Genomic DNA, 72,089 nt, shown 5'->3' with positions numbered 1-72,089 from the left:
CAAATCAAAGCTCAATTGGGGCTTTCCTCTAAAATTGGCCTCCAAACCAATCGAATCTAACCAAAATTGACTTAATACATCAAATAATGCTAGGAAAATTAATTGTAATAGATAAAGCTAAGATCTTAACACTTTTCCAAAAAGTCAACAAAAGTCAACCCAGGGCTCGTCCGGTCAAAACCCGAGTCAAATAATAGATTCCGAATACCCATGACCCCACGAGTTTATATATGTGATTAGTTTAAAAATCCGAATCCAAATCGACTCTTAAAACTCAATTTCTTATTTTTTAAAAACGAGACAAGGTTTCACAAATTTTCACTTTGATTCACATTATTTGATGTTAAAATCTAAGATAAATTGATGGAATATGATTAGAAATGAATTAAAATTACTTACCCAAAGTTTGTAAATGAAATTCCCTCTTCAAAATCGCCTCTTACCGAGTCTCGTGGTCCAAAATATGAAAATGAGGCTAAAACTCTCGTCCCTCATCTTTTTGTCCAGTCGCAGGTGTCGCAAATGCGACTAGGGATTCGCAAATGCGAGCCCCATAAATGCGAAGAAACCATCGCAAAGCGAGAACCTCACACCTCTGCTACAGTCGCAAATGCGACATATTGTTCGCAATTGCGAACCAGTGACGCATCGTAATAATGATCAGGATGATAGCAAATGCGAACAAAGCTTACCCAGCACCCATCGTAAATGCGAATACTAAGTTCGCAATTTCAATCCCAACAGACTCAAGCTAAACATCGCAATTGCGACTCATTTCTCGCAATTGCGAGACCTGGAACTTCTGCACAAAAACCAACAGAATTCTAACTCTATCAAACCCTCCGCTATGCGTCCGAAACTCACCCGAGCCCTCGAGGCTCCAAACCAAATATCAACACAAGTCTAGAAATATCATACGAACTCGTTCGCATGATCAAAATACCAAAATAGCATCTAGAACTACGAATTAGACATCAAAATGTATGAAATTTTAAATGAAACTTGAGAACTTTTCAAATTTACAATCGGACGTCTGAATCACGCCAAATCAACACAGTTTTGCACTAAAATTTGTAGACAAGTCATAAATAGTGAAATGAACCTATCTCGAGTTTCAGAGCTGAAATTCGAACCCGGTAGCAACAAAGTCAATATACGGTCAAACTTTAGAATTCTTTAAGCCTTCAAATTACTTGTTTTCAATAAATCACGTTAAATCAAGTTAGGGACTTTCAAATTCGATTCCGGGAATACGCCCTAGTTCCAAATCACGATACGGACCCACCGGAATCGTCAAAATACTGATCCGGATTCGTTTACATAAAATGTTGACCGTAGTCAACTCAAATTAATTTTAAGGCAAAATCTCACATTTTCTTCAATATTTCGCATAAAAACTTTCTGGAACAAGTCACGAACTACGCATGCAAATCAAGGAATACTAAACGGAGCTATTCAAAGTCTCAAAATATGAAATAAAGGATAAAACTCAAAATGACCTATCGGGTCATCACAGAAAAATAAAATTCACATTTGACAAAATTGTAAATTAAATTATTTTTCTAATATTTAAAAATTCACAATCAACTAATATCATTTTTATTAAATAATTCCTTATTTGAATTAAGCAAGAAGTCCTAATATTCATGACACCCAAATTAAACTATTATAAGAAATGGAACGAAAGTCTCTTTTTCAAGGAAACTCCCATGATAATTTTTGCGTCACTTGTCATAGAATTTAATCTCCAAGGTAAATGTTTCCTCTATATTTCCTTTCACACCAAACTATTTGCTATTCTTAAGTTTTTAATCGATAAGTATTTATTTAAAGCTTGGTTATTAAATTATAGGAATAATTTTAGAGATACCTTATTATTCGCTCTCCGCACTCGCATTTCCATTGGTATATAATATTATGCTTATTTCTCTTATTTATTTTTATAATAATTCTTTTCCCCTATTTTCATTAATGTAAATAGAATATAATTTGAAAAATATTCCTTTTTCAATACTAGCTCTTATAATTAATTGATTTTATAGATATTTTCTTTAACAAATAGGCAAATATTTCTATGAATAGTATTTACCATTAGCATTAGAAATAGTATTCATTGTTGGATAAAGATAGTAATCATTTATTTGTTATAATATTTTAATAACCATTTGTTGGAAAGGAAACATAAAGCTAAAAAACAATGGACATATTTTTTTATTTGACTATTGGTTTCAGAGAAGTCAAAGAATACAGAAAGAAAAACTTAAAAAAAGCAGAAATAGCTTATGGTATTTATTTATGTTGCCAAGCAAAATGGTCAATATGTCACATTATACCTTTTAGTTAGTGGTTTTATTTTAATGACGCAACAAGGATATACAACTTTACAACCTCAAAGAGCAGTACGAAAATAAATTCATACTCAAATGCCCGCCAGAACTAGAAACATGCATCCTAAATTTTCGAGTGGCGACCAACCGCGAAGCAGAAAATATTCCATGATCATAATTCCGACGTTTCACCCAACTCCAAATGTCATGGATCAGGAGCAGACATCAACACTAGCTGCCCATCTCCCAATCCCCAACTGCGCCTACCATCCTTCCACGTTCAACTATGAATATCTTAATTTGGAATTGTAGGGGCTCTCATAATGCAGAGTTTAGGCGCTACTTTAGGTCTCTCTTAGATAATCATAGGCCAGTTCTAGCTGTCCTATTAGAAACTCACATGCAGGTCACACAATCCTATACGAATACACTAATATGTCCCAGGTATCAGCAAATGGCCTCATAGGAGGCTTGACAGTCTTATGGAACTATGCTTTATTCAATGTGGAGGAATTGTGAATATCCGAACAAGAAATCTACTGCCTAGTTGTATGGCCAAACCCATCTAAATGGTTGTTTTCTGCCATAAATGCTAGTAATTGCTTTCAATTTCGTAATACTTTATGGGAAAACTTAATGCACCCTCATGATACTTTGAAAGGACCATGGATAGTAGGGGCGACTTTAATGAACTACTCCGATCAAGTAAAAATTGGAGGTAGACCTCTTAAAAGTAATAGAGCAGACACCTTTGCACGTTGCATAAACTACTGTAATTTAATTGATCTAGGATTTTTGGGATAGCCGCTTTACATGGACAAACAAGCGTCGTCATGGTCACACCATTTTAGAGAGACTAGATCATATGTTAGCAAACTATGAATGGCTAAACACTTATCCAGAAGCAACAATGCAACATTTACCATGAAACTACTCTGATTATTGTCCTCTTTTACTATCTCTAGAAACTAGGCGTCCATTTACTCAAAAAAAAATTCACTTTGAAACCATTTGGACATCACACCCAAAGTTCCAACAATTAGTTCGTGGGCATCAAATACAAATCTCCTTCACGCCGCCAAAAGTTTTCAAATGTAGTCCTACACTGGAATAAGCATTTATTTGATAATATTTTTTAGAGTAAGCGTAAAATATTAGCTAGACTTGCGGTATTCAATCCTCTGTCCATCCCACTGATTTATTCCTTCAAATTCTAGAGCAATAACTAACTACTGATTATAGTAATATATTACGATTAGAAAAAGATTTTTAGAAATTAAAATTGTGTATAGCTTGGCTAAATGAAAGTGATACAAACACCAAATTCTTTCCTACGGATAAAATATTTTTTCATCAAGTTTTTTTAGACAAGGTCATCCCTCCAGAAATTAATCTTATATATTTGTGCCTAATTTCAAAGGTAAAAAATGCTCATGCTATCCAATAGTACAGGTCAATTAGCCTATGTAATACTATTTATAAACTTATTACGAAGATTATTGCTAATAGGCTTAAACCTATAATCACAAAAATAATAGGCCAAACTCAGACTAGCTTCCAATAAGGTAAGTGAGCTTCAGACAATGCCATTATCATTCAAAAAACTCTTGCTTTCTTCCAAAAAATGAAAGGGAAAAATAGTACATGCTACTAAAATTGGATCTTGAAAAGGTTTTTGATAGCCTAGAATGGTCCTTTGTCAGGAAAACTTTACTCTTTTTTAATTTCTCTACTTCTTTAATTAACTTAATAATGTCCTGTTTTACAACAACTTCAACGATCTATGTTAATCAATGGTACCCATACATATGTCACGACCCAAAACTCAACCTATCGTAGTGGTGCGTATCATGGTAATAGGCAAGCCGACTACTCAGACATTCCCAACACTGTTAATCTCTGTAATATACTAAAGCAGTTTAAATAAATAAAAATCACATAAAACAGGATATATATCATAACTCAATACATAAGTTTTTTTTCTTCCCAAAATCGGGGTGTCACTAAGTACATAAGCATCTACATAATGGCATGTCTGGTACACTATCTAGAAAGTATAACTAAATGAATAACTGAAAGATAAGGGAGGAGAGTCAAGGTCTACGGACACCAAGCATCTACCTTGATGAGCTCTGTCAAGACCCAATTCTCGTATAGGCTGTGATGGCGCTCATCGTCTCGACTAGGCAAGCTAATAGTGAACTAACTACGTGATTTCTCCTTTTACTAAATTTCCAAGTAATTGAATTTTTCCTCATTTAAAAGATTAGGAAACAGCATATTTAAATAAATAAAATGAAAGTAGCTGAGTGCAATCATATCCATAGTAATAATCAAAACCACGAAGTCTACTAGTTTGTGCCAAGTCCTGGTGTCACAAGTGTATGAGCACTAATAGATTATAAAAAACTCTACCTACTGTCTGAAGTAAAAATAGACAGATATGAATACAAAGAGGAGACTCTAGGTGCTGCGGAACGGCTCAGGAAGCAGTTCATCACTAGGCCTCCGGATAACGGGGATGCGCGCCGGTGTGATCGCCAGATGCACCTGCCTCAAATCCTGCACGGTCAGTGCAAAAGTATAGTGTTAGTACATAAACAACATATACCTAGTAAGTATCAAGTCTAACCTCAAAGACGTAGTGACGAGTGGTCGACATCGACACTTACTATGGGCCATCAATAAAGTAAAGAAGCTCCAAATAAGCATGTGTTATGTATACCCTGATTGTACGGTGGACTAATGACCTAAAGTTTGACCCTGATGGCCTGAATACCCACTGGAGGAACCCTAAATAGCTATTAGGCGGTAGGAACTCTTCGGCATGGCACTGAAATAAGGTCGCGCTAGAGCACCCCGAGGAGGCGGCGGTGCAGGATACGTGGGCCTGCTAGACTAACTCCTCATAAACTGGCCTCTGCCCCCAGCTGGGGCACCTCTGAACTCTCCAGAATACCGAAATCGCTTATCCCTCATAGCTTGCTCCTGGCTACGGTGACATACACCATCGATCCTCCGAGCTATCTCTATAACTAGCTCGTAAAAAGTCCATATCACAACCTCCCGGGCCATGGTAGCCTGAATACTAGTGTGCAAACCTACAACAAATCTCTGCACTCTCTCTACAACGGTGGGAAGTCTCATAAGTTCATGGCGAGACAACTCAGAGAACCTCGGCTCATAGTCGGTCACTAACATCTGACCCTGCTGGAGCTACTCAAACTGAAACCATAACTCTGCCCTCTGAGAGGGCGGAATATACCTATCCAGAAAAATATCGGTGAACCGGTCCCAAGTCATGGGAGGAGAATCTACTGGTCTGCCGAGAAGATATGACTGCCACCACCTACGGGCCCTGCCCTCCATTTGGAAAGTAGTAAAATCCACCCCATGGGACTCCAATATCCTCATGTTGTGCAGTCTGTCCCTGCACCTATCAATAAAGTCTCAGGGTCCTCATGTCTCTCACCTCCAAAAATAGGAGGATGAAGCATGGTCCATCTTTCTAATAGCTTTTGCGGCTCACCGGCCACAGTTGGTCTGGGCTCATGTATAGCTACTGCAATTTGGCTAGGCTCCGCCCACGGGTAGTGCGCCCTGGGTCTGATATATGGCAGTTGCATGCCCTGGAGCTTGCGCGGTAGGGGTCTGTGCTCCCCCTACCGCATGAGATGTGGCCGGGTCTGCTGGAAATAAACCAGCCAGAGTCATAGAATCCATGAACCGTAGCATACGGCCCATGACCTCCTGGAATCCCAGTGCGGACTGAAACTTATCGGGGCTGGCTCCACTGCAGACACCTCGCCCTACTCTTCAATAATAGGGTCCTCTACTGGATCCACTGGTAGCACAATTCAAGAAACTCTAGGACGCCCCTCGGCCTCTGCCTAGGCCTCTTGCAATAGGGGAGCAGCTCCTCCATGGTCAGGAATATCCGATGCATGCGTTCTCACCATCTGTGAGAGAATAAGAGAAAGATACTTAGTACCACATCATCTGCACGATGGGAAATAAAGAAAGAGTAGTTTCCTAACACTCTATAGTCTCTAGAAGATAAGTACGGACATCACCGCACCGATCTGCAAGAATCTATTAGGCTTGCTCATAACTTGTGAGACCAGCGTGAACCTAGTACTCTGATGCAATGTTGTCACGGCCAAATTCTCTTATAGGTCGTGATGGTTCCCAGTGTCGCCGCTAGGCAAGCCAATAGTGAACTAACTACGTGATTTCTCCTTTTAATAAATTTCTAAGTAATTGAATTTTTCCTCATCTAAAAGATTAGAAAACAATAGATTTATATAAATAAAATGAAAGCAGCTGAGTGTAATCATAACCATAGTAATAATCAAAACTACGAAGTCTACTAGTGTGTGCCAAGACCTAGTATCACAAGTGTATGAGCACGTCGATTATACAAAACTCTAGCTATTGTATGAAATAAAAATAGAGAAAGATGAATATAAAGAGAAGACTCTAGGTGTTGCGAAACGACTCAGGATTTAGCTCACCACTAGGCCTCGGGGTAACAGGGAAGTGCGCCGGTGTGATCGCCAGATGCACCTGCCTTAGATCCTGCACGGTCAGTGCATAAGTGTAGCGTGAGTACATAAACAACATGTACCTAGTAAATATAAAGCCTAACCTCAAAGACGTAGTGACGAGTGGTCGACATCAACACTTACTATTGGCCAACAATAAAATAAAAAAGCTCCAAATGAGCATGTGGTATGTATGTAACTGCAATAATTCTATAACAACCAGGAAATAAATAATTCCTTTACACATGCTAAATCTCAAATAGCTTTCTGTCTGATATTATTTTTAACCTCTTAAGCCATGAAATGATATCAAATAAATAATTAAAATCCAAGTATTATCATGCACGATTATGCCGAGGATGTACGATCCAATCCAGAATAACGTGTACACTGTTGAGGATCGTGCGGCACGAACCATAGATGCATCTATCTACTGCCGAGGCATTCGGCACGCTCCACAAGAAGAGAGAATACTTTATAAACACTTGGCTTAAAATATATTACAAAGCTAATACCCAAATTCCCATTAACTGCCAAGTAGTTCGCTAAACTTTCAAGCAAGCGAAACTCGGTCTTTTACAATTTCTCTAACAAGTTCTAATATAATTTAGGCACTTTAATTAACAAGTAGGGTGCAAACATTACTAGTAATTCGAATAAAATCGTTTTCCATAACCTTACGAACTCAAATATATAATTTTCATCCCATTCGATAATCATTTTCGTGGTTAATTCCATTTTTATCAAAAACATAGGTTTCTCTTCTAAACCCATTATTTTCACAAATTGGCAAGTTAAAATCTACCCATAATCTATGTATTTAACTTACATTAGATAGAAATTACTTACCTCAAATAGCTGGTGAAAAGCCCTCTCTAAGAGCTCTAAATATTGCCCAAGGAATGCAATAATTGACCCCAAAAATAGCTGAGTCCCGACTTAAATGAAGGATCCGCCCAGCCGAACTTTCGCAACTGCGGTCCTTGGGCAGCACCTGCGGTACCACTTCTACGGAACTAGGTCCGCTTTTGTGGAATTCATCAAGCCCAGCACTGGCCACTTCTGCATACGGGATCCCTATTCTGCGGGCGGTGAAGCGCATCTGCTGCCGACGCGCACCTGCGGCTCTTCATTGCAGAAGTGAGGCCACTTCTGCGCATGCCTCTTCGCTTCTACAGACCACTGGCCAAATGTTCCAAGGCCACTTATGCGGCCAACTGCACGCATATGTGGGCTCGCATCTGCAGCCAAATGCACGCATTTGCGGGCTCGCACCTGCACCCAAAAGCTCGGAGGTGCGGGCATACCAGAACTGATGCACCAGCAGCCCTTTTAAGTCCAAATGCAACACGTGCATCGCCTGGATTGCACCCGAGGCTCCCGAGGCCTCATCAAAATATACCAACAAGTCCTTAAACAAGAGACGGACTTGATCGAACCCTCGAAATATGGAAAACAATGACAAAACTAAGAATCACACCCCAAAGCAAATCGATTCAACTTATGAACTTAAAGTTCTTCCAACTTCCTCCAAATGCGCCGAATCATACCTAAACGACTCAGAATGACACCAAATTTTGCGTGCAACTCTTAAATCACCATAAAGAATAATTCCCAAACTCAAAATCCCAAACAGACCTTGATAACACCAAAACTTACTCCAAACCAAATTTAAAGAACTTTTAAACCTTTAATAAGCCAACTTTCAACATTAGGCGCTGAAAATGCTCTCGGGTCATCCAAAACCCGATTCGAACATACGCCTAAGTCCAAAATCATCATACGAACCTATTGGAACCATCAAATCTCAGTTCCAAGGTCGTTTACTTAAAATGTTGACCAAAGTCAAATTTAGCCTTTTAAAAGCCAAATTAAGGAACCAAGTATTTCGATTTCAACGCGAACCCTTCTAAACCCAAACCAAGCATCCCCGTAGGTCATAAAACAGTAAAAGTACATACGAGGAGTCTTATTTAAGGGAAAATGGATCTGGAAAGAAAAATAATTAGTTGGGTCATTACAATCTCCGAGTGTTTGAACTCGGTGAGTTAGCACCCACCGTGACCGGAATACCTTGTTCTACACACGAGGTGCAGAGTGTAGCATGAGTATAACTAACTCAATAAGTAATAAATCTACCCTTTGGGCTGAAAGAAGTGACGAGTTAAACTATTACTGTCCACACGCAGTATTAACAATACGAAAATTACAAAAACTATGACAATGTTATTTCAGTAATTCATAATCTGCAAGTAAAGGTACATAAATTTAGACATGCTTTAAGGTTTCTGCAATAACAATTTACACAGAACAGGGCATATACAGCCCAAGGTTGATCCAGCCCAAATAAACCAGGGCATATCCAGCCCAAATGTAAATAACTGCTAGCATTGCACCCACTGTGGATGTGCAGACTCCGGAGGGGCCGATCCAGCCCAAGCACTATAATAAGACAAATTCTGGCATGAATCAATAGACTCTTAAGAAATTGTCCCAGACTTGGTAGAGACATATTCATTGGAACACTCAGGCTACGGGCCCTATTTCAGTTGCTACTCCACCTACAAATCCAGTTAGGGGTGGATGACAAGTAGGTAGAGGGCATCCTAGAGGTGGAGGCCCGACCCACTGATATATTTGCCATGGTATGGCTGAGGCCGCTACACCAGATGGTGTTGTTACATATACGCTCTCAATTTATTATAAGGGAATAATTTCATTAACTTGATTCGGTTCTGAGTATCGAGGCGAGTCCTCCTATTATGCTCCACTTATGAGTGAGCTTCATAATCATGTAATCTATTTATGTGTTTACTCTTGTTGGGAGATTCTATGGAGATAGTCGTGTCTATCATTCTGTTTTAGTCACTAAAAAGAGTTGTGAGGCTAAAAGTGACTTTCTGTTACTCATTACGGTGAGTTTAGATGTAACTTCCAGATAATTGATTACAACTTGTAAATTATATGCTCTACCAGTATGGGGATTCATTATGCATTGTGATTTTGCTTAACAGAAATTATTTAAAAGAAGAAAATGGAAAGTTTCGATTTGCACGATATGCATATTACTTGTGATTCAGAGCTGAGGATGGGATCCTCACGTTTTAATATGAATTGATATATTTAAACCGGGCTACGTGCCGCGGTAGAAGTTATATAAGGAGGAGATCCTTGTGATAAAAATTTATGTGTTTAAATTCTCCCTTGTAAAATTATATTTGTACTATAGTAGTAATAGGGAGTCATGCATGTTAGGCTTATTTGATATTTCTTGTATGAATTTATTTGTGCATAATTAGCCATATTCGTGTTGTAATTATTGAGTTTTAGCCTACGAGGTGAGTGCCCATGTGGCGTTAAATGTGTGACTCGTTAATTCAGGTAAATAATTATGAGGACTTCATGCCTCATTGTTAGTATTGTGAAAGTTTGGAACGAGATTTTTGTTAACATGAAGTTAATTGACGATGATGTAATGGAATATGAACAACTATTATGACCAGAGATGTGGTTATGGGCGTATGCATATTGCGATACGTTATGTTGTTGTGTCGTGCGAGCATAGACATGAGTTGCTATAACCGGATGAGACTAATACCGCGGGTTGATATGAAAATCGAACCCTTTTGAAAATTATTGGAGTGTAAGAAAATTGGTTCTAAGGTTTATAAGTGTGAATAGGAAAAATAATCTCAATTGAGATGGTATTTTCGGACCAATGTCGGTTGCGGTGACATGGTATCACCCACGAGTATATGTGTAAGATTAAAATCAACAATTTGATAACCTCGGAATGATTCATAGCACGTTCGAGGACGAACGTATGTTTAAGTGAGGGGAAAATATAACGACCAGATTGATCGTTTTGAGAATTAGCATCCCGCTCAGCGACTTAAGGCTTAGAGGAGCTTCGTATTATGTATTATGACTTTTGTGTGTGGTCAAGTTCGGTTTTCGGATGATTCAGAATCAATTTGGAAGAATGATTCTTATTTTAGAAGCTTAAGCGGTAAGAGTTGATCGGAGTTTGACTTTTATGTAGACGACTCCAGAATAGAGTTTTGAGGGTTCCAATAGCTCAGTATCGTGATTTTGGTCTTAGGAGAGTGCCCGGATGTTTATTTGGAGGTCCGTAGGTCGTTTCGGAATGAATTGGCGAAAGTTTGAAAAAATAGAAGATTTTGGAAAGTTTGACTGGAGTTGATTATATTGATGTCGGGGTCGGATCCTGATTCGAGTAGTTGGAATAGGTCTATACTGTCACTTATGACTTGTGTGCAAAATCTGATGTCAATCGGAGTTGGTTTGCTATGAATCGACGTTAGTTTTGGAACTTGGAAGTTCATAAGTTTCTTAGGCTTGAATCGATGCGCGATTCGTGATTCTAGTATTGTTAGAGGAAATTTGAGGCTTCTAGCAAGTTCGTATCATATTTTTGGACTTGTTAGTATACTTGGTTGGGGTCTCATGGGGCTCGGAAGAGTTTTGGATGGGTTTTTTTTAACGTGTTTGGTGTTTTGACATTGTCTTAAGCATAAGCATGTAATGATCTAAAGGTTCATTTTTAGTTTTAGAGTCGAAATTCAATTTTGAGACTTCCGAGAGTTTGATAATGAATTATAGGAATGATCTGGAATGTTTGGTCTAATTTCATCAGGTCGCAACTGGGTTTTTACCGCGAAACATGAGCTAACTATTTAACGAGCGAAGTTAGTATCACATGGAGCAAATGAGCTCTGAATTGAGTTTCATTGAATGACTAGGTTCGTATTATTATTTGTGACTCATAGGAACAACAATCGTCGAAATCCGAGTTCGTATGATGGAGTTAGAGCCTTTTTAGCGAAAAATAAATTGTTGGTGCAAGCAGCTTCTGGTGCGCACCTTTAGTGACCAGATTTGGCACTTTTTGCGACGAGAATTAGGCTTTTATCGACCAGATTACGGTTTTTATTGGACAGTTTTTCTATAAGCTCATTTCAACAATTTTGGAGCTAGGGAACTCATATTTCGGCGACTTTTGAGAGGATTTTCACCAAATGGATTGGAGTAAGTGTTTCCTACTCGGCTTTCATTAAATTTCATGATTCCATGATTATTTTCATCCTTAATTAGTGAATCGAATAGAAGAGATTGGAAAACTTGTAAAATCTTTCAATAATGTAAAATAGAGATTTGAAGTGTGATCCGTTATCGGAATTTGATAATTTTGGTATGGTTGAACTCGTATTGGAATTTTCGTCGGGTTCCGGGATGCGGGCCCCGGGGTTGACTTTTTAAAGTAAAATTTAAAGTCAATGTTTTATTATCCGGAATTATTTTCGATAAATTTTAATGATATTATGTAATTAATTTGGCCAGTTTTGAGCCCTCCGACGGTCATTTCACGCGAGAAGGCTATTTTGGAATATCTGCCTAATTTCGTTAAGGTAAGTGTCTTGTCTAACTTTGTGTGGGGGAAACCACCCCTTAGGATTTGAGATGATTGTGTCATTCAGGTTATATGAAGGTCGTGTACACGAGGTGACGAGTGGGTACATGACCTATATGTGGTATTTGACCGATTTGGACTGTTAGGCTTCCTTCATGTAATTAATTGTAGTTATCGTTTCATGACTATATCTTTTGTTGTTAGAATTGTTTGTACGTGCTTTACTTGAAATTGTTAGCACATGTACCATCTTTGTTGTCGAGTTCACCCTTATATGAAAATTATTGATTGTAATCACTTGTTGTATTCATACTTTATCCGCTACATACCTTAATTGTTAATTGATGCTCATAAATTGTGCCTTGGTTTATGGATTTTCATTTCCTTGCTATTTAATTTCATGAGCTATCATGTAGCCTTTTTCATTAGTTGTGACTTCTTTGTGTAGCCTCATTATTCCTTTTGATTTTGTGGTACACTGTAGTTGGTTGTAAATTAGTTTCTTGTCACGACCCTAAATTCGAACCTGTCATAATGGCGCCTATCAATGGTACTAGGCAAGCCGACTTTCCCAAAAATACTTCAGAATCAATAAAATAGTAATCTAAAAACATTCCATATCAGGAAATCTTTCATAAAACTCAAAGTTAAAGTAAAAATAGAAAACAAAGTGCGGAATAATAGTGCCAAACATCGGGATGTCACCAAGTCATGAGCAACTAGACTCTAAATCTAAAAGACAATGTTTACAATAGTCTACGTCTAAATATCAATACAGAGAAAGAAGATAATAAGGAAGGAGCACAAGGTCTGCGAATGCCGGCAACTACCTCGTAAATCTCCGAAAAACTAACTGCGCACGAGCCCAATGACCTCCGCGTTCGGTCACACCTGGATCTGCACACAAGGTGCAGGGAGTAACGTGTGTACTTTCAACTCAGTAAGTATTAAAATTAAATAAGAAACTGAGAAGCAGTGACGAGCTACACAAAATACAGTTTATTTCAGTAATTTCAACAAAGAAAATAGGCATGCTTTCAATCTGGTGTTTTAAAATCAAAACATTTCGAGCTCCAGTAAAACAATATAAGTCCTCCAGAAATTTCACAACAACGATGACTAGCAACAAGGTGCAAAAATAAATAAGAGCAAGTACAGCCTCACCGGGCTACTGTCACTCATCTATCTCAACAGCTCAATCACTCGGTTCTCAGCCTTAATACTCACAATCAAGGTACCTGCGCTCACTGGGGGGTATACAGACTTCGGAGGGGCTCCTACAGCCCAAGAGTTATATTGTTGCGGCGTGCATCCCGACCCAATACTGTTGCGGCATGCATCCCGATCCATATATTTCTGTGCTGTGCAGCCCGATCCAAATACTGCTGCGGCGTGCAGCCCGACTCGATAAAATGGCCCGAAGGCTTGTTGCGGCGTGCAACCCGATCCAATATTACTACGGAGTGCAGCCCGATCTATATCTCACATAGCTCTCGACACGGCACTCAGGCCCTATATCAGTCACTAGCCTCTCCAGCCTCACGAATATCACAATAAACAGCCCAAACAAAGAATACAACAAGTATTAATCAAGACATGAGAGAGAGCTGAGATATAATGCATAAGTAAACGATGGTTGAGTACAAGATAGCAATTTAGCAGTGAATTCAACAAGTTCACAGCCATTGCGAGTCCCAACAGTGTTATCATATAGCCTAAGCATGGTTTCTAATATGTAAGACAATCAATAACTCAAAAACAAGATGAACAGGTAATAACAATGGGCTATCCGACTTTACAGCCTCTCGGGATGGACCAAGTCTAAATCCCACATGGTGCACGCTCACGCACCCATCACCTAGCATGTGTGTCACCTCCAAATATCCATATCATATGAATTTCTCAGGGTTTCATACCTTCAAGGCCAGATTTAAGACCGTTACTTACCTCAATCCGAGCAAATCCCTACTCTATAATGCTTTTGCCTCTCGATTCGGCCTTCAAATGCTCTGAATCTAGTCACATCAATACCTTCCATTAATATATGCTAAATGAATCAATTCCACAAGAAAAACTACTAAATTAGACTCAAAATCCGAAATTTACTCAAACCCGGCCCCCGGGCCCACGTCTCGAAACTCGACACAAATCACAAAAACCGAAAGCCCATTCACTCCCAAGTCTAACCATACTAAATTCATCAAAATCTGACTTCATTTGGTCTCTCAAATCCCTAAAATACACTCTCAAAAATCCCAAGCCCTAACTCCCTATTTTCACTCCTAAATCCCACTAATTAGATGAGAAATCAACGGGAAAACACCATAGCTAATGATAATTAGGTTCAATGGACTTACCTCAGTGAATATCCTTGAATCCCCTTCAAATATCACCTCAAAAGCTCCAAAGTCCGAGTTAAAAATGGTGGAAATGAGGAAAACTCTCGAAGTCCTCTATTTATACATTTTGCCTAGAGAAACCGCACATGCGGTCCCTTTTTCCGCTTCTGCGACGCCGCACCTGCTGAATTTCCATCACAGGTGTGTAACTCACTTAAAATCCCAGGTTCCGTATCTGCGGCCAAAATCTCGCACTTGCGATTGCGCACATGTGCATCTCCCTCCGCTTCTGTGATAATCGACCAAACTCCTCACTTTCGCATCTGCGACCCCTTTCTCGCACCTGCACTTCCAGTCCATCTCAGCCTTTCCTGCATCTGCAACTTCCCAAGCGCTTCTGTGGCCTCGCACCTACAGCTCCCTCTTCGCAGGTGCAGAAAACACCAGCTGCAGCAGTTCAGCTGCATTTTTCAAGTTCCAAACCTTCCGTTAACCACTCAGATTCACCCTGAGGCCCTCGGGACCTCAACTAAACATGCCAACAAGTCCCATAACCACATACGAACTTATTCGAACCTTCTAATCGCTCAAAACAACATCAAAATACCAAATTACCCTCAGATTCAAGCCTAAGAACTTCTAAACTTCCAATATCGGCAAACGACGTAGAAACCTATCAAACCACATCCGAATCACCTCAAATTTTTACACACACGTCACAAATGACACCACGAACCTACTCCAACTTCCGAAAATCCATTCCGACCCCGATATCAAATTTTCCATTGCCGACCAAAATCGCCAAATTTCCAATTTTCGCCAATTCAAGCCTAATTCCACTACGGATCTACAAATCATATTCCGAACTCGCTCCTAAGTCCAAAAGCACCTAACGGAGCTAACGGAACCATCAAAATTCAATTCCAAGATTGTTTACACATAAGTCAACATCCGGTTGACTTTCCCAACTTAAGCTTCTAATAAAGAGACTAAGTGTCTCAATTCACTCTGAAACCACTCCGGACCTGAACCAACTAACCCGGCATATCATAATATAGATGAAGAACACAAAAAGAAGTAGGAATGGGGGGAAATGGGGCTATAACTTTCGAAACGACCGGTCAGGTCGTTACATCCTCTCCCTCTTAAACAAACGTTCGTCTTCGAACGGGTCTAGAAACACACCTGGAGTCTCAAATAGGTGTGGATATCTGCTCCACATATCCCGCTCGGTCTCCCAGGAGGCCTCCTCCATAGACTGACCTCTCCACAGCACCTTCACTGAAGTTATATCCTTTGACCTCAACTTCCGAACCTGCCGATCCAAAATGGCCACCGGCTCCACATCATAAGTCATATCACCATCCAACTGAACCATGCTGAAGTCCAAAACATGGGACGGATTGCCAATATACTTCCGGAGCATAGTAACATGAAACACGAAGTGCACACTCGACAAGATGGGTGGCAAGGCAAGCTTATAAGCCACCTCCTCTATTCTCTGAAGCACCTCAAAAAGCACAATGAACCGGGGGCTCAGCTTGCCCATCTTCCCAAACCTCATAACACCCTTCAAGGGTGATACCTTCAACAAAACTTTCTCCCCGACCATGAAAGACACATAACGGACCTTCCTATCCATATAGCTCTTCTGCCTAGACTGCGATGTGCGAAGCCGCTCCTGAATCAATTTTACCTTCTCTAATGCATCCTGGACCAAGTTTGTACCCAAGAGCCTAGCCTTACCCGGCTCAAACCATCCCTCTGGAGATCTACACCTCTTCCCATATAAAGCCTCGTACGGAGCCATCTGAATGCCCGACTAATAATTGTTGTTGTATGCAAACTCCGCGAGCGGTGGAAACTGGTCCCATGAACCCCCAAAATCAATGACACAAGCGCGTAGCATGTCCTCCAATATCTGAATAGTGCGCTCGGATTGTCCGTCCGTTTGAGGGTGAAAGGCTGTGCTCAACTCAACCTGAGTACCCACCTCTCACTGCACGGCCCTCCAAAACTGAGATGTAAACTGAGTGCCTCTATAGACCATACAGTCAAAATATCTCTCGGATATAAATCTCAGCCAACCGCTCTGAAGTGTATATAGTACCAACTGGAATGAAGTGCGCGGACTTGGTCAGCTGATCCACAATAACCCAAATAGCATCGAACTTTCTCGAAGTCTGTGGGAGCCCAACTACTAAGTCCATGGTGATCCTCTCCCACTTCCACTCTGGGATCTCTAATCTCTGAAGCAAGCCACCCGATCTCTGATGTTCAGACTTAACCTGCTGACAGTTGAGACACCGAGCCACAAACCCAACTATATCCTTCTTCATCTGCATCCACCAATAGTGTTGTCTCAAATCCTGGTACATCTTCACGGCACCCGGATAGATGGAATACCGTGAGTTGTGGGCCTCCTCAAGAATCAACTCCCGGAGCCCATCTACATTAGGCACACATATCCGGCCATGCATCCTCAACACGCCATCATCACCGATAGTCACATATCTAGCATCACCTCATTGAACCCTGTCTTGAAGAACGAGCAGGTGGGAGTCATCATACTAACGCTCCCTGATACAGTCATAAAGAGAAGACCTGGAGACCACACAAGCCAATACCCGACTCGGCTCCAAAATATCCAATCTGATAAGCTGACTAGATAAGGCCTGAACATCCAATGCCAAGGGTCTTTATGCTGCCGGGAGATATGCTAAACTCCCCAAACTCTCCACCCGGCGACTCAAGGCATCGACCACCACATGGGCCTTCCCCGGATGGTATAAAATAGTGATATCATAGTCCTTAAGAAGCTCTAACCATCTCCACTGACATAAATTAAGATCCTTCTGCTTGAAAAGATGCTGCAAACTTTAGTGATCAGTATAGATCTCACAATGAACCCCATACAAATAGTGCCGCCAAATCTTTAAGGCATGAACAATAGTTGCTAACTCAAGATCATGGACATAATAGTTCTTCTCATGAGTCTTCAACTGGCGCGAGGCATAGGCAATCACCCTACCTTCCTGCATCAGAACACATCCAATACCTATCCTCGAGGCATCATAAAACACGGTGTAAGAACCTGAAGCTGATGGTAGAACTAACACTGGAGTTGTGGTTAAAGCAGTCTTGAGCTTCTGAAAGCTCTCCTCACACTCATCCGACCACCTGAATGAAGCACCCTTTTGGGTCAATTTGGTCAAGGGCGATGCAATAGATGAAAATCCCTCCACAAAACGACGGTAATAGCCCGCCAAACCAAGAAAGCTCCTAATCTCCGTGGTTAAGGATGGTCTACGCCAACTCTGCACCGCCTCTATCTTCTTTGGATCCACCTGAATACCCTCACTAGATACCATATATCCCAAGAATGCTACTGAACCGAGCCAAAACCCACACTTGGAGAACTTTGCATAAAGCTTCTTCTCCCTCAACCTCAGTAACACAATCCTCAAATGCTGAGCATGCTCCTCTTGGCTACGAGAGTACACCAGGATGTTATCAATGAATACAATAACGAATGAGTCCAAGTAGGGCTGGAATACACTGTTCATCAAATGCATGAATGCTGTTGGGGCATTGGTCAGCCCAAAAGACATCACTAAGAACTCATAATGGCCATATCGGGTCCTGAAAGTTGTCTTAAGAATATCCGAATCCCGAATCTTCAGCTGGTGATACCTGGACCTCAAATCAATCTTGGAGAACACCCTCGCCCCCTAAAGCTAGTCAAATAGATCATCAATACGAGGCAAATGATACTTATTCTTGACTGTGACCTTGTTCAACTGCCTGTAATCAATGCACATCCTCATGAAACCATCCTTCTTCTTCACAAATATAACCGGTACACCCCAAGGTGACACACTAGGCCGAATAAACCCCTTATCAAGGAGTTCCTGAAGCTATTCTTTCAACTCCGTCGGTGCCATACGATACGGTGGAATAGATATGGGCTAAGTGCCCGGCACCAAATCAATACCGAAGTCAATATCCCTATCAGGCGTCATGCCCGGCAGGTCTGCAGGAAACACATCCGAAAAATCATGTACCACCGGAACAAAATCAATGACAGGAGTCTCTGCACTAACATCCCTCACAAAAGCCAAATAGGATAGACAACCCTTCTCAACTATACGTTGAGCCTTCAAATATGAAACCACCATACTAGGTACGTAGTCTAGAGAACCGCTCCACTCAACCCTCTGCAATCTCAGCATCGCCAACGTCACGGTCTTAGCGTGATAATCTAGAACAACATGACATGGAGACAATTAATCCATACCCAATATCACATCGAACTCAACCATATTGAGCAACAAAAGGTCCACTCGGGTCTCCAGACCCCCAATAGCCACCAAACATGACCGATATACGCAGTCCACAACAATAGTATCGCCCACAGGAGTAGATACATGAACAGATGAAACTAAAAACTCACGGGGCATATCCAAAAAATGAGCAAAATATGAGGACACATATGAATAAGTGGAACCAGGGTCAAATAATACATAGGCATCTCCGTGACAAACTGATACAATACTTGTAATCACAGCATCTGAAGCAATAACATCTGGTATGGCAAAGAGGGCATAGAAACGGGCCTGGACACCGCATAGAAACGGGCCTGGCTACCCCCTGATCTGCCTCTCCCTCTCCGGCGACCCCTAGCTGACGAAGCTCTACCCCTAGCTAATTAGGTGGGTGGTGGAGGAATTGATGTTGATGGCATAGACTGGCTCCTCTGCAAAGCGAGACCTCTCACTAGATGGGGACACTCTCTCCTCATGTGACCAAACTCCCTACACTCATAGCAACACCCCGGTACTGGTGCTGGGGACTGAAGGGAGCCCCGAGCACCAGGATAACTAGCAGAAGGACCCGCCATAGACGAACCCTAACTTGATGGAGCACGAGAAGAACTTTGCGCTGGAAGGGCACCAAGAGATGAACGACCCTGATGATAACTGTGAGAACCATAGCCAGATGATGCACCACGGTGAACTGGGCGAGCTATTTGAGAATGTCTGAAAGGACGGACTCTACCGTGCTGGAACTGACCCCCAAAAAGAGTACCATTAAATCCATCCTGTCCACGAGGCCTCTTGGCCTCCCTCTCAACCCTCTCCTGATCGCGAACCATCTTAATCTGCCGAGCAATGTCGACAACCTCATCAAAAGTAGCACCAGACACTCTCTCTGGTCATAAGCAATCGAAGTTGAAAAGTGAGGCCATCTATAAACCTACTGATCCTCTCACTGTATGTGGGAACCAACCAGATAGCATGACGGGCCAACTCTGAGAATCACATCTCATATTGTGTCACAGACATATCACCCTGACAAAGCTGCTTAAACTGCCTGCGCAGCTCCTCCCTGCGGGACTAAGGCACGAACTTCTCCAAAATGATAACGAAGAACTACTGCCAAGTAAGGGGTGCTACGCCGACCGACCTACGCCTTTCGTAAGCCTCCCACCAACTGAATGCAGCCCCATAGAACTGGAAAGTAGTGAATGAGACCCCATTGGTCTCCAGAATGCCTGTTGTACAGAGTATCCTCTGACACCTATCCAAGAAACTCTATGCATCCTCACCCTCTGCACCACTGAAAGATGGAAATTGGAATCTCCCAAACCTCTCCAATCTACGCTGCTCATCCTCAGGCATAGCAGGAGCCACATAGTCCCGAGCAGCTGCAACCGGCTGGGCTGGTGGTTCCCCCGGTGTCTGGAGTCCCTGAACAACTTGCCCGGGTGTGCGGGCGGCGGGAGTCTGAGTGCCTTCCCTGGAATAAGAAGTGGTTGCGGCTGTCGAAATAGAGACCGCCTGAGCAAGGCCGGTACACACTGTCAGAATCTGAGTTAGAGCCTCTTGAAGGCCAAGAATAACAATAGGCACTGGTGGTGCCTGAGCTGGTCCTGCTGAAACATCTACAACTGGGACCTGGTCCTAATCTGGAGCAACTGGAAGGTCTGCAGGTACTGCCCCGACGGATTTGTGGGTTGCACCTCAGCCCCTACCATGGCCTTTACCGTGGCCTCGGCCTCTCACGACCCTGGTTGGTGGTATTGGTGGCTGGCCCTCATGCCTGGTAGTGCAAGTCCTCACCATCTGTGAGAAAATGAAACAACAAAAGTTTAGTTACCAGAATCAACAGATTCGCACGATAAGAATTCAAGAATGTGAAGTTTCCTAAGAGTTCTACAGCCTCTCAAAGATAAGTACAAACGTCTTTGTACTTATCCGCAAGACTCTACTAAACTCGTTCATGACTCGTGAGACCTATGTAATCTAGTCTCTGATACCAACTTGTCATGACCCTAAATTCGAACCTGTCGTGATGGCGCATATCGATGGTACTAGGTAAGCCGACTTTCCCAAAAATACTTCAGAATCAATAAAATAGTAATGTAAAAACTTTCCATATCAGGAAATCTTTCATAAAACTCAAAGTTAAACTAAAAATAGAAAACAAAGTGCGGCATACTAGCCCCAAACATCGGGGTGTTACTAAATCATGAGCAACTAGACTCTAAATCTAAAAGACAATGTTTACAATAGTCTGCATCTAAATATCAATACAGAGAAAGAAGATAATAAGGAAGGAGCACAAGGTCTGCGAACACCGGTAGCTACCTCGTAAATCTCCGGAAAACCAACTGCGCACGACCTCAATGACCTCTGCGTCCGGTCACACCTGGATCTACACACAAGGTGCAGGGAGTAACGTGAGTACTTCTAACTCAGTAAGTATTAAAATTAAATAAGGAACTGAGAAGCAGTGACGAGCTACACAAAATACAGTTTATTTCAGTAATTTCAACAAAGAAAATTGGCATGCTTTCAATCCGGTGTTTTAAAATCAAAACATTTCGAGCTCCAGTAAAACAATATAAGTCCTCTAGAAATTTCACAACAACAACGACTACCAACAAGGTGCAAAAATAAATAAGAGCAAGTACAGCCTCTCCGGGCTACTATCACTCATCTATCTCAACAGCTCAATCACTCGGCTCTCAGCCTTAATACTCACAATCAAGGTACCTGCGCTCACTAGGGGTGTACATACTCTGGAAGGGCTCCTACAACCCAAGTGCTATATTGTTGGGGCGTGCAGCCCGACCCAATACTACTGCGGCATGCAGCCCGATCCAAGTACTGCTACAACGTGCAGTCCGACTCGATAAAATGGCCCGAAGGTGTGTTGTGGCGTGCAACCCGATCTAATATTACTGCGGCGTGCAACCCAATCCAATATTTCTCACATAGCTCTCGACCCGGCACTAAGGCCCTATATCGGTCACTAGCCTCTCCAGCCTCTCGAATATCATAATAAACAGCCCGATCCAAGTACTGTTGCGGCGTGCAGCCCGACCCGATAAAATGGCCTGAAAGGCTTGTTGCGGTGTGCAACCCGATCCAATATTACTGCGACGTGCAGCCCGATCCAATATATCTCACATAGCTCTCGACACGGCACTAAGGCCCTATATCAGTCACTAGCCTCTCCAGCCTCAGGAATATCACAATAAACAACCCAAACAAAGAATACAACAAGTATTAATCAAGACATGAGAGAGAGCTGAGATATAATGCATAAGCAAATGGTGACTGAGTACAAGATAGCAATTTAGCAGTCAATTCAACAAGTTCACGACCACTGCGGGTCTCAACAGTGTTATTATATAGCCTAAGCATGATTTCTAACATGTAAGACAGTCAATAACTCAAAAACAAGATGAACATGTAATAACAATAGGCTATTCGACCTTACAGTCTCCCGAGACGGACCAAGTCTCAATCCCACACGGTCCACGCTGACACGCCTGTCACCTAACATGCGTGTCACCTCTAAATATCCACATCATATGAATTTCTCGGGGTTTCATACCCTCAAGGCCAGATTTAAGACCGTTACTTACCTCAATCCGAGCAAATCCCTACTCCGCAATGCTCTTGCCTCTCGATTCGGCCTCCAAATGCTCTGAATCTAGTCACAACCAGTACAATACCATTAATATATTCTAAAGGAATCAATTCCACAAGAAAAACTACTAAATTAGACTCAAAACCCAAAATTCACTCAAAACCGCCCCAGGGCCCGCATCTCAAAACTCGACAAAAATCACAAAACCCGAAATCCCATTCACTCTCGAGTCTAACATTCTGCCTAGTGAAATCGCACATGTAGTCCATTTTTCCTCTTCTGCGACGCCGCACCTGCGGAATTTCCATCGCAGGTGCGAAACTCACTTAAAATCCCAGGTTCCACATCTACGGCCAAAATCTCGCATCTACGATTGAGCACCTGCGCATCTCCCTCCGCTTTTGCGGAAATTGACCAAACTCCTCACTTCCGCATCTGCGACTCAGCCTCGCATCTGCGGGCTCGCAGATGCGACCCCCTTCTCGCACCTTTGGTTCCAGTCCATCTCAGCCTTCCCGCATCTACAACTTCCCAAGCGCTTCTGCAGCCTCGCACCTGCGGCTCCCTCTCCGCAGGTGCGGAAAACACCAACAACAACAGTTCAACTATATTTTCCAAGTTCCAAACCTTGCGTTAACCACCCGGAATCACCCCGAGGCCCTCGGGACCTCAACTAAACATGCCAACAATTCCCATAATAATATACGAACTTAGTCGAACCTTCGAATCGCTCAAAACAATATCAAAACACCAAATTGCCCTCAGATTCAAGCCTAAGAACTTCTAAACTTTCAATTTCGGCAAATGACTCCGAAACATATCAAACCACGTCCGAATCACCTCAAATTTTACACACACGTTACATATTACACCACGAACCTACTCCAACTTTCGGAAATTCATTCCGACCCCGATGTCAAATTTTCCACTACCGACCAAAATTGCCAAATTTCTAACTTTTGCCAATTCAAGCCTAATTCTACTACGGACCTCCAACTCACATTGCGGACGCATTCCTAAGTCTAAAATCACCTAACAGAGCTAACAGAACCATAAAAATTCAATCCCAAGATTGTTTACACATAAGTCAACATCCGGTTGACTTTTCCAACTTAAGCTTCTAATAAAGAGACTAAGTGTCTCAATTCACTCTGAAACCACTCCGGACCCGAACCAACTAACCTGACATATCATAATATAACTGAAGAACACAAAAAGAAGCAGGAATGGGGGAAAATGGGGCTATAACTCTCGAAACGACCGGCCGGGTTATTACATTGCTTAATTTGTGTTGCTTGAGGAGCGGTTTGCACACCGCAATAGATGTGCTAAATGTTTATATTGAGGAGCGGGTTGCACACCGCAACAGATTTGTTTAATATTTTTAATGGGGAGTGGGTTGCACGCCCCAACAGAAATGAAAATGATCAATGATAAATGATAAATGAGAAATGATTATCATTGTGTGTGATCGGGTTGCACTCCGCAACAGATATGATTAATGTTGTATGGGATCGGGTTGCACGCCGCAACAAATATAATTATTATTGCGTGGGATCGGGTTGCACGCCGCAATAAATGTACATATTTGAAATATATTATGATATTAAGGTTAATTCCGATTGTGATTCTCATGATGCATTTCATGCTAGGACGGTTATTGTGGTTTCTTAAATCACTTCATTGTATTTTGATCATAATTAATTAACCGCCAGTATTCAAAAAAAAAAAAAATAGAACAATATGGACTTCTTGTGTGAGTGATGCATCATATGTGATATGTTAAGTTGCTAAAAATTTAGCAGAATTAAATGAAAGAATTCTCACGCTGTTCCACTTGCTTTCAAAATAAAACTTATATCTTATTATGGGTTCTACTAATTTAAATGGTGATTATATTTTTACTCTAATTGGTATTTCAAATTCACTCATTATCTTATTATCGTGTAATTTACGTGAAACATTATTATTTTGTATTACCTTAATAAATCCCATATTTATCTCGTTAAAATTTTATTGATGTACTATTTTTGTATAAATACAATATTTTTATTGAATCTCATATATTTCTAAACTAAACTCAATTGATATTCTATTTGCACAACCTCTCTACTATTTTGCCTTATTTGAATCCTAAATCGGCTTAATAACTCATTTGATGCTTCATTGTATTCAAATTGAAAATTGTATTTAATTGTGTATAAATTATTCATTGGTCATCTTGGTTAATATTGATACAGAAACTATACACATGGTAGCACGAGGATTTTGCCGTGCAAAAGTGATTCGGAAAGATGTGGGCACAAGATGCCACATGTGTAAGAATTGGAAGTTGTGAATCATGATTTGAGATTTCAAGGAGTGATACCTCTGGTAATTCATGTTGAAATTCATGCATTATTAATAATTTAATTTGTTGATTTGTCATATGATTCCTTGCTTGAACCCATTCATATGTCATTTGTACTCTGATTGTGTTGTTGCTTAATTACTTGATTGTTTTCTCGTTGCCATCCGTGTTCTTATTGTTTTCATTGTTGATTTGAATCAGAATTTGGCCTTACATTGATATTCTTTCCTTGTTAGCTTTATGTAATATTTTTTTACATATTTATATGTCTGGTAGGTGTCTTGACCTGGCGTCGTCACTACTCTACCGAGGTTATGCTTGATGCTTACTGGGTACCGCTGTGGTGTACTCATGCTACACTTCTACACATTGTTTTGTGCACGTCCAGGTACCTTAGAGTTGTTGATTCCTGTTCTTTGATCGGGCATTTCTGTGGACACTAAAGGTATACTTGATGTCGCGTTCGCATGCCTCAGAGTCACCTTTTGATATCTTTCCTTATACTGTTTGATTCTATTCTGGAACAGTTGTATTTAGAGATTTTCAAGTAAACTCTGTAGAGCTTGTGACTTGTACTACCGATTTTGGGATTGTAGAAAATTTCTATTTTATATTTAATAATTGTTGGTTGAGTTCCAACTAATTCAATAAGTGTTAGGCTTACCTAGTCTCTAAGACTAGGTGCCATCACGAAATTCTACGGAGAGAAATTTGGATCGTGACAAAGCTAGAATAATTGCTTCTATATGTAAGCACAACAATCTTTATTTCACTCAATTCCTTTTTTCTATTTCTTATTCACACTACAACTAAAACCCTAACATTTCTCAAATGCTTCATCAAACACAAACCACTAATTTTCAAAAATACTTTTTCATAAAGAATTTTTAATAAAAGCACATTCAAAATAAGAAGTTTTGTCATCTTGGCTAAACATGTTCCAAATCTCTTTCTTGTTTTCAGTTGATTTGAAGTACCAAATTTTTTTCCTTTTTAGGTACTATTCGCATTTCCAAGATAGTTGTACTAAATATGATTCTTTGTAATTTGTTGATTATCGTGAATGCTCATAAAACTAAATATGGCAATGTATGATGTGAGGATCAAACCTAGGGCTTTCACGTTACTTTTGGATACTCGATTATTTTAAGAGTAAAATCAACTTTATCCCCTTAATCTTTAAGGATTGGGAAGTAATTGCCCGCTCACATTTTGAACGGGAAAGAGAATCCCCTTATGCAATAGGTATTTAGTGAGAGTTTCTTTTTTAAGATAATTTTTTTTTCTCTATCTTCAAAGGTGAAGTATAATATTTTTTATCCAAACCAATACTTGAATTTTGTCTTTCTTACTTGTAAAATTTAAGATATTTTTCTATTATATTGAGGCTATTGTTAAAATTTTTGCAATAAAGAAAAAAATCTTGCATACAAAATTCAAAAAATATGCTGAACGCACATTCACCATGGATGCTTTAGCATTTCATTTTGAAGAGAAAAATATACACTGAAATAGTCAATTCTCTGATATATATATATTAGACGAAAGAATTGTTGCTATGAGTATTAATTTATTTATGTATTTTTTTGTATATTAAAATTATTATAGTAAAGCCATTATTAAACTTTAATTATTTTGAAAATATCTTTATCATTTAACTTTACTTATTTCAACCAAAAAAATGAAAATATCTTTATTAAACAGGAATTATAGTTGATAATGGCACATTTAAAAATTTATTACGGAGGCGTTTTTGCATTACATCATATCTTCAACTATGCGCGAAGAAGGCTAAAGGGAGACTCGATAAATTATATAGATCCTAATTGTTTGTCATAACTTGAGCTTTTGACTATAATAAAAGAACTTAGTTATTCTAAAAAATATCTATTGAAAAAAAAAGAGTTTATTAAAAAACAAGTTCACCAAAAGCTATTGCACAAGGGGGTTCTCTTACCTATTCAAAACGTGAAGGGGTATTATTTCCCAACCCATAAAGATTAAGGAGTAAAGTGGATTTAACTCTTGTTTTAAGGATTTTTAAAATGTATCTATAAATAATACTTTTTGATCTATATATACATAATATTATTTTTTAATAAAAGATGTTCAATTGATAGTTCTTGAAGCATAGGTCTACTTTTGTCACCATCCTTCACCACCTCCATTCTCGGGGAGGAGAAAAACATATAAGAAGCGGGGAGGATTTTCTAATAACGTAGAGCCCGTTTATCCATAAAACTTTTTTCCACCTTTTTAAAAAAAAAATCACTTATTTCGAAATCAGAATTTGGTCGTAAACTTTCCAATTTTTACTTGAAAATAAATTTTAGAATTTTTTAAAAATTTAAAAAATTCCAAAAAATTATTTTTCAAAATTTTCGCTCAAATCAATCACAAAAATTCAAAAACAACCAAAATCTATACTCCTAACTAAAATATGGAAAAAAATCCAACACTTTGAAACTTTTACAAGTCTCCACCACATTGAAAAGATGAGAGCTGAATTAGAATAATTTTTTCTTGTAGAATTGAACACCTAAAATCCACCTATTATATATTTGAGTTTTTATTGATAAATAATAAATACGAGATGATTTTCTAATAACAAAAGGTATAAATAGACCATAAACGTAATTACGGACAAAATTAAATAATTTCACATAGCACACCTTTATACTTTGTTACCAACTTTCGAACTCAGTTTCTTCGGAAAGTCGTATAAATGACACTAAGTAGCTATTCTAAAGGGTTGCTATTTAGAAATTAATTACTGTGTCATGAATTTTAATTTTTTAGTTTAATTTTTCAGAACAAAAATATTTTGAATTATTATTAAGTTAAATTTTTTAGGAGAAAATAAGTATTATCTAATTCTAAATTGTATATCTTACAATTACTATTTGCGCACTTTACCCCCTCAAAGCAAAATCCCAAAAACTCTTCCGGTCATCTTTTTCAACAACTCAAAGATTTTTTTTTTTTTTTTAAAACTAAGAACTCGCAAATCTTGATAATCCGGCGCCGGCGGTATTTTCTCAGGCGAACTGGGGCCCTTCCTTTCTCATGGAATCAACCCTCATACAAACCCAACCGCTCCAATTTGCTCACCCAATGACTTCAAAATTCATCCCCACAATTCGATTTACTGCTTCCTCCTCTGTAGCATTCAAGAGGCTGTTCTCTGCTTCAGTTTCATCTTCAGCAGCCATTACCACAAATGCCCCTGTCGTAGAAGAGCAAAACACATCTTCTGAAACAGCTAAGTCTTCAAGAAACGGAGCTCCAAAGGTGGCCAGGGGTAGTAAGGGAATTTTGGAAGCTCAGCTGAAAATGGATTGGTTGGACTCTTTGTCTTGCCCTTTTCAATATACTAAGGATTTGAATAATGCAGGTTGGATTATTGGGGTTGACCCAGATACTTCTGGTGCCTTGGCTCTCTTGAAACCAAATCAACCTCCTCAGGTAAGTATAAAACTTTTAAATTTTAGTTCTTTATTATTGTTGCAACCTATAATCTGTTGGAATCAATGTAGACCTAGCGAAAAATACTGCACAATGGAATAAACAGATACTATGTAGGCGATACCAATTAGTTGGAATTAAGTTTAGTCATGTTAGTTCGTTTATTTTAGGTCCAAGGTTAGCCTGGAATTCTTTAGTGTTGTGGGAGACTTATATAAAACGGCAGCATGGTGTACTAAGCTCCCGCTATGCGCGGGGTCCGGGTATTGGGTCTTATGTACGCAACGTTACAGTTGTTTCCGCAACTTGAACATGTGACCTCTTGCTGACTCGACAGCATCTTTTACCTCGCGCAAGGTTCGCCTTCCTGTGGGAGACTTATTTGTCAATAGAAAATGTAGAGAACTAATGATATGTAATATTAGAAAAAGATGGGCTTAACTGTAGGGACATGAACAGTGAGGATTCATGTAGCGGACCCCAACTTACTTGATATTAAGGCAGGCGTAGTTATTGTTGTTGTATTACAGGTGCAACATGGCCCTCACGTGCAGACCTGATACTTTTTAGGGATTAAGCACGTGGAAATATTTTTTGTTGATGGATAGCTTAAGACTTGAATTCAGCTTTTATATTTATTGTAGGTTTGAACAGTACTGATGTTTTCCTTTGCCCTGTTTTCCATAGTTCAAGAACCTTTTTTAACTTCTTTAAGCGAGAGTCGTAATAAGTTCTATTCCATTTCTATGTTGCTTTTGAGGGCCAAAATTAGATGTTGTTTATATCTTTGATACGGGGTTGTCTGTTTTTTTTTGATAACTATGGTGTACGGGCCAAGTTGCGCGTATCTCGATTTATTCCACGGGTACATGTTACCTCTCACCAGCATAGGTATTGGGTAACTCTGTGCTTGAATAGATGGGAAGAAATCATCTAGTATTTTTGCCTCTGTTGGGATTTGAACCTGAGACTTAAAGGTTCTTAACACATTTCATTGACCACTAGGCCACACCCTTGTATGCACAGGGTTGTCTGTTCTTCTAGCATACATGGGCTTATTGTCTCTAAGCCAGCGTTATACCTGGCAGTCACTGTTTCCTTGCCAATGCTAGTAGTAATATAGTTCTTTTCAGGCTTTGAGTTCAAATTCATTGTCTTATGTGCTTGGCTAAAATCTTGAAACGGCAACTAGTAATTGCCGAGACCAGTGATGGTTGCTCTAGTGATAAGAGTCGCTCCAATTCTAACCATTAGGTTTGTAGTTTGAGTAACCAAAGATGGAGAAACAATGGGTAACTGCTGATGATTCTCCTCGGGTTTGTGTGGGGTTGCTCGGGTTAGGTCAACCCAGTGTTGTGAAAAGCGAGCGCTTCCTCGCTTAAAGCGAGAAGCGAAGCGAGGCGAGCCATCGAACGCTTCTGTTAGCTGAAGCGTAGCAGGTTTAAAAAAGCGCTTGCTTCCCATTAAAAAGCGAGAAGCGCAGATGCGAAGCGATGCGTAAGAAGCGAGCGTTTCTCTGTATTACAGGGTTGCCAACCTATTTAATTAAAAAAACTGTTCTTTTTTTAAAACATCATCAACGAGCAGCAACAGAGAAAGAAAGAGGCGACCTAGGGTTCAAGTTCTCTACACTTTTCAACTTCAAGATCATCAAGTTTGGTCCAAGTATGTGATTTCTTCTTCCTCCTCCTCCTTCTTCTTCTTCTTCTTCTTTTTCTTTTTCTTTCGCTGTTTCAGCGTCCAAATAGCAGCGAAATGCTGGGAAATATTTTTTCCCTTCAGTTTTTCTTTCTCATTCTTCTCCTCCTCTTCTTCTTCATTTTCTTGCACTGTTTTTTCGTTTGAAATGCTGCCCAATTTTTTCGTTTGAAATGCTGCCCAATTTTTTCGTTTCAGTTATACTTATACTGCCCTTCTTCTTATTTTCATATCCTTTATTCTTAGTTCTTATTGCGTTTCTTATGTGTTATGTAGTTGTTCTTTTAATGGCCTTCTTCTTAGGTGTTCTTAGTTTTTCGTTTCAGTTGTTCTTTCTTATTTTAATATATATTTTTTTAAAATTCCGCTTCACTTCGCTTTAAGCGAAAAGGGACATGTCGCTTTTCCTCGCTTCACGCTCTTCACAACACTGGGTAAACCAAACAACTAATAATTGCTATTGGAGTTTTGTCTGAAAATTGTCCACTCGAATTAAGTGAGTGGTGAAATGTATATCCATCTATCTCAAACCAAAGAAGGAAAAATAAAAAAAGAAAGAAAGAAAGAAATATTCTTGTGCTTTAAGAAGTTAATACCTTGTTCATTGACTTCTTTACTTCTAAAACTGCAGTATACTTACCGGTCGCTGACTTCCTATTCCAATCTTCAGGTGTTTGATTCTCCTCACTTGAAAGTACTAGTTGGCAAAGGAGTGCGGAAGCGGTTAGATGCAAAAGCTATTGTTCAGTTGCTTCAAAGTTTTGAAGCTCCTATAGGTACGTAGAAGCTGTCATCTTGGAAATCTTTCAAAACTCTGTTCTTAACTTCCTCAGTTATCTGGAGTGAATGACTTGTGCAGTAGATTCTGCCATTTCTCAGATATTTGTGCTAGTTTGTTTGTTTGGCATTGAAGGTGACAATGCTCTCTTTTTCCTTTTTTCCTTCTCCAATAAACTAAATATTAGTATTTGTTTTCTAGGTATGCTTTGTTATTTTACTATCCTGTTTTCTGCTTCTGGACTACGGGGTGGGGTGGAGAGGCAATTGGTGCATCTTTTATATGAATTCTATTGGGTTTTGCAAAGATTCTGAAGCATACACATCGTATAAGTTAATCACTTTTGCTGGATAACTATGAATGTAATTAAAGTATATTCGTCATTGATTCTTCAGTGCAGTAGCTGGTTGTTTGAATTGAGTGTCCTTTGTGCTACATCCTTATAACATTGCTAGGAGTGATACATGTAATATTGGAGAGAATTACAGTAAAAAATCCATATATATGACGGAATGAAAGATTTTAATTGATCATTCTCTCCCTCTCCCTCATTTGGGGTTTTATTGGAAAACACCCTCGTTGCTACTTCAGAAACACTTGCCTTACAGTTTTGATCTGAGAAAGGCCTTGATATTCAGAGAATAAGTCCTCTATATTTTCTAATGTCTTCTGTAAAGTAAAGGTCCATGTACTGAGACTTAAATTCATCTAGTTGAACGGATATGATGGATATCTTTTATAGTTAAAACCTAAGTTGCTCGGATTCTTCACTTATGGTACCGCACCCGTGTCGACACGACCTGGGTTTGGAGGTTCGTGCCGGATTTGGCCAACCGATTTTGGGTACTTTGACCAAAATCGACGAGAAATTCGGGATAGATACAATGACTTTTGAAATCAAAACAAAAGTTAGGGTGAAATTGAAGAAAATGGAATACCTTGTATGTAAAAATTTCCATGTTAGGCATTTTCCTTTTATCTCCTTCTCCGATTATCCTCTTGATCAATATATTCTCCTTCCCGGACTACCTTATGGGTTTTCCACATAATGTCTCATAATTTAGACATATTTTTATAACTTTGTTTTTAGATATTTTGAATTATTTTTAGCCGAATCCCTGCACCTGTATCTGTAGCCCCGAATCTTAACATTTAGATCATGAAGAATCCGACATCTAGATCCGCACTCGTATCGGACACCCGCACCCGAGTCTGAGTCCGAGCAAACTTAGGTTAAAACTAGTCTAAAATATATGCTAATATGGTGCGATGTCTTCTTTCCTGACCTCATCCTTCGGACCATTTTCTTGTGGTTCAAATAATTACGTCGGACGTAGAAGGTTGTAGTGCTTTCTTGGCTTTGAGAAGAAGCTATCTGTCCTTTCTTGGAGTCACATAGAGGATTTAGAGACTGCAAATTTCCTTGCTGATGTATTGGAATGAAACGGTTCCAGATGGAGCAGAATGAACATTGAGGATTCGTCTAGCCAATTCTAACTTGTTTAGTCGTAAATTTCCTTGCAGATGAGCTATCTTTTCCTGTTTATGGTCTTATCAAATGTAGTTGAATTATTAAAATTCACTAGGATAAGTACTTTATTTAAAAAGAATTTTTTGGATAAGTACTTAGAATCACATGAGATATTCATTTTGTTTTCAGGAACAACTGTGTATGTTGAACAATCAACGCCATATCCACAAGATGGTAAGCAGGTTAGCAATATCATTAACAAGAATGCCAGTACGTACTCACTAGGCTATCAATTTTGTTCAAATGATGATAGATACTTTCATATCCAATTGCTCTTTAAAACTTGCACCATCAAATAAATCTGCATTCACGAGTGTTTATTACTAATGGACCGCATAACATATGCATCTACACTTAGTGGGCCATACATATCAGTCCCTCCAGAGCTTCAACCAGATAGTGTCAGTCAAGTATGTGCTCGTGGTATCATCTAGCAACTACCATTTGTTAATTTGGCCTTGTTTATTATGCTAAAGAGGTGGGAAGACCTTTCTTTTTGGGTAATGAGATGCTATTTAACATTACCTCTTTTTAGGTGGATAGAACTTCTCTAGCATATCTTCTTTGTTTTTTTTAATCACTTATCAATATATTTTTGCACTATCAAGGGATGGTGGAGTGGAGGATTCGGCTACGGAATGTGGATCGGGATCTTAGTTGCTTCGGGATTCTCCGTCATTCCAGTGCCATCAAGTGCATGGAAGAGTGAGTTTCAACTAACAAAAGAACGCTCAAACAAGGTTTGTTTATAGTTCCGCCGCTTAGTTGAACATAAAAACATGCTATCCTCTAGAATGGTTATAAAAAAAATAAAACTATCCTCTAGATTGGATGTACTTTATTATTCAAGCCTTTTGCTTTTGCACTTTCATGAACTAAAAAGTCCGTCTAGTTAGATTTTTTGCTTTGCTCTTGTTTGCTCTTGCAAATTTGTACTGCAACAACAAACCTAGTGTAATCCGACAAATGAGGTCTGGGGAGGATAATGTGTACGCAGACCTTACCCTTCCTTGAGAAGGTAAAGAGGCTCTTGCAAATTTATACTAAAAAAGATTTTTTCTCTCTTAAAAAAAAGAAAAAAGAAATTCTTGCAAAAATTGCAGCATCTCCAAAATTTCCTGTAGTCATCATCTAATATCTGTCATCCAATTAAATGTCTTGGCAGGATTACAGCAGGGAAGTTGCATCTGAATTGTTTCCCTCTTTGAGTTCTCTATTGAAAAGGAAGAAAGATCATGGTTGGTATACTAGACCCAATCTCCTAAACATTTTATATTTTTGTAAAAAGACCTGTGGCTTCTAATTTTTTTTTTACTGCTTTTTGTAACTCGTCAATCATAAGGGATCATTTAAGCGGACTATTCATCTATCAAGAAAGAGTATAACGGGTTTGATAGCCCTTGTCTGGCTGTAAGATGATAACTCAGGATTTCACATTTTAATATAATCTAGCAATAATGACTTTGTATTCCTTAGCTATTATAAATGAGTTAACTTCATATTGATACCAAACAATTATACAGTGTGATTGCCTGGTCTAGTGGTGCGCGGTGATGTGTGGGTTAGGTGCACTATACAGGTTTGAACCTTGCCGTAGACAAAAGCTTGGTATTTGAAAGGAGAAGGGTAGAGGGACGGGGTTCATTATACACTAAGTTTCGTACTTTGCGTCATTGGTCCTCGAGGATTTCTTGGTTATTAAAAAAAATTAAACAATGCGATTTATGAGAATTGTAAATATGTTATATTTGCTCCTTTAGTTTATAAGTTTGTCTCTTATTTTCTTCTTTCCGATAATTCAAATTTTGGCTTCTGGTACCCTCTTTACTTTTTCTCACAATTTGTAGTTTTGGCCTTAAACAAAGTTGGAAACTCATTTCCCAACATTTCCAGTTGGTGAAAGGACCTCTTCTATAGCAAGCTTTACTGCACACAAATCTCTGAATTTGTATCAAATAAATACACTCCTTGATCATCTTTTGGCCTCTAAGTCAATATTTTCATATCCTTAATTAACAGATGTTGCATCAAAATCTTATTTTCTAATAACTTTTATATTTTTCCATTTACCATCAACATATTATTTCATGATTCTTTCTTTAACTTCCAGGTCGAGCGGAGGCTCTTCTCATTGCTGCTTATGGCAAGGGCATCAAGATAAATTCCGATTCTTTTTCGGTGGTGGAAAATTAGCTGTCTTAGAAACCGGAGAAAAGTTGGTTCATGACTTCGTCTTTTATCAGCTCCAACACTTAGTTGTTGCTGGATATCTGCCCTAGGCGTACATATTTCCCATGGAAGATTTATGCAGTAAAAGAGAAACAATTAATCGACGAGGCTTTTCAATCAACTCTGAATTTTTCTGACTGACTCCATGAGATCTCAATGTAAGCATTGAATGGAGGAATATGGTCAGTAAAGATTTATGGCCGACTCCAATTTATTTGGGACGGAGGTATAGTTGTCGTGAACATTCGCGGAGTCGAACTCATCCTTTCCGTGTTAACTTAATTGCCAGTTCTGTTGTAATGTTGTATCTTAATTTAGATTTGCAGGATTAGTGTAGATGCCTCATTTTTCACTTTCTGGGGAAGGAAATTAGAAACCTTTAGTTCCTTGGTCTATATTTTTGTATTAAAATGCACGTTTAGCATGAAATGTTGTCATGCACTACTCATTTTGGTTACACATACATGTACTGATTCAAGTAGAAAAGTTGTTGTCTAATTGATATTGATTCAAGTAGAAAGGCTGTTATCTCGCAGAAAGTCACCAGAAAGAAACAAATGAGACATTTTCTATGATACTTACGCCAAGCTAAGTTACTTTTCGATTGTCAAAAATAGTTTAGTGATTGGCAAGTTGAATGACTTTTTCATTTCAAAAATATGTTAAAGAATATGAACTCCATCTATAAATCTTTTGCATCAAAAGTCGAATAATTCGATGGAATGGAATGAATTTTTAAAGGATGTAATAAAAGTTATATGACATTCATGAAGTTATTCTCTTATAATAATCAAGTAAGATTAATGGAGTATTGAGAATAGAAAACATTTTGGGAGATCGTGCTTTGTCCTTCTTAGTTAATCAAGCTAGTTGCACTCGATTACCGAATACTTAAAGTAAAAAAAGGAAGAAAACAAAAATAAAGAAAAAACATAGAGAGTTTCATATGTGCTCGCAAATTTCATGGTGTAACAATTCATGTATTGTCACAACTAGGAGTGACAAATGGTTAAAAGAAAATAGTTAATCACCCATATTATTTACCAAAAAATGGGTTGGATAATGAACTTTTTAAAAATGGGTCAAATATGGATAAGAACCATATTTTTCATTTAGAAAATGGATAACTAATGGGTAACAAATGGATAATTAATGAGTATAACTTTTACATTTGTAAAGCGTCAAATTGGGAGTTTCCCAAATTTGGAAAATTAGGAATTCTTCCAAAAGTGATCATATTCATGAAGACATGAATAATATGATTACCCATATTATCCGTCGGTTAACACATTTTTTATCCGTATTAAATATGGGTCAGATCAGATAATTTATCCATTTTTTCATTACCCATTTTCGACCCGACTCATATCCAACCCGGCCCGCCCGTTTACCACTCCTTACTCACAACCTAATTTTGAAGCTCGTGATTGACACTTTCCGAGTAACTACCCATGTCAAGTGAATTGGTATTCATCTTAGTCGAGTACCAAATATCAATAAATTTTTTGCGGAGTTTCCCCTATAAGGCTATAACAGAAGCATCCTATTAATATTTGTAGTCTCCAATCAATGTAAAATATCCATAATCGTACAAAAAAATAAAGATAATGACTCGAAGCCCAAAACCTCCAAGTATCAAAATTCACCTCCAACAGACTAGTCAAGGAGGTCTAGGGACACAACACGATAATAACAGAAAAAAAGATAGATAAAAGTAACGGTACCTGACACCACGATCTGAATGTTGTTGCCCCACCTCAACTAGAATCTCTAAACGCCACAAGTGAAATCAAGGATGCCCATCAACTATGCTAGAAGTAGAATATGGACGAGGCAGAAACAATAACAACAGGGTAAGCCTAGGCCCAATCCCTCTTTCATCCCTCGTGAAACAAGTCTCTCAAAATACCATGCATGCTATGAACAAGGTATAACATATATTATAAATGTGATACATATATATATATAAATGGAAAACAATAGATATACATGTAACCACTCATAAATATAATCTCATTGGGTCACATGCATATCAACAAGCCGTTCATATGATACACTCTTACATGTGCTGAACTATGCATTTCACTTCTTTGCTAACTATGACTTAGTCCTTTTCTCTTAAGAATTAGTTGTAAGCTCTTGTGATCTGTCTGAAACCTTACATGACCTACCGTGTAACAATGACATCATGTGGCCAAATACAAAACTACTTTTGTTAGCTAAACCTATGTGCTAAAATTCAGTACAAATGTACAATGTCTAGCTCAGATCATGGTTCTTTTACACTCATGTCAAATCTTGTTAAAATACTGACACTGCATGCCCGTATGAGAAAACCTAGTCAACGTATACACTAGGTGAGTGGGAGATAGCAGAACCCGGTGAAATAATCATGTATGCAAGAAGCAAACATAAAACTAAAACCAAATGTTACACCCCTAAAAAGAAAAAGAACTCAAGATTGAAGCCACTAATACCTAGAGTAATTAAAAACATCCAAAATAAAAAAGAAGAAAGAACTTACATTGAGACAAAGAGGAAGAAATCTTGTAAAGATTACTATTAGCAGAATCCAAAATTGAGGAAACTCTTCTCATACTTCTTCAATTAACTAAAAGTAAGGGCAACTGATCCACACTTCTGAACCTTTAGGCAATACCGATACTGAGGCTGCATCAATACAGTGTAAAACTTCTGAGAGCTCATCTCACCCCCAACTGTTCTTCGAAACTGAACATTCTTCTAAGTCAACCGAGTCAAAGATATCGCTATAGTCAAAAATTCCTTATTGCCGCATCTCTCATAGTTGGATAAACACATAAAGCTGTACTTCTATTCGTGTCCGTAGTGAAGCTAGGAAATTAAATAATCCTTTGCCAGTAAGCTATGCAAGGGTGTTCAAAATCTATTTTTAATCAATAACAAATTATATTTTACCTTATACGTAGTATAATTTTTCGGCGAAGGGTGGTCACCTCTCCGTACACAATATCTTGAGTACCTATGATGGTGACCACATCTGCTGGCATGTGATGTTTGGACATAGAATCGAATCCTTGTGAATGGGCAAAGTCAGGTGCTCTTATTTTACGACAGTAAGGACGATTGCTTCCATTACTGACCAGAAAGACACCAAATTCTCCAGATCACCCTTGGGCCAACATAGCTTCGCCCCTGATTCGTGTGGTGGTCTGTAGAGAGATGTATCTCTACTTCATATCTTACCAAACTCATGTAATGGCAGTCATGCCCTGGTGTAATAAGTCTCAAGCTCAATATCTTTACTAGCTATAATTGAAAGTACTCACTGCTTTGCTGAGTTCGTACTCAACCTTCTACTAGCTATAACGGCAAATATATGTGCCCTACTATGCTAGCCTCGCGCTCAACTTCTCGCTAACGGGGTGTATAAATCGAATCGAAAAATCGCACCAAATCGAAAAATCAAATCAAATCGATTAAAAAACCCGACTTGGTTTGGTATTGAGTAAAAAAACCCGAACCCGATATATAAATATATAATTTTTATATATACTTTTAAGATTTTATATAGAATTTTCTTTAAAAAGTGTCTAGAAATATTTGGGATTCTCTTGCGGGATATAAATTTTAATAGAATATGAAGTGCTCCATATTTATTGACCTTAAATAATGGGTTGTTGTGATGACCCAAAAATGTCATCTTTAATTTAAACATTAATTTCTGTGTTTTATGAAGATGTTGGGAACTTACCTGCTATGAGTTACGTATCACCTGAATAGCTGATGTTAATGTCGTTCATTTTCTAGAAATATATTGCTTATGAGGACAATGTTAATATTGTTTTCATGTTATGTTGCGTTGATTGGATTATGTATGTGTTGATAGGATTGGTTTCTGGGATTCTCTGACAGGTGGATAGGCCCAGTTACAAAGGAAACTCTGGCGAAATTTTGGGAGTTAGTAAAATTCGGAAAATTGAAATGTGCGAAAGAAGAGATAAGTTATGTTATGTGTTTGAGGGCAGACTCTGCTTCTCATTCGAGGACTATTAACATGATGGACACCTATTGGATATGATAATAAGTGTACGAGGCATATTATAAGTGATATGGGCTCTAAGGAAAGTTCTAAGTCTAAGCCAAGTTGAAAAATTTTATAATAGACTAAAGTTCCAAATGAGTACGCACAAGACCAAACTTTGGACGAGTATATCTACATATATATATGGTGTTATGTGATGAACAACCTATCAAATGAAATATCTTCGAGTCTAGTGTCTAACGCTTTAAACCGTTTATCATTTGAATATGTATACAGAAAGTTATGACCATTTTACTGGACCTGTATCAGGTGCGCGGCTGATGCGCGACCGCGCATATTTGAGACTTTCTGCGTCAGGTGCGCGGCCACTTGCCCAGGTGGGCGGCCGCGTACGTAGGAGATCATTTAATACTACCAAGGTCGGGTAAGGAGCGGGGTTAAGTCATTTTCGAGCTAAAAACTGATATTTTAGAGAGAAGTGAGAGTGTTCTAGAGAGAGTAAGAAGCTCAAGTGTTTGTTCATCAAATCTTGCTCAAACCTTGAAATCCAACAATAAATCTCTCAAGTTTTTAATCTAAGAAGTAAAGTTTCATACCCTAGTTTTTCAATTTCGGATTTGGGAGAAGATGGTTGATATGCTTATACCAATAAGGTTTGTGGATAGATTTTTGAGTTCAAATGGGTAAAGAATGGGTTGAAAATGGTAGAAATCTTCAAAGATTTTAATTTAAGATTTGAAGGTCCATTTGACATCGGAATTGGATAATTTTTGTATGGTTGAACTCGCAATAGAACGAGTGTTCGGATTTCGCGAGTTTTTTCGGGATTTGAGACGTGTGTCCCACTGTCAAATATTTAAATGAATTTCGGATTTTATCTGAAAAATTATTAAATTCATATGGAATTAATTCCTATGATTCGTATTGAGTATATCGAATTGTTTGTGAATAGATTTGAAGCTTTTGGAGACAAATTTAAAAGGAAAAGCTTTGATCGAGTAATTGATTGGAATTTGAAAAACGAGGTAAGTGTCGTGGTTAACCTTGACTTGAGGAAATAGAACCCTTAAATTATTTGTTATATAAAATGCACGTGAACGACGTATAGGCGAGGTGACAAGTGTTTATACGTTGTCAAATTAATTGTTTGCATATTTACTTGAAAAATTATAAATTATTTTAAATCATGAATTAATTGTTATAATAATTGTTTCTCTCCTATTCTTTATCAAATATTAATTCCTGAATTCCTTTATTAATTGTTACATCTTATTTGAATTATGTGTATTAATTGCTACTTGAAATTTAGCATATTAAACATTAAACTGCCTATTTTTTCCCTGATTTCCATAATAACTTGCTATTTGTCATTGTTTATTTCATAATAAATCATAATTATTTTATGATTGTTGTCTTATAATTTTATATTAATTGTTACATTTATTGGGGAAATTTCTTCTATAAGAATTGGTAAATGAATATATTGGAGGAGCGGGTTGCACGCCGCAACAAAATTGAGTTGGTAAATATATGTATTGGAGGAGCGAGTTGCATGCCACAACATAATTGATTGAAATAAATATATTGGAGGATCGGGTTGCACGCCACAACAGAATTGAATTGGTAAATATATATATTGGAGGAGCGGGTTGCACGCCGCAACAGAATTGACTGAAATAAATATATTGGATGATCGGGTTGCACGCCGCAACAGAATTGAATTGGTAAATATATATATTAGAGGAGCGAGTTGCACGCCGCAACAAAATTGATTGAAAAAGTCAATATTGGGGGATCGGATTGCACGCCGCAACATACTTATTTAAAAGTCTATATATACTTGATTAAAATAAATATATGAGAATATTGAAAATGAATATATTGTCGGAGCGGGTTGCACGCTATAACAGAGATTGGTTGAAATAATAATGGTTTATGACTGCTGAGTTGGCTTCAATTATTATAAATGAGTTATCTGATTTATTTTCTATTATTGATGTTGTTACTAATATTGCGTACAGGTTAATGTAAGTGAACCGCCTTAGCCTCGTCACTACTTCGTCGAGGTTAGGCTCAGCACTTACCAGTACATGGGGTCGGTTGTACTGATACTACACTCTGCACTTCTTGTGCAGATTTCGGAGTTGGTCCCAGCGGTGTAGCATAGACTTGCTCGGATTTCAGCTACCAGAGGAGACTTGAGGTATAACTGCACGGCGTCCGCAGTTCTGAAGTCCGAATCTAATTTACTTTAGCTGTGTGTTTATTTTCAGACATCTTTATTTTATTCAAACCCTTATTTGTATTATTCTAGAAGCTCGTGCACTTGTGACACTAATTCTAGGATGGTATTTAAACACCGTTGTTTTATGGATTATTTACTACATTTCAGACTTTACTTCCGTATTTATTTCTTTGTTATTAATAAATTTAAAAATTATTTTAAAATGGCTAATATTATTCTAACGTTGGCATGGTGTCACGACCCCAAATTCCCTCGGTAGGATGTCGTGATGACACCTAGTCTCTAAGACTAGGTAAGCCTATCAATGCGGAATAATAATAAATATCTGAAATAAATAAACTACAATTCAAACAATTTCAACTCCCAAAACTCGGTAGAAATAAGTCACAAGCTTCTAAGAATTTATTCTCTATGTCTCTATACATCAGAGTCTAAAGCAATTAAGGAAGACAACATAGTAAGATAGAAGGGGACTCCGGAGTCTGCGGACGCTGGCAGATATACCTTGAAGTCTCCTCGTACAACTAGTTTACTGGTGCATGGTCTGATAAGATGTACCTGGATCTACACAAAAAGATGTGCAGAAGCGTAGTATGAGTACACCACAGCGGTACTTAGTAAATGCCAAGCCTAACCTTAGTAGAGTAGTGACGAGGTCAGGTCAGACCCTACTGGAGAATAAATAATGGCATGGTAAAATGTTTAAACAATATTACAAGCTAAAATGACAATGGAAATGAATCAAATAGTATGTCACATTTAATTACATCAAATAATGGCAAATAAATACCTCGTGAAAACAAAACATAATTCTTTTCAACTTGAAAAAAATCACAAAAATAATCAAAGGCAACTGCGGCCATAAATCAATATCAACAAGGGCACTCCCGAGGTACCGCCTCGTAGTCCCAAATCATAAACAAATTTACAATATCTCATTTCCTTATCTCACCGCGGGAGCCTTCACAATTTATTTGAAAGAAAATATTTTTTCCCGAAATAGCATCCCGCATTTTAGCCACCCTTATCACACCGCATGACTTCTAGTAGTCCCCCCTACTAGCCACGCGTATCAAGCCACCCTTATCTCACCGCATACGTTTCAACACCCAGACCTTATACCACCACATGCGTATCAATATCATAATATATCATAATTTGCACCTCAGGTGCTCAAATAATTTAACTTGCCAAAATAATTCAACAACAATATTTTTCCACAATAAAGAGCTCACGGATCATGTCAAAATAATTCAACAATAATATTTTTTCACAATAAAGAGCTCATGGCTCCATCACAATGAGTATAAAAATATTCAGGAGTAAATAATTTAGGAAAATATTATTTTAAAATCTTTAATACGTTGCTTCAATATCAAGTTTAAAAATATCAAATACTTCATATTAATAATATTTAATTTAAATAAAATCAACCTTCAAATAATGCACAGAATAAAAGAAATTAAATTTCAATTAAACAGGTAAAATAATTAGTAAGAAAAGATCAAACAAATTTGAAGTATATATCTCAGATCAATGATGAAGAATATAACAAGATAAAATAATTTAATAAATGCGCAACATTGATCTACACAATTTAAAAATATAATCTTTCACAATTTAGCCCGTGTACATGACATTCAACATTTTTCAATAATCACATTAATATCAATTCTAGGAGAAATTTCCCCCACACAAGGTTAGACAAGTCACTTACCTCGACTTGCTCCAATTTAACCAAGTATTATGCTTTTTACTCAATTTTTTGATTCCGGTCGACTCGTATCTAGTCATAATTAATTCGATACAGTCAACAAAAATTATAGTAATCAATTTCATAAGAAAATATTATATTTTCATTAAAATCCGAAATTAGCTCAAAATTTCATCTCAGAATCCGGCGAAACTTGCAAAATCCGACAACCCATTCAATTACGAGTCCACCCATACCAATTTTACCAAAATCCGATAACAACTCGACCTCCAAATCTTAAATTTTCGTTTTTGGAAGATTTTGCAAAAATCTTGATTTTTCTTCCATAAATTCACGGATTCATGATGTAAATGAGTATGGAATCATGAAATATAATTAATATAGGATAAGGAACACTTACCCCAATATTTTTCCGTAAAAATCGCCCAAGAACCGTGCTCCAAAAATCCAAAACGAAATGAATGAAATGACCATTTTTGGTCCTTAAGTTTCTGCCAATCCGTCACTAAAAGTCTATTTTCCGTCACTAAAAGTCCAATTTTTCGTTAATAAAAGTCCACCAGAAACGGCTCTACTAGCCTTCCTTCAATTGATCATAACTTTATGTACAAATGTCCAAATGATAAATGGTTTAACTTTCTGGAAACTAGAATCAACCGACTACAACTTTCATATTCTGTAACTTTTCTGATTCCTTATGAATTACAAGATATAAGCTTCCAAAATTGGCTCCACACACCAAAAATTTCCGAAATTTCTGCAAATTTCTGCAAATTTTCAGCAACCTTCTTTGTCCGAAATCCATTCCGTTTACCTTCCGAATTCCACCCGAGACCTTCGGGACCTTAACCAATTATTCCAACATGTCCCAAAATACAATACGAACTTAGTCGAGGCTTCAAACCACATCAAAACGACTAATCGCACCTCAAATCAAAATTTATGAACTTTAAACTTTTAATTTCTACAAACAACACCGGAACCTATCAAATCCAGTCCAATTGACCTCAAATTTTGCACGTAAGTCATAAATGACATAACGGAGCTATGAAAATTTTCAGAATCGAATTTCGACCCCGATATTAAAAAGTCAACCCCTTGGTGAAACTTCCCAAAAATTCAACTTTCGGCATTTCAAGTCTAATTCCACTACGGACTTCCAAATAAAATTCCGATCACGCTCCTAAGTCCAAAATCACCATACAGAGCTGTTGGAATAATCAAAATTCTATTTCGGGGTCATATGCACATAATTCGACATCCGGTCACTATTTGAACTTAAACTTTAAATTTTTCATCAAAATTCTATATCTCGGGTTAGGAACCTCGGAATTTGATTCCGGGCATACGCTCAAGTCCCAATTCACGATACGGACCTACCGGAACTGTCAAAATACTGATCTGAGTCCGTTTGCTCGAAATGTTGACCAAAGTCAACTCAATTGTGTTTTAAACATCTAATTCACATTTTAATCCATTTTTCACCTGAAAACTTTCCGGAAAGTTTTTACGGACTGCACACGGAAGTCGAGAAATGGTAAATAGTGCTTAGATCACATAATTAATTATTAAATTTAAAGATGATATTTTGGGTCATCACACTTACTTAACAAGTCAAATGTTAGGCGCCATCACGGTCCGAAGGTGGGAATTTCGGGTCGTGACAGTTGTATGATCACTTTCTTATCAAGTGTTACTGGAATGCGTCTATCTCTTTGTTCTTCCATATTCATATCATATGTTAAGATCTATTAAATTCTTAAATATTTTTCAAATGTGAAGTGATTATTAATATTTATGTATCATATTGGTTTTTATGTTTAATTACTAAATTCGGTTTAACCTGAAAATGTACATCAACGAAAAATTATTGCGAGATGACTAAAAAAATAACTATTATGTGTTACTAATAGAATTCTCCCATAAGAATATTTTAATCGATAATATGTTTGTCAAATTTTTATATTTTTACTAAATATATATTTACTTATCAAATATTTAACAAAGTAAGATTGAAATAATATTTAAGTAACAAAAAATCCAAAAACCCAAAAAACCCGATAAAACCAAACCAATCCAAACCGATATAGTTGGTTTGATTTGATTTTGATAAAATCGAACCAACCCGGTCCATGTACACTCCTAACCGTCCCGATGTTATCTAGCTGTGATGACAATCATGTTATGCTCTCTATCCAGCAGCCAGCGCGAATCGCTACGTCTTGCGCTATTGGTGCACAAATTCAACCTCACAACGCCAGTCCGTACAACTTATGCTCTCAATCTAGTGTTGGGGGTATTACTCTTGCTATATCGAACTATAATTATTTAATACTTATTAAGTTAAAAAAGAAAATATGCATTATAATATATTAGCTAGTAACTAATAACATTTGATTTGGTAATTAAAAGATTTTATTTACCAAGTATGTAACAACACATTTAATATTTCCTAAATACATTAATATCTATCACCGATTAAATCTTGCTTTGTTCATATAAAACATGCTTATTTAATTTTTTTGACAAACACTGTAGCAGTGGCCAAACACACCCTAATTCGATTTTATTAATTTTTGCATACCATCTCAATAAAAGTGGACACTTATATAACCTTTGAATACTCATAGAAAAAAAAAACTTTAGAACACATGTTATTCTATTACCAAATACTTTTTGTTTTTTGAATAAATTCACTAATTCGAATTTTCAATTCAAACGAAGCAGGGAAAGAAAATAATCTTTCATTTCTTTCTCTTTCTCGTTTCTTCTCCTTTTTATTTTCCCTTCCTTTCTCTTCCATTCAATTTTCAAATCAAAGCACTGCTACCTTTTTGACAATATTGTCAAAAATCTCACAAAATTATTACAAATACTTTGTGAAAATCTGAAGAATTAGCAAACGAAACAATATTGTTATTAATCTGATAAGGCAAAGGAAACTTTTGTCACAAATCTGAGGAAGCCAATGGAAACTTAGTTATGATCTGATGAGAAGGCAAATGAAATTTGGTATCAAAATCTGATGAAGGCAAAGACTTCGTCACAAATCTGACGAAGGCAAATTAAAGGAAAAATAATCCATTTACGGCCATGGACGAGCTAGAATTTCGACGGCTTCTTGAACGATTCCCGATCGTCAGGTTTCGTGATTATCATGTAAACTTCTCTTTCTCATCCATATCGTGATTACATGCAAAAAACAATTGTTTATTTGATAGTGGTTGGCATTTTCCGATTAAAAAATGGGAGAACTCCATGTGTCTCCCCCTAAAGTCCCATTTCTTATGCCAGTTTTGTTTTTGTGCTTTTTGGGCGGTTTAAGGTTTTGTCCATATATTATTTTTTTTATTTTTATGATATTGGAGGTGTCCGGCTTAGACTAACTTTGACACCACGGCTTAGATAGAATAAATCACCCATACAATTTTTTGTCTATCCTATGGTTTGAACCCTGTGATTCTATTGAATACCCATACAATTTTTTGTCTATCCTATGGTTTGAACCCTGTGATTCTATTGAATACCCTTTGTTCGGATGATACAACAAACTTTTTATATGTTTTTATATGAACTGTTGAATTCTCTTGATATAAGAAATGATTCTAGTTTAGTGGAAGAGGGGTTTAAATAGTTGCTTCAAGTCATTGGTTCAAGTCCCAAGTGTGAGATTTAAACATTTTTTTGAATCAATTGCATAAATTCCTAGCTCTGCCACTACATCCACTTCATCGACCACTAGGTATCACCCGTGGTATAAGACATTGCTCAGTAGACATGCCAATGTGGAAAGTTGTTCTTTTCTTGGATTCAGAGCTTGTTGAAGCAATCTCATTTTCTGGTTTATCATCTGTCTGTTACATGAATTAGTTTGTTATATTAGTTTATACTAAAAGAGCTTACCTTGTGCACAAACTGCTCCTCAGCTAGTGTAGGACCCGAGGAGAGTGGCTGAATACCTGCGCAAACCATTCCCTTACTTTAATGCAAAGAGGTTGTTTGCACGCCTCGATTCAATCTTATATAGCTCATGATAGGAAAAATTCTAACGTTGTGCCCTCGCTCGCCATTACAATATATTTCATTATATACTTTACTATGATGAAGTAAATAAAGGTAGCGGAAATGAGGATACTGAGATGGATGTGTGGGCATACTCGGAGATATAGGGTCAGGAGCGAAGATATTCAAGATAAGGTGGGGCTGGCCCCTGTGGAGGATAACATGCGAGAAACGAGGCTGAGATGATTTGGGCATGTGAAGAGGAGGTGCACAGACGCGCTAGTGAGTAGGTGTGAGAGGCTGAATATGGTAGGTCTCAGGAGAGGTAGAGGAATGCCGAAAAAGTATTGGGAAGAAGTGATTAGGCAGGACATGACTCATCTTTAGCTTATCGAGGACATGACCCATGATAGAAGGTTGCGGAGATCGAGAATCAGGGTTGTAGCTTGTAGGTTAGTAGGTAGCTGACCGTGCTTCCTTTCTGTTCCTTACCAGTAGTTTTAGTATTAGTCTAAGTTTTGTCTTGTTCTTAGACTACAATTACTATCTCTTGCTGCTTCTGTTGTTATTATCTAGCTGTTATTATTACAATTTTTTTCATGACTTCATTGTTGTATTTCCTTTTCTTACTGCTGTATTGATGGTTGGTTTGAGCCGAGGGTCTATCAGAAACAGCCTCTCTACCTGCACAAGGTAGGGGTAAGGTCCGCGTACACTCTACCCTCCCCAGACTCCACTTGTGAGAATACACTGGGTATGTTGTTGTTGTTGTTGTACTCTACAATGATGAAAATAATTTATATAATAATTCTGAGACTGGCAGAATTTGACTTTACATGTGCTCCTTGTGACTTTAATTAGGATGCTCAAATATGTTTAGTTGATCCTTGTTGTTCTAAAATTTTTGATATAACTGAACGACCAGTGAAGTCATATACATTTTGAATCCCATGCTAGAGTTATGGTAAGAAGCCTCTTGAAGCAAGTCTCCTTTGGGGATTCATGCTTAAGGATATTTTGGTAGATTTCACCGGCCAGTGTTGTTCCTCTACGTCTATTGCCTTCAGTACTGATATGTGCTTAATTTCATTGATGGTCGTTAATATGTAGGTCACTTCAATAGGCCAATAACTCCATAAGTATTAGTTTATAGTCTGAATTTATAAGTATTCTGTTCTTTTTCGAGAACAATATTTTTCTGTTTTTTAGCGTATGATGGACAAAATTAAATGAGCTGATTTCATGTCCTGACTTCTTGGTCATATTGTTTTCATATGTTTCTGTGCATCACATTCCTTTTAGCTAAGATGGAAAGGAAGATATAAATGGGAGTTACAAGTTGAGGTAACTTACATTTACCTTGTTTGATAAGGATGTAAGTAAAGAAGAAGTGAAACAAGAGGAATTCTAAACCCAGAGCATTGGGCTAGCTTAATTTTGGACTGTTATAGAGTGGAGAAGTGTAGAGCGGCAGACACATTATTTACCGAGTTTCGACCGTGCACCACTGGCCTTCTGAATTTCTTGGTCATTAAAAAAAGGGTTAGGGTGGGGGGAGGGGGGACTGAGATGGAGGAGGTATTGCTGAAAAGTGAAAACTGAATTCATCTGTCTCATGCTTCATGCCAATCATTTTGCTCTTCCAACCCCTGTATCATTAATTGTTCTGCGCTCCCTGCTTTTCAATATCCTCTTAACTCCGGACTCTCATCTGAATTGTTCTTGTATTACAGATTGATTCAGACACATCAAGACGAACAGCAACTCAGTCTTTAGAGAAAGAGGAGGTATAAGAGAAGCTTTTCCACATAGCATTGTGTTAACCTTTGCATTCATTTCTTGATTTTTTCTTCCTAACTGTAAAAGTTTCATCAGGTAACGCAATGGAAAGATGCATGGAGTAAGGGACATAAACAAGAGACTGGGATTCAAGCAATGCATCGTGGCGGTATGGACATTATCAATTATTTTTGTTTGGAAAATGACTAGAGATCAATATTCTTGACCATTTTTGTAAAACTTATTTGTTACACAACTTGCAATTAAGCTGCTTCATGTTAACTAATTAAGAGTGAAAAGATACCAAACAAGTGAAAAAGTAGTACCGTGGTATGAGAATGAAGGAGATATTCATAGTTTTGAGAATCATCGGAATTAAACGTATGAGTCAAAGATGAAACTTTCGAATTAAGTGATGGAGTATAGCTTTAGTGACGTGATAAAGGTGGTGGAGAATCAGTTTGGACTTATCCCTGGTAGATCTACAGCAAAGATTATAACACTCTTAAGAAGATTGGCGAAAAATTATGGGGAGAGAGGAAGGATCTCCATATAATGTGCATCGACATAGATAAATTACATAATAGAGTGCCAATGAAAATCTTTTGTGGGGTGCTTGTAAAGAAAAGAATTAATATAAATATAGAATGGCCATAAAGGATATGTAAGAAAATTGGTATCAAGTGTGAAAAAGAGGAGACAAATGATTTTCCCTCAACAATAGTTTTTCCAACAACTAAAGTTTTACAGCATCAATCTACCTTACGCTCGGGTTTGTTCATTGTGGTTATGGATGAGCCACTCAACACTATATAGGATGAGCTAAATAATCAAATGATATATGGGATGAGGTTACATTGCACATACTTTTTGTAGATGATAATGTGTTAATTGATAAAACGAGGGGGTACCACAAATAACAGACGTACTAGTTCTTTTTTCTATCTATGAAGTAGGAAGAAGAGAGTCAATAAGAAGTTACGACCATTGGGTAGTACTTTAGCAAATAAGGATCTTAAGATAAGTTAAAAGTAAGACACATAATTACATGACAAATTAGCCCAAATAAAGAAAAATGTGTGATAAGACGAGATTATGGACCTATTATACGCAATTCTGATATTCAGGTTGAAGCCTTTCAATAAAATGTCATGATAAATGAAGAGTAGTACAAAGAAGTACAATAGAATGACTGAACTTGAGAAATGTTATATGAGTTATATATTTTAAGATACCTAACAAGTAAAAGAGAAGTTATGTAGGACAAGTTATGAGAGTGGTAATGTTATATTGTTATATGGGAGTGAACCTATACCAAAAAATGGATGCTGTAGTAATGCGAACATTAGCCTGAATACATGGACATACAATAAATGACCATACCAGATAGAGGGTGCAAGTAGCAGATATAGAGTTTAAAATAAGAGAAGGATCATCGTTTGAGCATGTAATATGTAGACATTTGAATGTACCAATCTATATGTGCAACATTATGATGATTGATGGAGTAAAAGGGGATGAGGTAGATCAAATGTCACATAGGGGAAGTTATCTCAAATAACTGAAACTTTTCAAAATCATTGTAGATTTATCCAAAAAGATAACACAATGAAAGGAAAGGATCCATGTAGGCAATACCAACTAATTGACACAAAGCTATAGTTATTTTAGTTCGTTACACTTACACTAAGTATGGTGTTTGTCAAGATCCTTTTTAGTTTGGTAACAGTCTAGTATGCTTATGCAAGAATAAGCGTGAGATTTATAGAACACATAATTTGAATGACAGATTATTTAATAATGGAATAGATTGACCTGATTGGAGCAGAGTAGATATCTAGAATTTATATAGCCCACTCCAAATAGTATTCATCGAATTTTTCTTACTAAATATCTGTTTATGGAAAAAAGTCTTCTGACTGAAGTAACATGCCTACATCTTTTCTTCTCAGAAATGTTTCTTTGAAACCCTGTTTATTTTGATCCCTTTTACAGTTGAATGCCAAATCGGTGGTGCTTAAGGTTTTTAGCTATATTCATGTTGCTCAGTGTGAATTCTTAATCTATATTGAGCTTGCCTTGATGGTGAATTCTTAACCTTTTGCTAAAAGTTTAGTAACTGTATTAACTTAAATGTTACAGGTGCATTTTGGGGCAAAGTAAGAGAAGCTGCTGAGAAAAAGGTTGGTCAAGTTATCATGTTTTGCTATATAATATTATCATTGGTGATCATGAACAATCTTCCTAATGCCTTGTTATTAGATGGTGATGTAGCACCAGAAGAGGAGAGAAATCGAAAAGAATTGAACGAAAGATCAAATTCACAAATTATTATTTATTAAGTGTCTTCAAAGTTTTCTTAACGAAATACAACAAGGTTTTATATATAAAATAGGATTCCTGAACTGTCCGAACCTTGAAACATTGAACTCTATATGTAACTAAAAGAATAAGGGCATTTCAAACTAATATATAAGCTACTCAACGTATTATTCAAATGATTAGCATGGAGAGGGACTCTGCTTCTGCACTACAAGCTTCTAAGCTACTCAAAGTGTCCTAGTACCGTAGTGGTAAACTGCTTATCGGGCTATTCCCATTGCCAGTCAGCTAACCATGATATTCTCACGTTCAGCAGATGTTGCTTGCTCTACACTCTGAGGGCTGGTGGTTACTTGATTTAGTCGGACTATGTAAGAACCTAGTGTGATGAAGTCAGCAATGATAACTTCCCTTCTTTATTTGGCAATGCTATGGATTTGATTTCTGCATATCATCTGCTTGGAACTAAGCTCATTTTGTTGAAGACCTAATAAGTTACTGAGTCTCCTACCCAGGTCCAATCTTGTATCTAGCCCAATTTGATGCCCAAAATTTTGGTGTTAATAGAGTGACAAGAGTATTAGGAGTATTGCTTTTTTGAAGGATATTCTACTTATAAGTATTGCCTGGTGCCTTAGAGGAACAAGAAAGACCATATTCACATGCTCTTATGGCACATTACCATATAGGAGAATGTCTTTTGATCATTGCATTGATCATCTTTTCAAAGGTATATGATGACAATTTTCTTTTTCTATGATGTGATTAGAAAAGTTATGGAAAATAATTTTCATGGATATTGTGTGATTAACATTTGAAGATCGGCTTCATCACTTATATTCTAGTTCGGCATTGCAGTGAAGGGACTAGCTTATTTAGAATCGGGAGAAGTGTTATTTCATTGTTCGAGAAAGTATAGTTCTCGGACATAGGTTCTCCGCATAGGGCATTGAAGTGTATATGGCAAATGTTGAATGCATTTGCCACCTTTTGCGTCAGTACCTTAGGAGTACCTTGGACATTCTTGATTTTATCCATAATCTCAAGATCCTTCCAAAATTCGCCTAAAATTTTATGGGCCCATCACAAACGACCTAATGAACAATAGTCATCGTCTTGACCATTCCTCAATTTTTAGTATCTCTCTAACTTATTAGCTAAAGATGTGAAATATGAGATTTCTGATGAATTTTTTAATGCATTTCAGGTCTTGAAGGAACAACTTCTTGCAGCTTTACGTACTCAATCAGGAGTCCAATATGATCCTAGTGAGGAAGTGTTGATGGCTGCCCGACACATTGATGAGAGGCAGGCATCCAATGTTGCAGGTCCATCTCATATACCCCGCTCTTCGGCCTATGCATCTTCATCAATACCCAACCGAATAACAAGTATCGAGGAGGATTTGGATCACATACGCCATTTTCAAGCCTATCAGGTGAAGCACAATCAAGGAATTGCTGAAATGCTACGAACTATGGCACTTTACCATGGAATGAACATGGATAATTTTCCTACTTGTCCTTCATATACGCCCCCAAGAGGAAAGGCAACGCTCGATGATGACGATGACGATGACGATGACGATGACGATGATGATGATGATGAGGAGGAGGAGGAGGAGGACGACGACGATGACGATGACGACGATGATGAGGAGTGAGCCATCCTACTCAGGAACATTTCCGTTTTCAATACACATCCTTGCCTCGAGTAGAAAAAGTTTAGCGTGGAAGATCAATTTCGTTCTTATAAGTAGCTTGGAAAGTCCAAGGTGTTGCATTTGGAGGCAAAACATTTTGTATCCGTCAAAAATGTTAGAATAGTTTGTCATGGCAAGAGAAAGGGAATACCACAATAGTCCTTCCCTTTTCATTTTTGTATAAACCTATTTTGGTCCAAGGGGGAGATAACAAGTGAGGAATTGTGTTTGGTAGAGATGGAGGTGCCAAAAACTATGAATATCACCCTCCAAACATGTAAAGTTATGTAGCAATTTTGAAGAGGAAAATTGTTCTTTTTTCTCTCTGTTTAGCAAACCACTACTCCGTTTTGCACTTGTCTTTTTACCCATTGCAACTTTACAAAGTTACTGTATTGACACTCATCTTGTATCTTTGCAATTGTTTTCAACACTCGCACCTCAGGGGTTATAACTTTGAATATTGAATTTTACTCATTTTATAATTAACAAAAATATTGTATTTTTTTTTTGAAAATTCCCAGGGAAAGGAAAACCCGCACCCGACTACCCAAAGGTGCGTAGTGGGTAACCTGCTCACTGTGTAATAGCTCGCAAATCACATTGCACTAGGCAAGCCCAGTGCGACGAGCTTTGACTGAATAGGCTACTGGTGAGGGGAATTGATCACATGCCTCTCATGTGAAAAACCACTAACCTAACCAACAACAAAATATAAGTTGTATCATTTTATTGTTTGAGTCCTTTTACCATTAGCCTTTCTCCAGCTAGCTTGAAATAATTTGAAATTTCTATACATGGCTTCAAAAGTATCAACCATTTTGTCCTAAATGATTGTGGATGACTGACAAATTAGGTTAGTTAGCTCTGTCTTTCTTTTTCTTTTTCTTTTTCTTTTTTTTGTAATATAACACACAGTTGATGGTTATAACAACATAATGTATTTTTAGTTTCGAACTTATTGTCCTACGAAGTAACAATATAGTTTGACTAAATGAGCTGGATCTGACAATATGCAACTCACACAATGTGCCAAATTTCAATTTTTAACTACTATGAATATATACCAAAATACTCCAACAGAAAAAGTTGATGATTGGAAGATTTCAATGAAAAAAAAGAAGAAGAAAAGCAACAGAAAAATAAAAGAGAGAAGTTTTAGTTATGGGTTTCTCTACAGATAATCTAAGTGGGATTATTTTGGTTTGTGTGTTTCCAATTTTGTATTCTTTCTTTTATGAAAGTTTCAAAGTTTTAATTTTTAAAATCTGATTTTTTACTTATTAATCTGCATAGTATTGGCATGAGAGGACTTAAATTGATTAACATGGTCAGTGATGATTCATACAACCGACCCCAACTTATTTGAGACTAGGCATAACAACATTTGTTGTTAGTATTACTTATTTTCCGGCAAAAGCTACATTGAGCTAGGGGGTTTAATTTAATTCCCTTAATTTAAACTTCTTATACTATGTACGTAAATGGGTTATGTGGAGATAAGTAGTATTTAAGGTGTACACTTCTAGAATCAGTTAGAGTTCTTAGTTAGCACATGTGTATAAGGGTGGTTAGTTAGATGAGTGCGTTAGTATATATATATATGCACAATCACTGTTCAGAGATTGATTACACTGAATAAGAGCTTTGCATTTTTTCTCTCTCTAGAATCTTCTTCTTCTTCACTAACAGCCCAAAGCTCTCTAATGGCTACCATATGGCTAGTTTTAACATGGTATCAGAGCCACGATGCTCGACGATTCTTAGCGACGGACTCCGATCTTCAAATTTCCTCTCTTCTTTGATTTCTCTCAGTTTTGGGTTAAAAAATTTCTCAATTCATCATCGTCTCTCAGGCTCAATTTTTTATCTCAAAACTTCAAAAATTGTCTTCAATGGCGAATCAAACAATTGAAAACACAGTAGGATCTTCACATGCAAACAATCAACACATTGATTGTAATGATCCTTTGTATGTACATCCCTCCGACACACCTAGTTTACAGATCGTCCCACAATTACTCATAGAAACTGAAAATTATTCGGAATGGAGTCGATCTATGAAAATATCACTCCTTGGGAAGAATAAATTGGGGTTTATTGACGGAACCTGCACTAGAGATTTGTACGTCGACAATACCTTCCAATTGCGTCAGTGGGATCAATGCAATATAATTGTTCAATCGTGGATAATGAGCTCGGTGGCGAAGGAGCTTAGAAAGGGAATTGTATTCTCCTAAAATGCACAGAAAGTCTGGATTGTGTTGAAGACCAGGTTTGATAAGGTAAATTCAACCAAAATTTATCACATGAATATAGAGATTAGCTCATTGGTACATGGAGTTTCTAGTGTATCAATATATTTTTCAAATCTAAATGATTTGTGGGATGAATTCGAGTCGTTGATTCCAGAACCTTGTGATTGTGAGAGGTCAGGACCATTCATTGATTTTTTATGCCAACAGAAACTCATGAAATATTTGATGGGATTAAATGACACTTATGTACCACAAAGGAGCCAAATTCTCATGATGCATCCAACACTCTCTCTTGATCAAGCCTACTCCATGATTATTCAGGAAGAAAGTTAGAGGAAGAGCAATGATTTACTAATACATGGTGGTATATTAGGAAGTGCTCATGTGGATATTGATCATACTGCACTAGCTTCTGCAAATGCCTTCAATGTTAAGCCTAAGAGAAATGTTGGGTTATACTGTGATTACTACAAAATGAAGGGTCATACGAGGGAAGGTTGCTACAAATTGATTGGATACCCATCTGGATTCAAATGCAACAGGAGAAGAGGATCATATGAACAATCATCAGCTGTAGCACATAATGTGACTATTGGGGAGGAAGACAACGCTGGTGTGCATAGGAATGTTGTTCCAACTGTCCATCCTTTCACTGCTGAACAATATCAACAAATTCTCAAGCTACTGAATAAGGAAAAGGGTCTTGATGCCTCAGCCAACATGGCAGGTAACTTTACTACTAACCAAAGACCTTGAATTATAGATACTGGGGCTTCTAATCACATTGTTTCTACCTTACATCTACTATCATCAGTATACCATGTACCTGAACTCAAATCACCTACTGTACATTTACCAAATGAAAATAGTACTAAAGTTACTCATACTGGATCATGTACTTTGCCTAACTCAGAAATCCTTTATGATGTTCTTTATGTTCCTGAATTCCAATTTAATCTATTCTCTGTTTCTAGATATACAAAAGAGTTAAACAACTCAGTTCATTTCTATCCTGATTTTTGTGTCTTTCGGGACCTCTTTAGTGGCATGGTGAAGGGGATTGGTAAACTCAAGGGTGGTCTCTACATCCTCAATCCCTCAACACCTGTTACTACTTCTGCCTCTAATTGTGTGTCCGCTTCAATTCAGTCAAATTCAAGTTCATTATGGCACCAAAGGTTGGGTCATGCACCTCTTGCAGTATTGAAAAAGATCCATGATCTAAATAAACAGTTGTCTTGTATTTCTACTTGTCACTGTCCTGTATGTCCACTAGCTAAACAAACTAGGCTACCTTTCCTTGTTAGTACTTCCAAGTCTAATTGTGTCTTTCAACTGGTACATATGGATGTGTGGGGTTCATATAGAGTCTGTACTTACAATGGATTCAAATATTTTCTTACTCTTGTTGATGACTATTCAAGAATGACTTGAACTTTTCTTTTGAGGTTAAAAAGTGATGTGTGTGTCATTTTAACTGAATTTCTACATCTTGTTGAAAATTAGTTCTCAACCATTGTTAAAGCCTTTAGATCATATAATGGCCATGAATTTTTTAACAACCTCTTCTATAATCTTTTAAAAACTAAGGGGATCATCCACCAAAGTAGCTGTGTTCACACTCCACAACAAAATGGTGTTGTGGAGAGGAAGCACAGACATATCCTAGAAGTAGGAAGGGCCTTGAGGTTTCAGGCTAACATACCTTTGAAGTTCTGAGGGGATTCTTACTGCTACTTATATCATTAATAGACTACCAAGTGTTAGTCTACATGGAAAGTCACCTTATGAGATTTTTCATGGTAAAACTCTTGTTTTTTCTCACATCAAAACTTTAGGATACCTCTGCTATTCCACAAAACCAGATTTTCATGACAAATTTACTCCTAAATCTGTCCCTGGTGTCTTTATGGGCTATGCTACTACTCAAAAGAGATATAGAATATATGACATTGAAGCCAATAAATTCATAGTTAGCAGGGATGTTGTCTTTCATGAAAATCTATTTCTCTTCAAACATCCCACGAGTAAGTTTCTTGCTACTTATGATCCATCTTCTATTTCATCTCCTTTCTTTCCCAATTCTGATCCTCTACCATCTCACACACCTGACCACCAATCCATTTCCAATGACATCATTCCCCTTCCTAATGATCCTGCTCAATCTAGTAATTCACCTATTTCTTCTCCTGATCCTATTAATTCTCTTCCCTATGCTGTTTCACCTGATCCTTCTGATCCTCCTCTTATTCCTCCCATTGATCCCCCTACTGATTCTTTGTTGCCCAGAAGATCTGGTAGAACACTTAAACTATCCATTTGGCTAACTGATTACATTCACCATCTTTTACCTTCAGCTTCTACTGTATGCCTTTACCTCATTCATCATTTTGCTTCTTACTCTCATCTCCGTGCTCATTTCCAGTCTTTTCTTACTTCTTTCTCAGCTAATATTGAACCTACTTCTTACTCACAAGCCATTAAAGATGATAGGTGGATTAAGGATATGAACCTTGAGATTGAAGCCTTAGAACAAAACCATACTTGGGATGTGGTTGACTTACCACCTGGTAAGGTTCCCATAGGTTGCAAATGGGTCTACAACATCAAGTATAATACTGATGGTTCTGTGAAGAGATTTAAAGCTAGATTGGTTGCTAAGGGTTACACCCAACAAGAAGGAATTGACGTTCATGATACTTTTTTTCCTGTGGCCAAGATGACCACAGTAAGGACTGATATAGCTATTGCTGCCCTTAGACATTGGTATGTGTACCAAATGGATGTGAATAATACTTTTCTAAATGGTGATCTTGCTGAGGAAGTTTATATGACTCTTCCTCAGGGATTTGGTAGTCAGGGGGAATATAAGGTGTGCATACTACTCAAATCATTATATGGCTTGAAACCAGCTTCTAGACAATGGAATGTGAAGCTGACACGGGCCTTGCTATCCTCTGGTTTTTAGTAGAGGAAACATGATTATTCATTGTTCACTAAGACTACTAATAACAAGTTTGTGCTTATTCTTGTCTGTGTAGATGACTTGCTTGTCACAGGTAATGACTTGAAAGAAATACACCAAGATAAAAGTGCCCTCCATAAAAGCTTCAAATTGAAATACCTTGGAGATCTTAGATACTTTCTGGGAATGGAGTTTGCCAGGTCCGAAGAAGGCATTCTAATGTCTCAAAGGAAATATGCTCTAAAGATGATATCAGAAGCAGGACTGTCACGATCAAAACCTAAAGACACACCTATGGAACAAAACCTGAAGCTAACAAGCACAGAATATGATGAATGTGTGCAGAAAACTGATGAAGATGAGCCATTGAAGGACAGAAACAACTTCCACAGACTCATTGGCAAGTTATTATACTTGACCATTACTAGGTCAGATATTGCATATGACGTACAATGCCTAAGCCAATTCATGCATGCACCAAAGACATCCCACTATGAAGCTGCTCTACACATAGTGAAGTACATTAAGAAACAACCAGGTCTTGGGTTACTAATGTCAAGCAGAGGTGAAGAAAAGGTAGAGGCATTCTGTGACTCTGATTGGGCCTCTTGCCCCATGTCTAGAAAGTCAATTACAGGTTTTTGTGTCAAGCTGGGAACCTCACTAATCTCATGGAAGGAAAAGAAGCAAAGCACCATATCCAGGAGTTCAGCTGAAGCAGAATATAGAAGCATGGCTCACACTGTAGCTGAGCTAAAATGCTTGAATGGGCTGATGAAAGAGCTAGGAGTTAGTGTCAAGCTGCATATGGATTTATATTGTGACAACAAAGCTGCTCTACAGATTGCTGCAAATCCCATATATCATGAGAGAACAAAACACATTGACATTGACTGTCATTTCATCAGAGAGAAGATATAAGAAGGGTTGATAAAGACTGCACACATAGCTACTCAGGAACAACCAGCTGGCATTTTGACAAAGGCATTGGGGCATCGTCAACATGTAGTTTTAGTCTTCAAGTTGGGAATGAAAAATATTTTCCATTCTCAACTTGAGGGGGAGTGTAGAGATAAGTAGTGATTGTACAGTGAGTTATTTATGGTGTACACTTCTAGAATCAGTTAGAGTTCTTAGTTAGCGCATGTGTATAAGGTTTGTTAGTTAGATGAGTGTGTTAGTATATATATATGCACAATCACTGTTCAGAGATTGATTACACTGAATAAGAGCTTTGCATTTTTTCTCTCTCTAGAATCTTCTTCTTCTTCACTAACAGCCCAAAGCTCTCTAATGGCTACCCTAGGGCTAGTTTTAATAAGTTAAAAACAAATATGTTTATCGAAATATATATTTACCTTATTCAAATAAATATGATATACACTTATTGACTTTTTGGAATTACTTTAGCCAGTGATATTTGAATATGATTAAAAAATATAACATCTATTTGGATTCTCTTCCATTGTGTATTTGCCTTTCCATAATGCTTATAATTTGAGAATCTATTTTCTCTTCTTCAAGAAATAAAAATTCCTTAAATACTTTCGATTGTATAGTTTTCATTGGGTTTATTATGCAGGTTATGAGTGTTAAAGCTCTTGGTACTTCACTAAAGTTAACCTTTTAGTGAAAGAACTGGTTGATTTACCCAGAGACTTGGGTTTTTATGTGTGTTGTAGAAATATGTGTTGTTACACAAATGAACGTGTTAGATTAGTTAGTGTTGATGGGTTAGCTTTTAAGAGGAGGAAACTCGTCTTCTTTGGACAAATAAAGAAAGGAAGAGTGTATATAACCACTTCCTTTTTTACATGGTTTAAAAAATTTGAAAGGTGTTTTGGAGGGAAACTAAAATTTGACTATATTATTAATAGTCAAGATTGGGAACTTGGGCACTTATTTTGTTATTTAAGAAAGAACGTTTTTAAATTATCTAAACGTTTTAACAGTTTAATGGTTTTGAAAAGGTGACTATTTGTCTTAAAAAGGTGCCTATTTGCAAAGGTTAAGTCTGTTAATTCTAACAGACACCTAAAGAGTTTATAAATATCTTATTCCTCTCCAAAACGAAAGATATAAAAAATCAACAGATCTCCATCTTCTTCTCTTTCTGCTATGTACAATTCACAAAGTTCGTTCTAATGGAAATTTGAGTTAATTGCTGGTATTCGAATTTATTGGTCTTTTCTAACTTGTTTGCTAGACTGAACAACAAGTTAGACTTTAGGACTTTATGTATTTTTACTCCTTACCATTCTTCTCTTCTTTGCTTCCCTTGTAAACATCAAATGAAATACAAATCGCAATAGGTGGTATGACCGTGGACATTACAAATCTCGTTGATAACCCTTACGCAACCGATAAAGTATCTTCTAACTCTAATGTATACGGTCAAAATCGAGTTTGACCTTCGAGATTGGAACATGATGGACTAAGGTTCGTCATTGTAATATCGAGCCATGATGTAGAGTTTGATTGTCGAGCTTGAGCCCCAGAAACCAATCTAGATCGAGATCGATCAAGATCGAGATCGAGACATCGAGGTCGAACAAATAGAGATCGGCCAAGATTGAGCTCGAGACATCGAGGTCGTACAAATAGAGATCAGCCAAGATTGAGCTCAAGCCCCAAAAACCAATCTGGATCGAGATCGGCCAAGATCAAAATCGAGCCAAGACATAAAAAGTCGTTATAGCCGCAATTAGGGGGAGAATCTCGGGAAAAATCACGGCTTGAATCAAGGAAAAAGATAATTAATTAATCTATCATAGGATCCCCATCATGTATTTTTAATTATATCCAAAATGAAAATTTCCCACTATATTAAGAGTTGTTATCATTTGTAGAGGGGACAAATTCATTTTGAGATATACAGAAAAGAGAGCAAATACTATCCTTTTTTTTTGCTTTTGATATTTAGTCATATTGTTTCTTCTACCAATCATTCTTCACTCAATTTGAATGGGATAAAACTTGAAGGCTTAGGCTAACTAGTTCATTCTGTTTGCATTCATTTCTTTTATAACTAATTACGATATTCATTTACATATCTTTCCCAATTTGAATCAATTTATATCACATATCCCTAGAATTATGTATAAATTCAACTTTATCCGTTTTTTGGGTAAACAGTTTGGCGCCCACCTTGGGGCTAAGGATAATAGTGGTTATTTTGATACAAACCTCTATAAAACACACACTATTTTACACTTGCTCTTGGAAGTGTCTTTGATTTCAGGCTGAAAATGATGAACTCTTAGTTAATGGCCCTACCTATTGACAACAAATTTGGCCATCAAGATGAGAATAACAACGTGACACCCGGGGATGAAAGGCCACCCGTTGAATCCGTTGGGACTCGGGTCGTGGATCCAATTGACGTTAATTCGCATGTGACCATCGAAGCGAACCAACATTCTGGCCCCGAAAATAGTATTTATGGTGGAATTCGATCTGCAGTTTGAAATACCCAAAATGTTGGATAAGACGGGATCAACCTACGTATGATTTTAGAAATATTTCAAGCTCAACAGGTAGCGATAGCTCAGTTGCAGAGCCAAACCCAGGCACCAAGAAGGCCTGAGCCCGGTCCACCCCGAGAGGTCACCCACAAAATGGGGCTAGCTGTAGTAAGGTCAAATGAATAAGAATCGGGGACTAACCTCGAAATTATAAAGATGCTCGAGGAACTAACAAAATGGATAGAGTCAGGAGAAAATAGGATTGAAGCAAACGACGAAAAAATAGAAACTTATAACTCCAGGGTTGATTAGATCCCCGGGGCACCACCAATATTAAAGGATTTTGATTCCAAAAAGTTCGTACAAAAGCCTTTCCCCCCCGAGCGTAGCTCCTAAACCGATCCCTAAGAAGTTCCGCATGCCTGAGATTCCTAAATATAATGGAACGACCGACCCCAACGAACATGTCACCTCTTACACATGTGCCATTAAAGGGAACGATCTAGAAGATGACGAGATCGAATCCGTATTATTAAAGAAATTCGGGGAAACCCTGTCAAACGGAGCAATGATATGGTATCATAATTTACCATCTAACTCTATCGATTCTTTTTCCATGCTTGCGGATTCTTTTGTAAAGCACATGCCGGAGCCATAAAGGTCGAGACCAGGAAGTCAGACTTTTTCAAGATAAGGCAAAAAGATAACGAGATGCTAACAGAGTTTGTATCTCGTTTCCAAATGGAACGAATGAATCTACCACCGGTCATGGACGATTGGGCCGTTCAAGATTTCACCCAAGCACTAAACGAACGAAGCTCAATGGCTTCACATCAGTTGAAGCAGAACTTGATTGAGTACGCGACTGTTACCTGGGCCGATGTACATAATCGATATCAATCGAAGATTAGAGTCGAAGATGACCAGTTGAGGCCCCTTTATGGGTCCGTTATTAAAAGGGACATCGACTGAGAACCAAGGTTGAATAGGGACTGATACCGTCCAAATAATGGAGATCGTAGGGGCATCGAACCAGGACGCAACTCCGTAGGAGGTGAAATGAGAAGTGATCGAGGCCAAGGGTCTCGAGGGCTGATGAACAAAAATGGTTTCGATAGGCATACCAGACCTAAGGAAGCACCGCGATTGTTAGAGTATAACTTCAATATTGATGCATCCGCCATCGTATCGGCTCGCATCAAAGATACTAAATGGCCTGGACCTCTGCATACCGATCCAATCCAGAGAAATCCCAAACAAATGTGCAAGTATCATGGCACCCATGGCCACAGAATGGAAGATTGCAGGCAGTTGAGAGAAGAGGTAGCCCGGTTATTCAATGAAGGGCACATTAGAGAGTTTTTAAGTGACTGGGACAAGAATCATTTCAAAAACAACGGGTTCAATAGAAAAAACAAACAAGAAGAGCCACAACACATTATCCACATGATCATCAGAGGGATCAATGTCCCCAAGGGCCAGTGCTTAAATGCACTAAGATGTCGGTTGTAAGAGAGAAGCGATCTCAAGCTCAGGATTACATACCAAAAGGAACTTTGTCCTTTAATGACGAAGATGTGGAAGGAATCATGCAACCCCATAACGACACACTGATAATATCTGTATTTATGTATAAAACTCAAGTTAAGCGCGTGTTAATTGATCCAGGTAGTTCGTCCAACATCATTCGATCAAGGGTCGTAGAGCAACTCGGTCTACAGGACCAGGTCGTGCCCGCAACCCTGGTACTAAACGGATTCAATATGGCATGTGAAACTACTAAGGGCGATATAATTCTGCCAGTAAACATTGCCAGGACCATCCAAGAAACTAATTTCCACGTGATCGAGGGCGACATGAGGTATAACGCCTTGTTCATGAGGCCGTGGATCCACAACATGAGAGCAGTACCCTCGACCCTTCACTAGGTTCTAAAATTCCTAACACCAGAGTGAATAAAAATAATCTACGGGAAGAAACCAGCCGCAAAGGAAATATTTGCCATCGATGAAGTGATTCCGATATCATCACTCTCACCGACAAAGGGATCAAATTCAAAGGAAAAACGGGTCACCAAATAGCAATCACAGACGTCAGCCTCGACCCAACAAGAGAAGCAGAAGACTGTTGAAGATGATGATTATGGGATCCCTCGATCCTTCGTGGTCCCCGATGATTCTGACGCTACCAAATCAACGGTCGAATAACTCGAGCAAATTACACTAATTGAACATATTCCCGAACGAAAGGTATACCTAGGCACGGGGTTAGGTCCCGAGCTCAGGAAAAAGCTTATTTAATTTATTATAGCTAATATGGACTGTTTTGCTTGGTCCCATCTTGACATGACAAGGATCCCACTGGAAATCACCACTTATGGACTAAGTTTGGATATGAAATTCCATACGGTGAAGCAAAAAAGAAGGCTCTAGTCCGAGGTCAAACATGACTTCATCAAGGATGAGGTAACCAAACTTCCAAAATAGGATCCATTCGATACGTAAAGTACCCTGAATGGCTAGCAAACGTGGTGGTAGTCCCTAAGAAGGGAAACAAACTTAGAATGTGTGTAGATTATAAAGACCTGAATAAAGCATGCCCCAAGGATTCTTTTCCTTTGCCTAATATCGATCGTATGATCGATGCCATGGCCGGCCACGAGACTCTCAGTTTTCTCGATGCCTACTCCGGGTACAACCAGATACAAATGAACCTGTGGATCAGGAAAATACCTCGTTTATCACTAAGTACGGTACCTACTGTTATAACGTAACCATTCGATCTAAAAAATGCTGGTGCAACTTATCAACGCCTAGTAAACCGAATGTTCTAAGAACAAATAGGAAAATCAATGGAAGTTTATATTGATGGTGTGTTAGTTAAGTCCCTGTAAGCAGAGGAACATTTAAAGCATTTGCATGAAACTTTCGATTTAACTGAGGAGTACAATATGAAGCTCAACCTCGAAAAGTATGCATTCGGGGTTGGCTCGGGCAAGTTTCTTGATTTCATGGTGTCCAATCGGGGAATCGAGATCAACCCCGATAAAATCAAAGCTATCCAGGATATCACGGTAGTGGATAATGTAAAGGTCGTGTAGAGGATGACAGGGCGGATAGCCGCCCTAGGACGATTCATTTCGAGATCCTCAGATAGGAGCCGCCGATTTTCCTCGCTGCTTAAAAAGAAGTGCAATTTTGCACGGACTCCAGAATGCCAACAGGCCTTGGAGGAACTAAAGCGGTATTTGTAGAGCCCGCCGCTGCTTCATACCCTGAAAGTGGACGAACAACTTTACCTGTACTTAGATATCTCGGAGATAGCGGTAAATGGAGTCCTGGTCCGAGAAGAACAAGGTACGCAATTCCCTATTTTTATGTCAGTCGGACCTTAGGTGAGGCCGAAACTAGATATCCACACTTAGAAAAATTAATGCTTACTTTAATAAGCACCTCTAAGAAACTAAAACCATATTTCCAATGTCATCCGATATGTGGTGTAGCAACTTATCCCCTTCGAAATATTTTACACAAACCCAAGCTTTCGGGTCGATTGGCCAAATGGGCCATAGAAATCAATGGGTATGATATTGAGTATCGACCCCTAACTGCCATCAAATCTCAAATCTTGCCGAACTTTGTGGCTGACTTTACGTCGACCTTCGTATCCGAGATTGAAAAAGAACTACTAATAAAATCGAGAACATCTTCGGGAGTCTGGATCCTCTTTACGGACGGTGCTTCGAACGTGAAGGGGTCCGGACTAGGCATCATACTAAAATCACCTACAGGTAATGTAGTTAGACAGTCTATCAGAACTACAAAATTGACTGACAATGAGGTCAAGTATGAGGCCATGATCGCAGGTCTCGAACTAGCTAGAAGCTTGGGAGCGAAGGTCGTAGAGGCTAAGTGTGATTCCCTCCTCGTGGTAAACCAAGTTAACGATACTTTTGAAGTCCGAGAAGATCGAATGCAGAGGTACTTGGATAAACTACAGGTGACTCTACATCGTTTTAAGGAATGGACGTTGCAACATGTACCTCGAGAATAGAATTGCGAGGCCGACACTCTTGCAAACTTAGGTTCATCGGTCGAAGACGACGAACTCAACTCGGGGACTGTCGTACAACTCATGAGATCGGTAATCGAAGAAGGTCACGCCGAGATAAACTCCATAAGTTTAACTTGGGATTGGAGAAACAAATACAGAAAGTACTTAAAGAACGGGAAGCTTCCATCAGATCCAAAGGAGTCGAGAGCTCTGCGCACAAAGGCAACACAGTTCACTTTGTCCGGAGACGAAACTCTTTTCAGAAGGACGTTCGATGGACCATTGGCAATATGTTTGGGACCGGGAGATACCGACTACATCCTACGGGAAATTCACGAGGGCAGTTGTGAAAACCATTCTGGTGCCGATTCGATGATCCATAAAGTAATCAGAGCAGAGTATTATTGGACCAATATGGGCAAGGATGCAAGGGAGTTCGTTCGAAAATTTGACAAATGCCAAAGCCATGTGCCCATGATTCATCAACCCGGGGAACTACTCCACTCTCTCCTATCCCCATGCCCCTTCATGAAATGGGGAACGGACATCGTTGGACCCCTCCCATCGGCCCCAGGTAAGGATCAATTTATTTTATTTATGACTGATTATTTTTCTAAATGGGTTGAAGCACAGGATTTCGAGAAAGTCAGAGAAAAGGAAGTCATAAACTTCATTTGGGACCACATCATATGTCGATTCGGGATGCCATCCGAGATTGTATGAGATAAGGGAAAATAATTCATCGGCAACAAAATAACTAAATTTCTCGAGGATTACAAGATGAAAAGGATCCTATCAACACCTTATCATCCTAGCGGTAACGGACAAGCTGGATCGACCAATAAAACCATCATCCAAAATCTTAAGAAGAGATTGACCGACGCCAAAGGAAAATGGAGAGAAATACTACCCGAGGTCCTATGGGCATACCGCACAATATTGAAATCTAGTACCGGAGCAACGCCGTTCTCGTTGGTTTATGGTGCCGAAGCTCTGATCCCGATCGAGGTAAGAGAACCTAACATCAGGTTTTGATATGCAATAGAGGAGTCGAATAATGAGACCATGAATATGAGCCTAGAATTGTTGGACGAAAGGCACGAAGTCGCTCTCGTCAGATTGGCCGCCCAAAAATAGCGGATCGAAAGGTACTACAATCGAAGAACCAATCTTCAACATTTTAACATCGGGGACTTGGGCTAAGAAAAGACACCCTCAACACCCGAAATCCGAATGAAGGGAAACTGGGTTCGAACTGGGAAGGATCGTATCAGGTTCTCGAAATCATCGGAAAAAGATCCTACAAGCTCGGCATGATAAACGACAAACAACTACCAGGTAATTGGAACATATCGCACCTAAAACGATATTACTGCTAAGGTACGACCCCTCTCATTTTTATTTTTATTTCAAAACTAACCCTTGCAGGTGTTCGACCAGAAACAATGATGGATTCTTCAACACGAAGCCTTTAGGTCTGAAAGCACGCGTTGCACTCTTTTTACCTTATACCGGTTTTGTCCCAAATGGGTTTTTGGGCGAGGTTTTTAATGAGGCAACCATTGATCGTGCTAACTTAGAACAATTCAACAGTATCCGAGGCCTCTTTACAATAAACCTCGAATACTAGGGGGCATTGCCCTCAAATATCAAGTTTGATGCGAAGAAGTTACTTCATGGCAGCAGGGTCGCGATAGAAAAAAATTGTAAGGGCCAAACGGTCAACAAAACCATGCCCGCGTAGTTTGCTCGAGCCCTAGCACAGAACATGTACGGATGTATAATGATTTATAAAGAGAAGTATTCTTATTTACCGATATCTCGTACCTCAAAAAATGTTTTCTACTTTACAATTTTATATTCTCGATCTATTATGTAACCAAGCTTAAGGGCCGACCATGACCGGAGTTCAGATGATTACCCCCACAATCGGAGACTGCCGAAAAATAAACGAGATTGAATTATATAAACTCCGATATAATAAGACCTTTTAGGCAACCCTCGATTTTATAGGCCACGGCCACCCCACTCGGGGACTGACACTTCGGGCAAGCTCGAAGTAAAACGGGAAAATAAGCCCAAGAGAAAAATCCCGAACTAAAGAAGCTACAACCAAATTAACACGGGTAGGAGACGTCCGAATTCCGTAACAAAACAAGACTTCGAATTCTTTTATAAACCGGTTAAAAAGGCCAACCACGGCAAAATCATAAAAGGCTTCGATAATATCAAGCCTCAAAAACTCTAATGAGTACAAAATTATTCGAACCCTCGAACAATTCCTTATTTCATGACAAGGCATTACAAGTTTCGCAAATACAAATGATAAAAATCTTTTTCAAGCCGGAAAGGGGACAAAGCCATAAACAATCTTTTTACAAAAGCCTAAGGGCTGTTTTTTGACTTGAGTTCGAGAGACCATCCTCGCTCAAATTAAACACCTAAGGGTTACCTTACTTCGAGTTCGTGCAAGAACTCACTCGATCATAAAGTCTAAGGGCTATACTAATTCAGTTCCAATCAAATTGTCTAAACCTCAGATCTTAGAATACAACTTCATAATTTTATAAGGCGGAAAGGAAGAAAGTTTTTATATATATGTCAAAAATCATTTACTAGGGCAGCATGGCCAGATCAAGTTTCTCTACAAAAGACCGAAACGGTCTTAAAAGAAACACAAAAAATACTAATCCTAAAGGACTTAGTCCTCTCTAGGAGCAGCATCTTCGCCCTCGAGGCCTCCTTCGATTTTAGATCCGCTCATACTCCCGGTATCATCATCATCAGGAAAGGCCAACACGTTGGTTTCGGCTTCAAGCTCCTTAGCATTCTCGATCTCGGCTGTAAGATCGAAGCCACGAGCATGGATCTCCTTGAGAGTCTCCCTTCAAGACTGGAATTTAGCATGCTTGGCAACCCAGTTTACTAGAGCTTGAGCAGCCTCGACAACTTTCTTTGCTCGAAGCTGAGTAGCTTCAGCATCGGACCGATCAACGGCCACCATTGCATCAACATTAGCCGTGACTATTTTGACCTTTGATTTGGCCGCTGCAAGTTCTGTGGCCAACCGAGACTGGATCTCCTCGATTTTCTTGGCTTGCACCAAGGCCTTCTCTTTCAAGATTCGGAGTTAGGTCTCAACCGAGGCCAGTTGAGCTCGGGCAGCCTCCTTTTCTGAGGCAAGGCGGTCCATGTTCTTATTCTACTCCTCGGCCTCCGGTTTCACTGCGTCCACTTCAACACAAAGCTACCTGATCACATCGAACTTTTGCTGGACCTGTGGGACCGAACTATTGGCCATCACGCCCAAGTAAGTGTCATTAACTTCAAAGATTCTTTTTACCTACTCAGCCAGAGAAGCTTGTTCTTTACAAGTTGCTTCTAGATCAGCCTGAAGTCCTTTTGCTTCTCCTTCTCTCTGCTCACTGAGAAGATTGAAAGCATCTCTCTCCTGAGTAATCCCTCATTTTCGGCTTCGTACCGGCTCAGCTCCCCCCGAGATCAGAAAAATGGCTTGTGATGAAGCACAGAGGCCTACAAAAATAGAAAGAACGAATTACACAGGGAAAGAAAAATAAACGTATGAAAATTGACAAAGAAAATATGAACTTACCCGATTCATGGCCTTTTGAGCTTCGTTGAAAAGACAATACGCTCCCACCTCGCCCGAGCTATTCTTCGGAGCCTCCAAGTCACTCAGACCAGTGACATCTTCTACCCCAACAAAATAACCACGGAAATGATCTTCATCTCCATGGGCTCCCTCCCCGTGACAAGTCTCCACGGCCTGAGTGTCACATATTATCGACTGGGAAAATAAAGGAAAAGATGGGGAATCCCTGATCTCTATTGCCCCAAGTAGGTTTTTTGGGGCGACGCCTCCGTCTTGACGAGCCTCAAGCCCGGTTTCTGTATCGGCATCCACAGCCTCTTCAATCGTTTCTTCACCCCGAGATAAAGCATCTTCGGTTCCCCTCGGCTCAGGAACTTGGGCCGGAATTTTCTCCTCGACCTCATCGAGCCTAGACGGAGCAGTATCAACTCCCACCGGTTTCGAAGTTTTTTGAATATCGGTGCTAGCTCGGGCACATGACACCAGCCCAAAATCACCTTCTTCTTCTTCTTCTTCTTCTTCTTCTTCTTCTTCTTCTTCTTTATCCCTTAGTCTTTGGACTGACTCCATAGTCAGTGGGATTGTGTTCCCCTTGGGTTTACGGGCCACTCTCTTCTTGGGTTTTTGACCCTCAGAGTTTGAGGCCCTTTTTCTCTTAATCACCTTCGCCGGCTTCGAGATAGGCGGTAAAGCTTCTTCATCACCGGACGGGGGTCTCATAGCTGCATCCTTTCCGAGACCTACAAAAAGAGTAAGAAAGTAAACTCATGCTTGAAAAAATGCTTGAACGATAGGCAAATCGGTAAGCCAAGAAGAAGGCTTACCAAGAGTATGAGCCTCCCACTGGCCCTTTGACAAATCATGCCACGTGTGCTCGGCGTATGTTGACGTCGAAACCAGGTTCCTGACCCAGTTCTTGAGGTAGGGAACCACACCCGTCATCCAATCAACGACTGCATCGAGAAAAACACTGATAAGAAAGGATGAAGAAGTGAAAACAACAAACGGAAATTAAAGACGGGATCATACTTACGTTTCATATTCCATTTCTCAAAAAATGGCATGCTCTCAGCCGGGATTAGGTCCGTGGTCTTAACCTGAACGAACCGGCCTATCCAGTCCTGATCTTTGTCTTCATCTGTACTCGAGGTGAATGCCTTGGTGGCCCGACGTTGAAGCTTTATCAGCCCACCTTAGTAGAGTCGAGGGCTATATAATCTTACAAGGTGGTCGAGGGTAAAGGGAAGCCCGTCGATTTTGCTCACGAAGAAACGGAGCAGTATCACGATCCTCCAGAAAGAAGGGTGAATTTGGCAGAGGGTCACCTGGTATTTCTTGCAGAAATCGACACATGACCGGACCCAGGGGACCCATCATGAAAGGATAAGTGTAAACACTCAGGTACCCTTCCACGTGGGTAGTGATCGCTTCCTCTGGTGCCGGTATCACAACCTTTTTATTTTCCCAATTGCAATCTTTATTCACCAGATCGAGAAGGCTTTGGAATATCGAGCATATATATCTCGATACCGACTCGCATCGACTAGCAACCGATGAGGGTTTCTCCTCCTTAAAGTCAGAATCAATAACAAACACCCCGGGAATAAGTTCTTCAAGGTGTGGCTCCACCACTAGTTTCTCGTTGGCCGGCCGAGATGAAGAAATAACCTCTTTCTGCGGAACGGTTTTAGATGTTTTGGCCATTTAATTTTTGTGAACAAAGAAGAATGGAGATTGAAGTATTTGGTATTTTAGGAAGAACAAGCAAAGAAATTTGAAAGCCTGGAAATAGGAAGCTTTGGAGAAGGCAAAGACCTATGAAGATTGGAATGGAAAAGGTTTGAAAGTAAACGTTTGAAATGATGAAGAAGGGGCCTATTTATTTGTTTCACAACGATGGTTCAAAACTGGTAGTGGCCGACCATCGACTGACGCGCATTTAATACCTTGGTAACTGGACCGACGGGATGTTTGTCGCATACGTCACAATCGGGCTCGTCGCTGATGTCATTGCCCATCTAGTTGGAGTTCGAAAATTCATATCGTTTTCCGCTATCTTCTTTCCGAGAAACGAGGAGACTATTTGTATACGATCAAAATCGGGTTTGCCCTTCGAGATTGGAACATGATAGACCAAGGTTCGTCATTGTAATATCGAGCCATGATGCGGAGTTTTGTTGTGGAGCTCGACCCTAGAAACTAATCTAGATTGAGATCGGCCAAGATCGAGCTCGAGACATCGAGGTCGAACAAATAGAGATCGGCCAAGATCGAGCTCAAGCCCTAGAAATCAATCATGATCGAGACCGGCCAAGATAAAGATCGAGCCAAGAAACAAAAAAGCCGTTATTGGCAGAAATCATGGCTTGAATCAAGAAAAAACTAATTAATTAATCTATTATGGGATACCCACTATGTATTTTTAATTATTTCCAAAATAGAATTCCCCCACTATATTAAGAGTTGTTATCATTTGTAGAGGGGACAGATTCATTTTGAGATATACAGAAAAGAGAGCAAATACTATCATTTTTTTTGGCTTTTGGTATTTAGTCATATTGTTTCTTCTACCAATCATTCTTCACTCAATTTGAAGGTGATAAAACTTGAATGCTTAGGCTAACTAGTTCATTCGATTTGCATTCATTTCTTTTATAACTAATTTCGATATTTATTTACATATCTTTCCTAATTTGTATCCATTTATATCACGTATCCTTAGAACTACGTATAAATTCAATTTTATCCGTTTTTCGGGTAAACATCTGACATCACAAAAAAGTACACAGAAGTCATCGAATATCAAAGTTAAGATAGTTAGAGCTTCTAGGTAACTCAAAGTGCCAAGAAACCACAAAAAATAATCAAAGACAACACTTTGATTTTCGTAGAAAAGCTAAATTTTGGTGATCATGCTTTTTAATTCTTGATTAAAGTGATATATCTTGTGTAGAACTATTTCGTTTCAACCCTCATAGTGCAATAACATGTAATTTAATATTAAACCATTTTAATTTTCTTCTTTAAAAACTTTGCTTTTTCCATGTTTCAGGCCCTTAGATAGCTTCAACACTGCCGTTGTCTCCCCTATACTAAATTATCGTTTGTACAATTCCATTTACTCAGAAATGCTGACTAATGAAAAACATTTGCGGTGGTAGTGAAGCTAATTGCACATTGACTAAAAAAAACATTTGAGCTCTGTATTCTGAATTATTTGCAGGACTGGGAGTCCAGGAGTGAACCTACACTCTGGTATACACTGCGCATATATTAAAATATTAGGTTTTAAAGGTATATAACATATATTGAACA

At 38.5% G+C, this 72,089-nt stretch overlaps 2 protein-coding genes and 1 long non-coding RNA gene across 3 annotated transcripts; all 3 read left to right on the top strand.

The window, feature by feature from the left end:
* The first annotated feature begins 27,858 nt into the window (after positions 1 to 27,858).
* On the top strand, positions 27,859 to 35,119 carry LOC104105735 (Holliday junction resolvase MOC1, chloroplastic-like). Its single transcript, XM_009614125.4, has 6 exons — positions 27,859 to 28,397; positions 30,766 to 30,871; positions 32,534 to 32,586; positions 33,013 to 33,144; positions 33,570 to 33,642; positions 34,515 to 35,119. Exons 1-6 carry the CDS (start codon positions 27,999 to 28,001, stop codon positions 34,595 to 34,597), a joined length of 846 nt encoding a protein of 281 aa, XP_009612420.1. The 5' UTR covers positions 27,859 to 27,998; the 3' UTR covers positions 34,598 to 35,119.
* A 10,198-nt stretch (positions 35,120 to 45,317) lies between these two features.
* LOC104105734 (uncharacterized) lies at positions 45,318 to 52,743 on the top strand. The gene is made up of 5 exons (XM_009614124.4): positions 45,318 to 45,775; positions 48,352 to 48,405; positions 48,494 to 48,566; positions 50,540 to 50,580; positions 51,927 to 52,743. Exons 1-5 carry the CDS (start codon positions 45,710 to 45,712, stop codon positions 52,380 to 52,382), a joined length of 690 nt encoding a protein of 229 aa, XP_009612419.1. The 5' UTR covers positions 45,318 to 45,709; the 3' UTR covers positions 52,383 to 52,743.
* Positions 48,573 to 49,335, top strand: LOC138903940 (uncharacterized). Its single transcript, XR_011413219.1, has 2 exons — positions 48,573 to 48,809; positions 48,843 to 49,335. It is a non-coding gene; the product is annotated as an uncharacterized lncRNA (long non-coding RNA).
* Positions 52,744 to 72,089: the final 19,346 nt, after the last annotated feature.

This window comes from Nicotiana tomentosiformis, chromosome 1, assembly GCF_000390325.3.
Source record: "Nicotiana tomentosiformis chromosome 1, ASM39032v3, whole genome shotgun sequence".
Lineage (NCBI taxonomy): Eukaryota > Viridiplantae > Streptophyta > Magnoliopsida > Solanales > Solanaceae > Nicotiana > Nicotiana tomentosiformis.
Note: the sequence above shows the minus strand (reverse complement) of the source record. Positions and strands in the feature narration are given on the sequence as shown.

Excerpts from the sequence above, each read along its gene's own strand:
- LOC104105735 (XM_009614125.4), top strand. The coding sequence starts at position 27,999 with ATGGAATCAACCCTCATACAAACCCAACCGCTCCAATTTGCTCACCCA. Across the intron at positions 30,872-32,533 it reads AAGTTTTGAAGCTCCTATAG|GAACAACTGTGTATGTTGAA; the intron begins GTACGTAGAAGC and ends TTTTGTTTTCAG. Across the intron at positions 33,643-34,514 it reads GAAAAGGAAGAAAGATCATG|GTCGAGCGGAGGCTCTTCTC; the intron begins GTTGGTATACTA and ends TTTAACTTCCAG.
- LOC104105734 (XM_009614124.4), top strand. The coding sequence starts at position 45,710 with ATGGACGAGCTAGAATTTCGACGGCTTCTTGAACGATTCCCGATCGTC. Across the intron at positions 45,776-48,351 it reads TCAGGTTTCGTGATTATCAT|ATTGATTCAGACACATCAAG; the intron begins GTAAACTTCTCT and ends CTTGTATTACAG. Across the intron at positions 48,567-50,539 it reads TCAAGCAATGCATCGTGGCG|GTGCATTTTGGGGCAAAGTA; the intron begins GTATGGACATTA and ends TAAATGTTACAG.